The following is a 72,089-nucleotide window of genomic DNA, read 5'->3' on the forward strand; positions in this document are numbered from 1 at the left end:
GGATATTAAGACTCCTCAAAGAAAAATGAAGGGAGGGAGCTGGGACACAGACATAAAATTGATGACTTATAAAAGTTTTACATTTTAATAGGAAAAAATACCGTGAAGTGACAGCTTGTACAACTCATAAATCCTCCCCGATTTTTGCCACTTGTATTCTCTCGCCCTCCGTCTTTGTTTTCAAGAAGGAAAGATGAAGCCAAAACAGTACAAATAGGGGACTCAGCAAAGCAACGGTATGAATGTGCAAGTGGATAGAATTAAAACGCATGCCAGCAACATTGATGGATTCTAAACAAGATGCGGTTTCTTTTTCTGTTCCCCCAGTTAATATATTTCCATTTCCAGAAATCTAACACGAGGGTCTCTGTCTGCTTAACAGATCAACTGGGGCAGGGGAACCAGGACTCAGACCCGGGGTTGCGATTTGTGCAACCCCTTCTAGAGTGAGGGCTCCCCCGCCGCCCCTCCTCCCCTCCCCCAGTCCACAGTGTGCGAAAAGCAGGGGCTGAAATAGCCGGGGAGTCAGACTGCCCAGTGGCAAGCAGATCCTGGATTGTACTTACATCATTTTTAACCCTTCCGCTCCTGGAGGGGGCTTGGCGGGATCAGGGAGCCGCGGAGCTCGGGAACACGCAGGACCTGGGTGTGAGAGAAGGGCCCCCGAGCCCGGCGTGAGCGCTGCGCCCCTGGAAGGAGAGGGCCCGGGGCGTGCGCGAAGCTCATAACCCGGGCGTGCACCGCCGGCCCCGGCGATCCCCGCGGGCTCCGCCACTGTTCGCGCTGCTCGAAGCGGCAGGTGCAAAAAGCATTTGGGAGCCGCTTGCCAGCGCGCGGAGGTAATGCGCTTCCTGTCCATTTATCTCAGGAAACCAGCGCAGCCTTCCCTTCGAAACAAAATTAACCTCTCATTAGCCAGCCACTCACTCCCGAAAAGGCCTTAAAAGCTTTACCAGCTCGCTAATGTGTTTTAGGCTTTTCTTCCAGGCAAACGCCGCCGCGGCCGTGACTGCCATCAGTGCCTGGGGTTCCTCCGGGTTCCCCCCCGGGAGCCAACCGCAGACCTCCCCGCAGCCTCAAGTCTGGGAAACTCTGGCCAACCCGGATCCCCGTGTGCAGTCCTGGGCAGACCCTGAGTGGACTTCATGCCAGAAGCAGCCAAAACAAGTTCCCGCTAATTCCACGAGCGCTCCTCATATATCCAAACCCCCGCTCCCCGGTCCTCTGGGGGAGGAACTTCCATGGCTGCGGGTCGCGGCTGCGGACCGCCCTTAGGAGCGCCAGTCCTGTGCGCAGCGGGCGCGGGAAGCGCTGAGCAGGGACTCGGGGAGAGGGGGGTGTAAGCCAGGATCTAGCGGATTCCGGGAGTGGAGAATCTAACGTGGTTCTAGATCTGCCAGTGGCCCCGGGGGCCCTTTCGGAGCAGCTGGGGTTTTCTCACCCTGGCCCCCTGCCGCCCCGAGGCTGGCAGATTTATACCACACAGGTGGACGGAGACCTAAACAAAACAGTCCCGGCCGCTGCCTGCCGCTCGCCCCCCACGTCCCCCGGCCCACCGCAAACTTCAACAAAATAAACAACTCACCACAGGCATTCCCTTGTCTGCAGCGCGACGCTTGCCAGCTGGGAAAATAAGCCGCAAGCCACGCGGCCGGGGCGCAGAGGGAGGGCCGCGCGGTGCCCGCCTCTCCGCTCTAGGTGGGGGCAGTGGGACCCGGGGGCCAGGAGGGAGGCTCCGCCTGGGGGACCGCTCTCCCCGCTCCCCGACACCGAGTGAGCGCCGGGTGAGAGGCTGCACCCTTGCAATCAGCGCGAACTCTCTGACACCTAGGGGAGGGGGCGGAGAGGCAAATCCCTCAGTTCCAACCCGCTTTCTCTCCCTTCAGTGTCAAAAAAAAAAAAAGACCAAACCCTGGCGCCTCCCGCCCACCCCCTTCTGCACCACACCGCCCCCTGCCGGCACTACCCAGATCTTTCCAGCGGGACTAAGGCGTGGCAAGTAACGGCGTCCCAGAACCCCAGCCTTCAGGGTCCTGGCTCAGGCCTCTCTCACCGCCCCTTCACCCCACCAAGTCCTGCACAAAGACACCTTTCACGCCGCCAGCGCCACCCTCTGCGCCGCCCTCCAGGCCTGCCCGTTGCCTCGGTCCACCCGCGGCACCACCAGTTCCCGGCGGGTGAATGTGCCAGCCTTCACCGGGCCAGGAAGGCACCGGGCGCCTGCAGGCTGCTCCCACTCCGCGCCTCCGGACGGGCACAGATGCGGCCCCCTGCCCCCTTTCTACCACTTTCCAGCTGCCCACCAAGCGGCCACAACACACGCCCTTTCTTCTCCACAAATGTTCTTTGAGGGTCTTCCTAGTGGGTCTCAATGAGGGTAAGCGGGTGGCAGGAAGGGTCCTCTGGACTTTCGCCGAAATAAGGAATCCACCTAAGGTGCCAGAGAGGCTCGAGTTTACAGTTTAAGAAAGCCCAGGATGACAACTTGGGAAATATGAGGGGCGAGAGGATTGAAAGACACCTAAGACACAGGTGAGGAAGTGTGCTATAAAGAACAAGCCCACGAAATGTTCGAGGAAAGAGTCACTTGGATACAAGTAGACGGCGTGGAGGGCCAGAGGAAAGAGATTAGCTTTCTTGCCTAGGCTCATCTTCCAAAGTTGAAAAGAAGCATCACAGAGGTCCACTGATAGCTATTGTCCCATGCGCGCATTGCCTGGGACGAACAGGCTGCTTCTCTTTATCCAAGCAGATGTTCAAGCATCCTGACTCAGGTATTTTCCTTTTTGCTCTCTTAGGAGTATCTCTGACCCTCTCCAGCTTTTTCATTGCTTTCTCTCCCTCCCACTCTTTCTTACAGTTTCTCAGCCTAACGCTAGAGGCAGCATAGGGCAATGTAAAGAAGGTGCAGCGGGGATCCAGCCAGGAGGGTCTACTGACTTTCTAAGTTGGAGTCTTAAGCAACTGATTTAATGTCTTTGGACCCTGAGGTCACAATCAAGAAAGAGTGTGTTAGGGGTAATGGCCAGGTTTCTTCCGGTTATGAAATTCTATGACAGGGGAGGCCTCGAACCCTTTGTAGATTCCTACTTCCCCAACTGCCAATCAATTTGAAAAAAATAATACTGAGGATATTTTAGGAAGAATGTAAGATATGTTTTAAAAAAAGCACTTTTTCTAATGAGAATTTACCCCCCCCCCAAAAAAAAAACCCTCAGTTCCTAGTCCACAGAGACAAAGAATCATAATGTCCCCACTTGCTTTGCCTTTGAAAAGCCTCTCCAGCAATCTGCAGTGCAGCAATTTGATTTAGAACCTAAAGGCAGTCTTGTTTTTCTTCTCCCTTCCACCAGCACAAAGACAAGCTGCCACATAAAATAATGATGAACAAGAGTTCAAAGCAAGCTAGAGAGCCAGCCCAGAGGATGTTTTCTAAGGCAGCCCTAGTCCTTCACCACTCCCTTGCTAATCTGGCTTTGGACAGTGCATCAATAGTAGGCCAAGCTACCAGAGTCTCCTCTCTCCCTCCCCTCCCCATAAAAATTGGGCAGTGAAACCTGGATGATAATTTGTCAATCATCACGTAAATGAATTCATCAAATCAATATGTTTAATTTTTCCTTAGCATTATGATACTTTCCAGGGTTTTTGATTCACTACTCCCTTTCTCACCGTGGAACCTTGAGCCTTAGTTCTCCCTCGGGAAAACCTTCTCTGTTTTCTGTGGAATCTTTTCTGAAACCAAGGCAAAAAATGGTTGATATTTCATAATGAAGTATTAATTTTTAAACTACAAATATCTTGCTTCTTCAATTTCAAAACAAGAATTTCAGAAATGCTTAGCTTCACAGCCATGCTTAAAAAAATTGTCTACTAAAGAGTATTCTTAAGTTTACTTTTATTGGGGGATAAGTTTCTTCAAACAATAGTGGTCAAAAATATTTTGAGCTTGTCTAATTCTGTTGCTTTCATTTATATCAATCTGCACCCCCCCACCCCCCACACACACTATGCCATTGATATATGCTCAAAATGTTTATATTTCTAATTAAGCCCTGGGTGTTCCATTTGTAAAAAGATGTGCTTATTTTTTCCTCCCAACATTCTTTATCTTGTTCAATGCTTCCCAAATTTTTCTCTTATCTCATTTTAATCTTTCTTTTTTTCTCATATCAACCAAAATAAACCAAAGATGGGGATAGAAACGGAACAAGAAATCACTTTTTAGTAAAATTGACTCAGCATTTCTCTATTGACTGCAAAGAAACCTTCTGATGACACAATGTGTATTTACACCATCTTCTGAATTTCCACTTAAAGGTGATAGGAACTTCAGGTTTTAAAATGTTCAGCTAATATATACATCCAACTCTCCAGTTGTAAAGGTCATAGTTGGCTTACTTTTGATGTTTCTGTTTCTCCTTTTGTAAATTGGGGGAGTCAACTCAATTATCTAGCAGCATATGGATCTGTTTTCTAGTATTTCTTATTTTGATTTTCTTGCATGTTCTGTTGAAATTCCTATCTAGTTTCAGATTGATGCCCAATTTAATAATTCTTTTATTACTCATATTGTCAGAGAATTATTATCCTAATTACACTATTTTTTCTTTTTTAAAATATATTTTTCTTGATTTCAGAGAGGAAAGGAGAGAAAGATAGAAAATCAATGATGAGAGAGAATCATCAACTGGCTACCTCCTACATGGCCCACATGCAGGATTGAGCCCACAAACTGGGCATTGAACCGGGACATCCTGTTTCATAGGTCAATACTCAACTACTGAGCCATATTACACTATTTTAAGTATTAGTAGTACTATTTAAAAATAATACTGAGAATAAATGCTACTTTCTTTTTTTGTTTTATAGGATCAGTGTTTAAATTGAGTAAAAACATAAAGGATCTAAGACCTACTTCTACTTTTAAAATGGTGAGAATTTGTTTTGCTTTCTTTCCCTCTGTACAAAGATGTAAGACAGGTGTCTTGAACCATCAGATCACATGATGGTTAAGGTAAATAATTCTGGTAAATTGTAAATTTTAAAAATGATACTTCTGGATAGGTAGCTAATAACAAGGACAATTAAATATCCTTTAGCAAATGAAAATTATATATTCTCTCAGCAATGAAAGCCTGATTTTCTAGAGAGACCCTGAAATTCTAAAGTATTTCTACACATGTACATAATAAAATAGGTAAATGAATGCATATTAAATTAATAAAGTTAATATGAAAAATATGTGCTAAAAAAGAAAATAGATAACAATCTCCTTGAAGTGCCAGGAGAAAAGCTCTTGTTTTGTCTGCTTGCTATCTTGTCATGATTCTTTTAGGCATTCAGGACAGTATAAAATAGTAGAGCACAAAACATCAGGGACAGCCTTTTTCCCTATTGTATTTGTTGATTATTTCAATTGTAGTCATTTTACACACACACACACACACACACACACTATCTTTCTAGATCTGTGCTATAAGTTTTAAGAGGCAAAATATGCATCCCTAAAATAGTCATTCTTTTACATTACATTTGCTCTATAAAAAATAAACTTCAAGAAAGTGGAAAAGAACTTCTTTAGAGAGGTAAATAACTGTAAAATTACTCTTCTGTGAAAGAAGAGTAATTTTACAGTTATTTACCTACCATGGTAATTTATAGTTTCTCTTGGAGGCAACATCTCTCTCCTCATACTCATCTGTATACACAGTGAAAAGAACATTATTAAAACATGACAGAACGCAATACATACACCACCATCTTTAAAATTCCATGAAATCTAAGATATTTGGGAAATTGGATACCCTCAATTTTAATAGCCAATAGTACCAATGAAGAGTTTAAATTAAAAAAACACACAAAGTGTATTATAACATATAGATGATATATGTTTATATCTTACCAATCCTATCTAATAAAAGAGTAATATGCAAATTGACCATCACTCCAACACACAAGATGGCTGCCCCCATGTGGACACAAGATGGCTGCCACAAGATGGCCAGCAGGAGAGGGCAGTTGGGAGGGACCAGGCCAGCAGTGGAGGGCAGTTGTGGGCGATCAGGCCAGCAGGGGAGGGCAGTTAGGGGTGACCAGGCCAGCAGAGGAGTGAAGCCGGGGGTGACCGGGCCTGCAGGGAAGGGCAGTTGGGGGGGACCAGGCCTGCAAAAGAGGGCAGTTGGAGGCGATCAAGCCTGCAGGGGAGGGCAGTTAGGGGTGACCAGGCCAGCAGAGGAGGGAAGTCGGGGGTGACCGGGCCTTCAGGGAAGGGCAGTTGGGGGTGACCAGGCCTGCAGGGAGGGCAGTTAGGAGCAATCAGGCTGGCAGGGAAGCAGTCAGGCATCAATCAGGCTGGCAGGGGAGTGGTTAGGGGGTGATCAGGCTGGCAGGCAGAAGCAGTTAGGGTAATCAGGAAGGCAGGCAGGCGAGTAATTGGGAGCCAGGAGTCCTGGATTGTGAGAGGGACATCCGACTGCCCGTTTAAGCCCGATCCTACTGGGATTGGGCCTAAATGGACAGTCGGACATCCCTCGAGGGGTCCCAGATTGGAGAGGGTGCAGGCTGGGCTGAGGGACACCCCCCCCCCCCCCCATGCATGAATTTCATGCACTGGGCCTCTAGTATTAGATAAAATTCCAAGGAGATATATTTTAACTCATTTTAATAAATTGAAACAATAATGGGGCCAAAGAAATCAGTGTCCAGATAATCACAAGTACAAAAATAATAAATATTCTCCTTTTTTCTTATCTTCTCAGGTTTCATCATCCTATCATTTCAAATTGTCCAACGACACACAGAGGCTCAGGTAATGTTTATGCCAGAAGCAAGGTTAGATTCAAGCCTGAGAATGGACCCAGAATGAAAACAGTGCATGTTCATCGGAAGTTTGAATGAAACAAATGCAGCTGGATTTGAGAGTGGGACTTGTTTCAAAAGAAGAGCAATAAAGCATTAGCACAGGAAAGTGTTCTCAGAGGTCAGGCTCTTGATGTTCAGCTGTCCCAGCTGGGACTGTCCATCAGCAAAGAATGCTAAGAATGCATGACTAGTGCAGGGCTCTATGTGAAATAGATGGAGTTTCCTTTTCCCTTGTCCCCTGTGGGGGGCCCCCTGAGGGACATGGGGGTGCATGCCTCTCAGGCCTCCTGGTAAGCAATCATCATCCAGGAAACTTACTCTTTGTGACAGAAAGAATCTGATATTGACCCATTCCCAAATACAAATTCTTTGTGTTAGTTCTCTCATTAAGCAAATTTTTGAGCACCTACTAATGAACCTGGCAATCGTCTAAGTCCTGGGGATACTGTAAACAATCAGACAAAGACTCTTAAGCATGTACATTCTGGGGGTGGGAGAATCAACAGGTCACTAAACAAATTAACTCTAATAATGCTATAAAGTTTAAGATGAGAAGAAACACCATTAATGGGAAGGACTTTCCAAGATATGCTATGGCCTGTGAAATGGAGAAAAGGTTGCAGGTAGAGGTCAAGGTTTCAAGATATTGTCAACAGTTCAGGAAAAAAAAGAATAGAAATAAAATCAATGATCACTAGAGTAATAATTGGTAAAATTTATTGTGCATAAATTTTTAGAAGACAGTTGGCAAACCAAGAACACTCAGATAAAAACAGAGAACTAAGGAGGCTCAGAGGTATATTGTTATTAAGCAGCTTATATAGTATGAAGGCAGTGACTGTTGATTCTTTACAGTGATTGGTTATAATATTAGAATTTTCTTAAATGAAGTAGAATTGGTTAGTGGTTTACCTTATGTCAATTTTGGGGAACAATTTAAATTTCAGCTTATGATTTTCAGAGGCATAAGAAATGACCCAGGTCAGGTTAGCTTCCCTTGTCTTGCAAAATAAGCTAAATTAAGCTTTGTTTGTACGACTAAACTGTTTTTTCTGTTCAGGGAATTTTCAAGTCTGGTTTTCATTTATGTTTGTTTTTAACAGTACGAACAATATTTGAGTGTTCAAGGAACTGAAAAACTCTGGCAAAAAACCACCTGCTGGGTGCATTTGTAGCAATCTAAGGCAGTTCTTTAATTCCCAGTTGGCGTTTGAATGAAGGAGACTTCTTGGTTGTTCCCAAACCTCAGAAAGACAAGAAAAGGAAGTAGCATATATTTAATTACTATCAGGAGTGACACCTGGTTTCCAGCTCAGAGTAGGGCGGGGGTGGGGGTAGGGGTGGGGATGGGGATCTAACTTCACTCTCACAACCTTTCCCTGAAGCACAGATTATTCTCTTTTTATAGAGGATGAAATTTAGGTTGAAAGATTTAAAAACCTGCTCAAAGATACATAAGAAATGGTTGGTACAGGATTTGAACTGTCTTTCTGATTGGAAAGTCCAGTTGTTTCTTAGTCTTCATTGCTCTATTTCATTTATTGGAAAATTCTGGCATTAAAATGCACAGAGATTCATCATACAGGTTTTGAGCCACTGATAAATAAAATGAGTGTGATTAGTAAGGGAATTGAAAATGAATTGGTTGGAAAAAAAACTTAAGAATTATTTTTAGAAATTTTAAATTAAATCTGTGATCCTCTTCTAGCCTAATCAAGACACTCTTCTCAATAGTACAGAGAGCTGAAGTATCTTATTTCCTCAAGTTACGATCTGCCACTCTCTACAGCTCTTGTCAAGACTTGAATGGCCATTCTTGGCTTGATGAAATGCCCAGTAGCCTATGGCATGATCGTGGGAGTACAGGTTTTGATACATACTCCGTCAATGGGAGGCCTCCAAGTTTCTAATGAATTCACAAGCAGAATTATCTTATGGACATATTCTTGCCTATTTCACAACTTAGATTGTGCAGTTTCCTTATTTAGAGCTGTGTGCCTATGGTAATGCATAAGTGGTGTCCATGGTGCCAGGTACACAGTAATAGTAGTGGTTTCCTACCCCATTCAGAGCTGGGAAAGAGAACTGGGAGTAATGATGTGGAAAAAGTCCAATAGAATCATAAGGGAAAACAACACAGATCATCAGTGCACAGCTTGATTACTGCACTAATAATTACTTTAAACAGATAGCCACTGTTTCATCCAGTCAGTCAGTCAGCTATTTGGCCAATCAACCTTTCAACAAATATTTATTGAACTACCTACTATGTTCCAATACTCTTCTAGGCACTAGGGAAGGGAAAAGAGTTAGGAACTAAGAAATATGTCAATGAATAAAAACAAAAATCTTTCTCCCTCCTACAGGGAGAGACAGACAATAAACATAAACATGAGGACATTCAGTATATTAAAAGGAGTCAAGTGCTCTGCAAAAGGTAGAGCTTGATAGTGAGATGTGGAATGCTGGTTTGTATGTACAATTTTTAAAAGGGTGGTTAAGGTGGGCTTCACTGAGAAGGTGACATTTGAGCAAACACTTGGAGGAGATGATTGAGTGACCTATATAGGAAGGCAGTTCAAGGCACAAGCCACAGCCAATACAAAGATTCTGAGGTGGCAGTATGGCTGGCATATTCAAGAAAGATGAAAGAGGCCAGTTTAGTCAGAATAGAGTAACCAGGGGAGAGTGGTAGGTTATGTATATGGTAAGTTTAGAGACATTATGGTGTTCCTGATCACAGAGAACTTCAAGGCCATTGTAAGGATTCTGACTGAATTTGGGAACCTTTGGAGAATTTTGAGCAGAGGAATTGAGATGAACTGAATTTTAGGAGTTCCCTCCTGTTGCTTGTTGAGAATATACTATAGCCAGGCAAGGGTGGAAACTGAGAGTCCAGTGGGATGGTTATTTTAGTAATCTATGTAAGAGATTACAGTGGCTCAGACCAATTATAGCATTGGCTTAGAAGTGGTTAGATTCTGGATATATTTTAACATTTAAATCAAAAGGGTTTCTTGATAGATCAGATTGGGATATTGGGGAGAAGAAGAGACAAAGGTCACTCGAAGGCTTTTGGCCTGAGCCACCATCTAGATGGATTGCCATCTATTGAGCTAAGCATTAAAACAGGTTTTTGGTATGTGAAAGACAAAATGCAATAGACAATTAAGATGATTTTATTCAGTCTGTTGCAATTCAGTCTGTTCCCTCATAGGGAACAAGTTCATTAATGAGGACCATCTCAAAGAAAAAGAAGGGACCTTGGGAAGGAGGCAGGTAGGCAGGGGAGTCATCAGGCTGTCTTATGGGAGTCCTAGGGAAGGAAGGAGAGAGCTCTTAACTGAGTCATTGAGGAATGGCAAAGGTGAGTTATCTTGGAGTATATGAGGGCAAGTTGGCGCTTTGCGGCTAGCTATTTCTTTAATGGGAGCAAAGGGCTCCCATAAAGCTAAACCTTGTCTGGAGGGAAAGGCAAGAATTTAGTGTTGGACTTAATAGGCTTAAGTTTGGATTTATTTCTATTAAACTTCCTAGGGAAAATCCCTTCAACATTCCCTTGCCTGATATCAAGATGTTTGCTGTATCCAGCCCTAAATTCTCACATTGTATGTAAAAATATATGACTTGAAGAATCAATATCATTTATTTGCAGATGAAGTCTGGATTGTTTTCTTTTTTCTTATATAAATATTTTTGTTTTTTAACAGCATTCATATTACTACATGATCTATTTTTAATAACACAGAGCCAGGTTTGCCTTCCTCTGACACTTCAGATAGTTCATGTCTCCATGATAGGATTGAGGAATCACGAAAGACTGCTGGGTGTGGGCCATGATTGATTTCACCTGCACACCTACCCGTATGTATCATATATTCATTCTCCTTTAGGCATGAAGAAGTCCAGTGAATTAGAAAAGCCATACCTTTCTTTAGTAAATTTACCTAAAACTACAATCCTAGATACCATTATTTTCTGAATTGTGCAGATGAGGAAATTTAGAAAGTGAGATACCTTATTAACCTTTTGCACTCGGATGTCGAGTGTGACTCGACACGGTTAGCATTAGAATAAAGGAATTGAGAAAAAAGCAAGCGAGTGCAAAGGGTTAAGTTATGTTTTTTTGTTTTGTTTTGTTTTTTTTTTTTGGACAGAAGAAAGTTGAAGAAGTGGGATTTTAAATCCAGGTCTATGACTCTGAAGTCTCAACCATTACACCTCATACTTTTCATTTATACTAGGGGCCCAGTGCACGAATTCGTGTACCTTGAAAGGAACTGTGGGCCGAGAGGCTGCGGTAGGCACAGGGGTGGGTCTCGGCTCATCCTCTGTGCCCCCACCCAGCCCCTCCTGCTGTAGCCCCCAGTCCTCTGTCTCCTGGCAGCCCTGCTCCTGCCATCACTGCTCCCATGCGCTGATGGCGCTGGCCCCGCTCACACCCGCTGATGGCGCAGAGCAATTGGGGCCAATGCCTGCAGTGGGTGTGAGTGGTGGCTGTTGCCCCAATCGCCCCTTAGGAGCAGGGGGAGGTAGAGAAGCCCTCAGGGGCAATTGAGACCAGCAGCCATCACTTGCACCCACTGATGGTGCCAAGTGATCGGGACCAGTGCTGGGCGCCGGCTGTGGGTGCGAGCGGTGGCTCCAGTGCCAGCAGTGGGTGTAAGCAGGGCCATCACCAGCAGTGGGTGTGAGAGGTGGCTGCCGGCCCCAATCGCCCCTCAGGAGCAGGGGGAGATGGAGAAGCCCTGAGGGGCGATCAGGGCCGGCAGCTGCCGCTTGCACCCACTGATGGCGCTGAGCAGTTGGGGCCACTGCCAGGCACCGGCAGCGGTTGTGAGCGCTGGGCAGGACTGCAGTGTGCAGGAGAAAAGAATTTTCAGTAACCACCATAGGCTCACCCCAATGATAGCGACCAGCACCCCGCCTTGGTCTGATGCCCCGCTCATCGGCTCCACCATCCCGTAAAGGCCGACGCCTGCCATGTTCTGCGTGCCCCCTGGTGGTCAGCACATGACATAGTGACCAGTTGTTCGGTTGTTCCGCCGTTTGGTCTATTTGCATATTAGGGTTTTATATACGTAGATATTATACAAGAGTTCCATTGCCGGGACTGACTAGCAGACCCTGAGCTATGGATGAATGGATTACTCTGACACACGTTTCTGTGAAAGAGAGGCTAAGGGATTGCTTGGCTATAGCAACCAAGCAGCCCCATTTGCCTGCCTCCTTAGGCTTTTATTGTAACAACAGCTTGAACTAAAATTAACCATTAGATACTATCAACAGGGTAAGCATCCTTGAGAAAGCACATGCTTCTACAAGGCTGTGTCTAAAGACTAAACATAGAGATTCCAGTAAAACCCCCAGGGGCTCAGACTTGTTTGGAAAAATCAAGGTTGGGGCTGCCACCTTTGGCAAAGTCCCCCTAGAGGCCCCTGATCTTTCAGAGAATCCTCCTTAAAGACTTTCCAACCAAGTCCTGTGCTTCCCCACATTCCATCATTTTTACTTTGCTCTCTTTTGTTTCCCTGTAACTTTTACAGTGAAGGGATTTCTTTCTTAACCTTTTATTTATTCTTTTCTTCTGAATGATATAATTTGTCTCTTTTATTACATAATACTGCTAGAATGAACTTCATTTGATACAAAATGAAAACAATAAAATGAAATTCACTCAATTGTGTTAAATACTATATTTAATGAATAAAATGTATTATAAAATTTTTGTATTAGTACCATATTATTGACACCTTTCATTTCTTTTCATGCTCTTTAGTGTTCTGTTCTCATTAGTGTTTTACTGTACTTATTGTTTTCTATGTGAGCCCACTTCACATTTTTTCTTTATTGAATGAACTATTTTTTATTGTTTTTAAACCCATTTTCCCAACTTCTCAGGCTCATATTTTATTTTAATTCTAATTTTCAAAAACATTGTAATTCTCCTAATGATTTATAAACTTGATTAATATTAAAACCTTCACGCCAAACTTGTAATAAAAATGTTGAATGACACTGGCTTCTAAAGGACTTCTGTAGCATTATAAGTAGCATTTTCTTCCAATCAGGATATCTTACATTTTTAATTTACTTGCTGGGCTTGATTTTTTCCCCCAAATGGCATTTTTTAAAAGAAATGTTGTCTGACCAATAATTTAATTTTAGTTTCTCCCATCTCTTTTCACAGAAGAAATTACACACACTTGGTATTGGCTTGAATAATAATTCCTAGGTAGAGCTATTTTGGTTACAGGTGCTTTTGGTCATTTTGCCTTCCCAGCTGCCAAAATTCTAATTGCCCTCAAGGGTTGCTGCCTGCAAGGGCTAACTCACTCTGGAAAAATAACACTGTGTGCACCTGCATTACTAATAACCTGGTGACTCCAGGAATGCAGTTCCAGCCATGGATCCTGGAGCTGGTCAATACTGAGTAATTCAGTAAATTAATCAATAAATAAATTATGAAGCTGGTTGCATGCTATAGCTAAATCTTTGAGAAAAAAACAATTCAAAATTTAGTATATCATTGAATCCACTGCCCAAATCTTGGTATATCCTTTGATTTTTCTATACTTCTTTGCATGGCACTCCATGTTAACTCACTGATTTTCTTAAATTGTCAAGACTGATGTCAATCAAATCACATTTTCCAATGTGAAACTTCTAGTTTCTGTTTGGGTTTCTGCCAGAATAGACTTATTATGAATAAGTCCTCAAGTCAATCTTTCTCTTCTGTTTCTTAAAAATAACTTAATAAAATGGAGCTTGAAAGAAGAATTTTCTTTCCTTTTTTTTTTGGTTACCCTTAAAAAAATGTTTCTAATCAGGATGGTTAAAAAATAAAGTAATCTGACATTTTAAATGGAATAGGAGAAAGAAATCTGTTATGTACCTTTTATTACTGCCCTTTGTTCTGAGAATAACAGGTAATTGATAGAACACTTGGAGCTTTCCAATCATCCACCCTCCCATGTCTGGTTTGACAAGTATACCGTTTGCATCTTCATACTGTAATTTAGAATTATAAGAACACATGCTATTTTGAAGTGAGCTGTGCCGCAATTGTTTTAGGATTAAAAAAAAAGACTTTTGATTATATCAGAACTGCATGAATTCTTAAATGATTCAGAGAAGAGTGTTATGCTTGGTAGTTTTTAATATCTACATTATAGACAATTAATAACATTATTTTTTAGTTCCTTGATATTAACAAAAATTTTATGTATTGAATAAACAAGTATTTATATAGGGAAAATAGAGACTTTCTGGTTTAATATTTTAAATATTTATCATCAAACTACTTAAATAATCATTTCTTGAATGATAATATAAACAGGAAATCAATAATGTTACATCAGAAATATAGTATGTAACTGATGAAGTGTAATGTATCTGTCAACTTGTTGGTATGTAGATAAGCCTGAAGGAAATTTTTTTTTTTTTTTCAGAAAAATGCTATTGAGAAATACTTAGTGCTGGAAGAGCAATTCACTTTATTTTCTCTACATAGTACTCAACTCTCCTCACTTTAGTAGCATATATTTTTATTAGTTTATGTTATAGGGAAGATAAGACTCTTGCAAGGCCCAAGATAATGCAGGGCCCAAAAATCTGAATTTCTTTAAAAAATAGACAAGTAAAGAAGATAATTACAGATTATAGTAGGTATCAGGAAGAATCTAAGTAGGCTTTTGTTCCAGAAAGGTACTGGGCGGGACTGAGTAGATAGGGAAGGCACCTTACCTGAGTTGAGACTTGAAAATTGAAGCTTCACCCATGGCAAAAAGCCAAGGGAAAAGCACTACAGGCAGAAGGAATGGAGGGTGAATTCACTCATAAGAAAACTCTCAGTGATCAGGGAACATAAAGGGGCAATGGTGTCTGGAGAGGGTGAGAAATGAGAGGAGCAAAGGATAGGAGTTGAGGTGGGAGATGTATGCAGCACCAGATCATGTGGGGACTTGGTAAAAGACTTAGATTTCTTTCCAAATGCAAATGACAGGCATCCCAGTGATAAAATCTGATTTATGTTTTAAAAGATCATTCTGGCTGCCTAAACATTACAAATTCCTGTAACCATTTCTAACAGGAATGATTTGCATTGCTTCCCTTGATCCCAGCCCCTCTAAACATGCTCTAGTTTTTCTACATTCTTCTCCAGAAGGCAGCCCAGAGATGAAGGTGGTGTTTTGAGTGTGATCTCATCATTTTAGAAGAAAGTGAAATAATGACCTCTCTTACCTGGGATGGTCTTCTAGTAATGTAGCTGAAGATTAAGATTTCTTGCAAGGTTGGAAATCATATGAAGAAGCCTGTTAGAAATGAAAGTAAGTAAACTCTGAGGGCTTAAAGCAGTGGTTCTCAACCTTGCCTGCCCATTAGAGTCACCTGGGGAGCTTTGAAAACATCCCTGGAGTCCAGACAACAGGCCAGACCAGTAAAATCAGAATCTTTGGAGGTAGGCTTTTAAATATCCCCAGGTGGTTTCATTAAGTTATCCAAGGCTGAAAACCATGGCAGAATGGCAAGCAAGCCCTGTGCTTACAAAACTTTAAGGTACAGACGAATCATCTAAGGATCTTGTTAAAATGAATATTCTCTGAGGTTTGAGCATCTGATCGATGCTTCTCTGTCTCTGGATCTGTTTTTGTTCATCAGTTTATGTTGTTCATTATAATCCAAAAATGAGTGAGATCATGTGATATTTATCTTTCTCTGAATGTAATACCTTAATCAATAAAGAAAAAATATGCAATATTAAAAAAAAACACTGAACATTCTGATTCCATGGTTCTGGGGCGGGGCCCAAGAATCTGAATTTCTTAATAGCTTCCAGGTAAACCAGATATCTCTGCTTCTGGTTTAAGAACCAGGAGGGATTAAGTCTCCAGATTTGAATCACATGTGCCAGAATTACTTGGAAAGCCTGTTAAAACACATGTTGCTGGACTCCACCCTCAGAGATTCTGATTCAGTAGATCTAAGGTGAGGCCTAAGAATCCAGGGACCACACTTTGAGATCCACTGGGCTCTCCAATGAGGAGGAAACACATGAACTGTAGTCTCTGATGTTTGGAGCACAGACTTTTTAGTTTTGACTTTCATTACCCAGAAAGCTTTTCATCTCTTTTCATCGTCCCCTGAATTTCATCTAGGCACACTGTTATGTATATACTCCACAGGAAAATGCTACTTTGAGTTCTCTCTTTTTCATTGAATGTGACTTTAATGAGGACAGGGATCATATTCCCAGTGTCTAGAACAGTGGCCAGGACAAAGTAAGGAGTAAATGATGACTCATTGAATGAATGAAAAATGAAGGAAAAGACGTTAGATACCATAATAGTTATTTTCAAACATTTAAAGAACTGTAACTGGAAAGGAGTTTAGATTTGAATGGCCTCAGGGGCTATCACTAAAATCAAAAGGGGAACATCTAAGGGATAAATAGATAAAAACTTCATAAAATTGAAAGGAGCCATAGGCAGTAACAGGAAGGAGCAACTTGTCATAAGTGGATAGGTACAAGATTTAGCTGGATGGCATTTGGTAGAGTTGGTAATGAGTGGACTTGAGCATTTGAAGGCATTTGGCTTTAATGATCAGTGACGTCCTATTCAATCTCATGACTCTAAGAGAATGAAAATGGAGGAGGGCTGCTAAGGACAGGTGCACTGTCAATAATGAGAAGAAAGAGCAGACAGCCATACAGCAATGGAGGACAGAAACATTTCAAAAGGTAGGCACAAGACCGGAAAATAACAATAGAGCCTGATTTTTGTATGTGTGTGTTAGAGCAAACAGCTCTACGCTCATCAGTAGGTCTTAAGGTCACCATTGTATCATTGCACAATATCACAATTAATATTTTTATAGTAACATTTATATTTTTCATTCTTAAAAGTGTGACATATTCACTGTCATTTTTTTATTTTGTAAAAATATTGTAAATGTTGCATATTTATTTTAATGGCTTTTGAGTATACATTATGTAAGTAATCATTTATGAAACCAATTGTATATGAATATCCTCATAGTAAAATATTTATGTACCTTTATGATAAAATAAACTCCAATAATAAAAATATTAGTTTAAAGGGTTTTCAAGTATTTCAGGCTTTAATAATTGTTATTTATAATGATAAATGAGTCATTAATATTTTTTGTTTCAGGAGTCAGGCAAGTAAGTGATTTAGAAATATCCATTCACCAAGGGTTTCGTAGTCAAGATGCTATACTCTTTGTCTAAATGTGTGTACACGGATTCATATCGCATGAATGGAAATGTAGTTAATACTGTAGATAATCTACATATAATCTCATTGGCCTTATTGGCACTGTTCATGTCATCAGTGCAAATGCATTGATATAATTAAGCTTAAGTCTTTCCTAGTAATGAAAAAGAGATTAGTGGGCTAAGAGATTTCACTCATTGACCTGTACAGTATCCATGTATTGAACAGGTATTTCAACCTGCATTTCATTTGATATTTAGATTTATTTCTGAGGTTTCCAGTTAGCATATTTCATCAGAAGGGTTCAGTGGAAATTCCATAGGAAGGCCTGGGGCCTTAAGTAACTAGTGAGAGAATTGTACCAACTAAATACTCAAGTAATTTCTATAAGGTAGATCTACCTCACTTTGGATATTCAGCTGTTCCTTTTTGTTGTTTCTGTATGCTGTGTGTTATCATTAAATTGTTTATCAATGAGCTCAATGCTTACAGCTAATTTGGGCAATTAACTACTGGAATGGTTGATGGAGGCCCTAACAGAGAATTAGAATCTGATTAATCAATATGTTCACAGCAGTTCAGTTACAGTTTACCCTTGCTACCACCATTTACATTGTTAGAACTTTGGAGGAGGACTTCTTAACTAATTAACATTAAGAAGTCCTCTGGGTCATGATGGAATCATCAGTGGTCTCTCTTAGTCCTCAAATCTTCAGTTACATTTAATTATCTGTGTTCTTCGTTCCATCTATTTAGTCCTTTGCCAAAATTTATTTTTACTTTATGTCATCTCCTAAACTTGGCCTTTTTTTTTTAAACCCCCTGTAACTATAGTTCTATATCACATTCTCATTACCTCTTTTTTTTTTTTTTTTACTTCTCTAAGGAACATGGTGGTATGAGGTTAAGACATGATGAAGGGGGACTAAGCACTGAAAAGTCTTCAGAGATGGTGTGGCTGAAGGGCACAGGGAATAAAATGCATAATGTTCACTGTCAAATAGCTTATTTTCCTGAACTATGATTCTGTCCTGTTTCCATAGCCCCAAAACTTCAGTCCATATCATTAAACTTGTCAGTGGCTAATGTGAGATTTTTGTGTTTATTATCATTTTTAATGGAAATGGGATGGTGAGGCAGTCTACAGACTGAATGAAATAATCAGAACTGGTAGAATAAGCCAGAGTAATGAAGAAAACATACAATCCTTGGGTATTTGTAGAAATCCCAAGCAGGGCTTCAGATTTCTAGAGGGGATTTGACCCTATGATATTAACTAGGAGACCCTAAGTTAACAAGTGGTTTCAAAATAAGGTGGGGGTGCGAGATAAAATGAGCCAAGCTCTTGTTTAAGTGGGAGGAGGTAAAAGATCAACTTTAGGCATCTGTGGAATCATACTGACAGGCAGCTTGAGAGTATACCCATCGTCTGATCATCTGTAGACTAATTCTGACCACAGTATTTACAGTAGAGTCTCATTATTCACAGAAGTGGTATTCTTTAAAGTTGCCTTAAACACTGAGTTAATGAATACTGAACTAGGGGAAAGCAGGATGAGGTCTCTGTGGGCCTCTGGTCACATTGATCAGTGTTGTGATTGGTGAACATATAACCAATGTTTTATGTGTGTTTCTGTTTAAAGACACCTTATTTAATGTATAATGTTGATTCATTAACACTGAACTCATGGCCACCAGTACTATATATGACTCATGACTGATGGAAGCTTATCTAACATGTATATTTTCTCTGTATGTCACATCAAGCCTTCTTGTGCTTAGGAACACTAAATAGAACATTATTACTTCACTTGGGGGCTATTTTAAACAGCAAAATAACCAACAAAAGGCACAAAATGTGAAAAATTTGGCACAAATAGACCACAAAAGGGACACGTGTTTATAATAGGAGCTGAGACAAGAATGCAGAATGTCTCCTTGTTCCACCTCAGCTGGGAATGTGGCCATTGGATGACACAAATTTCTTGCTGCTCCGTGTAAGTCTGCGAATGACTGGGAGAACACAGCAAATGTTAATTTGGGGGTTACAAAAATTTTAGCATGTAGGTGAATTTTCAAGTATGGAATCCATAAATAATGAGGACTGACTGCATCCGTATGTGCCTAGGACTTGGCAGCCACAGTATAATCTTCAATTCTATTTCTAATATTACAAATGAAAAATTAGAATATGATCTTTAATTATATACTTCTATTTAAAACATGGTTAGAAAAAATAAGACTAGCAACTTTGTTTCTTTTAGAGGTTTTGCTTTCATGCAAAATATGCATCTACTTCAGAAAATTGATGGAACAAATTTCAAAAAAAATTTAAAGCTCAGTAGTTTATAGCCCTATGAGTTCTTTCTGAGTAAAAATTGTAGAAAGATTTGGAGTAATTTGATCCATTAAAATCAATTTCACTCTATATTTCCAAAAGTCCCAATTGCTCTTTAAATCTGAGCACTTAAAACATCTATGAAACTACAGTAACTACTAACAGAGTACATAAAATTTGCAATTATTAAAGATTCTTCCTTCATACCCTCAATTTCAAAGTAAGTCAAACAGTTACCTGACTCAACAATTCAGACTACATTGAATGGAACAAAAATGTAACATTATATTAAAAAACAATTTAAGGACATTAGTGATAAAAAAGATAATTTTAGGTATCTTCAGAAAAAGAATTATATTTTTTCAAACTTTGGCAACCACAGTCTATCAACTGTCCTGGCATCTCCATCACTCCTTCCCTTTTATTATTCTTGGGCAACCATGATTCATCTAATATAAATATTATTTACATCATGGAAGACTTATTTTTTAAAAAATATATGTGGTATCAGTAGAGTAAGCTGCATGGAAGGATGTAATAAGGCCTCTTTATACACTGTCAGCAAAAGAGTAAGCACAAGACAATTGGATAATAACTGCATTTTAATGAAGTTCCTAGGTCCTGTGCATGGGCAGCTGTCTGAGTGTGGTAGTAAATAGAAGAACTTTTGCTTGGCTGATGTGGCTCAATGGTTGAGCATCAACCTATAAACCAGGAGGTCATGATTCAATTCCCCCATGCCCGGTTGGGGCTCCATCCCCAGTGTGGGGCATGCAGGAGGTAGCCAATCAATGATTCTCTCTCATCATTGATGTTTCTATCTCTTTCTCCCTCTCCCTTCCTCTCTGAAATCAATAAAAATATATCTTAAAAAAATAGAAGAATTTTTAAAAAAAGCTTTAAAAAACTCAGGTTTATAGGCACCTAATGAGTGATCAGCATTTTTCTACCAGGGATGTGGAAGGAAATAACCTGATGGAATGACTGGTATCTTTCCCTTAGTGGGTACTAGCTCACTCTGTAGGGTTTATGCCTTCTTTTGTCTAATGCAGTGGTTCTCAACCTTTTTAATGCCGTGACCCTTTAATACAGTTCCTCATGTTGTGGTGACCCCCAACCATAAAATTATTTTCATTGCTACTTCCTAACTGTAATTTTGCTACTGTTAATGAATCATAATGTAAATATCTGTGTTTTCCGATGGTCTTAGGTGACCTTGCTAGCGGTTCTCAACCCACAGGTGACCCACAGGTTGAGAACCGCTGTCAGGGGTCACCTAAGACCATCGGAAAACACAGATATTTACATTACGATTCATAACAGTAGCAAAATTACAGTTAGGAAGTAGCAATGAAAATAATTTTATGGTTGGGGGTCACCACAAGATGAGGAACTGTATTAAAGGGTCGCAGCATTAAAAAGGTTGAGAACCACTGGTCTAATGGAAACATAATCTCTTGCTTGGTTTTTCTCCAAGGAATGAATGTCTTTAATTTTGTAATTCCAGGATTAGAAAAACCCTCTGTGATATAATCCTATCTAATAAAAGAGTAATATGCAATATTGACCATCACTCTAACACATATGGTCAAAGATGGCTGCCCCCATGTGGACACAAGATGGCTGCCACAAGATGGCCGGCAGGAGAGGGCAGTTGGGGGTGACCAGGCCTAAAGGGAAGGACAGTTGGGAGGGACCCAGGCCTGCAGGGGAAGGCAGTTGGGGGACCAGGCCTGCAGGGGAGGGCAGTTGGGGGCAATCAGGCCTGCAGGGGAGGGCAGTTTGGGGGACCAGGCCTGCAGGGGAGGGCAGATGGGGGTGACCAGGCCAACAAGGGAGGGCAGTTAGGGGTGACCAGACCTGCAGGGGAGGGCAGTTGGGGGTGACCGGGCTGGCAGGGGAGGGCAGTTAGGGGCTACCAGGCTGGCAAGAAAAGGCAGTTAGGGGTTACTGGGCCAGCAGGGGAGGGCAGTTGGGGGAAATCAGGCCAGCAGAGGAGCAGTTAGGCGTCGATCAGGCTGGCAGGGGAGTGGTTAGGGGGTGATCAGGCTGGCAGGCAGAAGTGGTTAGGGGCAATCAGGTAGGTAGGCAGGTGAGTGGTTGGGAGCCAGCAGTCCTGGATTGTGAGAGGGATCCCAGATTAGAGAGGGTGCAGGCTGGGCTGAGGGACACCCCCCCACACAAATTTTGTGCACTGGGCCTCTAGTATCCTACCTAATAATAGACAAATATGCAAATTGACCATGCCTTCGCTATGCCCGCGATTGGCCAGGAGGCACAGTGGGGCGGGACTCGGGGTGGCTGGGGTGGCCAACTGGGCTGGCGGGACGCTGAGCTTGCGTTGCCAGCGGCGGCTCGAGCTCAGCATCTGCACCATGGCTGTGCTGCGGCACAGAAGGGGGCTCTGGGGCAGTGAGCTCACATCCCACCGCGGACCATCAAAAGTGGGAGAGCTGGGTGCCTGTACGCTCAGGCACCAGGCCTTTCAGAAGCCTCTGGCGGGGCGGAGGCTTCTGAAAGGCCTGGTGCACCAGCAGACAGGCACCCAGCTCCCCCACGATCAAAAGCAAAAGTGTGGGAGCTGGGTGCCTGTCCGCTCAGGCACCAGGCCTTTCAGAAGCCTTTGCCGAGCCGGAGGCTTCTGAAAGGCCTGGTGCATCAGTGGACAGGTACCTAGCTCCCCCGCGATCGAAAGCAAAAGCGTGGGAGCTGGGTGCCTGTCCACTCAGGCACCAGGCCTTTCAGAAGCCTCCGCCGTGCTGGAGGCTTCTGAAAGGCCTGGTGCACCAGCGGACAGGCACCCAGCTCCCCCGTGATCGAAAGCGAAAGCGTGTAGGGGACCCTACACGTGCATGATTCAATCATGCACTGGGCCTCTAGTAGATAATAAAGCTACATTAACTAGACCATTTGGGAGCTTGATTTTATAAATATGACTTCCTTAGCACTAAGCTTGACCTAAATAAACTCAATGCAGCACCTAATACTCTTGTCTGCACATGGTCAAAAGTATAAGCAATAATTATTTGTTTATATAAATTGAAGTGAATACAATATGTGGATTAAAACAAAACAACTTATTTGGAAACACTTCAATCTCAGGTAAAAATGGTGAACCATTGCAGTAGCCCGGTGGCTGGAGGGTGTCCGGAAATGGTATTACAATGCCACAGGGCCCAATACACTGGGGTAGATGTGAGATAATACAATGCACGTGGATGATGATGTAAAAGAAGCTGTAAGAAAGTTTCCTGAGAACCTGTATAATGACAGCGTGTTCCGCATTAAGAGAGCACTGGGCCTTTCCAAGAGGCAGCAGATCTTGCCTGAAAAGCAGCGGACAAAATATGAGGAGGATAAAGTCCAGAATGAAAAGAAAGAAGAATGGGCAAAGAAATAATCATGTAATCAAAATATGCAGATGTAGCTGTCCTAAGTATTCTAATGATGTTGGTTAAACCTGAAATGTACAATTTAGAACCATTGGAGCTACAAATATATTACTTTGAATAAATGTCCATTATTATAAAACTATTTTTTTTTGTTTATTTGCTGCTATTTGGATTATTAGATACTAGACTGGGTGAACAATGAAGTGTTAGCTATGTGAACAGGTTAGATACTAGTTTATTTAGGACTTTTTCTTCTTTTTAAAAAATATATATTTTTTTTAGTGATTTGAGAGAGGGAGGAAGGGGGAGAGAGAAATAGAAACATCAGTGATGAGAGAGAATCATTGATTGTCTGCCTCCTGCACGCCCCACACTGGGGATTGAGCCCACAACCCCAGCTTATGGCCGGACCAGGAATCGAACTGTGACCTCCTGGTTCATAGGTTGATGCTCAACCACTGGGCCACACGGGCCGGGCCTATTTGGGACGTTTGATCCATTGGGAGGCAGGATCACACACAGCAGAGTCTTTGGAAGCTCCGTTCAGTAATATAACTGTAAGATCTCATTTTACCTTATTATTTAGCTAACTCCTTTGTTTCCAGCTTAGAAAGTGGCTTTTTGTTTATTCTTAAGCATTCTGGTTGGAGCCTGTCAAAACTAACTGGATCAAGGGCCATAGGGGCTGTTAACAAATAGTAAAATACAAGGTTTGACTTGGTTAGAAATTGCTTAGAACATTAATCACACTCATCATTTAACTAAATTGTCTACCTCCCTGCTTTATTTCAATCTCCATTCAGTTGTCAATAAAGAGAAAGCATCCTGCAGTACAGTTTATTTTCTACTTGCCTGACTTCCCTAAATGCATTTTGCGTTGTCTTTGAAAGATAAGTGCAAAATTTTGCAATTATTTAAAGGAATAGAGAAACTTCCAGGCCAGATTCTATACTTCCCCTATGTGATCTAGAAAGAGGGCAAACCCATTAATGCAGGATTTGATTTTCTAAGAGAAGCCTGGGACTTATCGAAGCAGACATTTGTAAGCAGTCCATTTATTCTTGATAGCCATCGCTCTTGCCTCAGGACCCTCCCTCACAAATGGCAGGAGGAGTTGAACCTTCTTACTTGCAATCAGATGTGATCTACCTTTTCTGATCAGACTCAGCATTGACTCACATGTTCAATTTTCTACAGAGATGATGATCAAGGAAAGGGAGGGATCCAAAGTACTACATTACTGAATACTTACCATGTGACAGACTATGTTAGACTGTTTTAAGTACATTATCATATTTGATGTGTCCAACAACTTATGGAAGTAAATACTACTCACATTTTATGGTGAAAAGTTGAAACTCAAAACAATTTAAGTTAGTTGCCAAAAATGATATGGTTAGTAAGTGTAGATGGTTGCTATATCTGGGCTCAAAATAAAAACAAAAGCATGGCATAAGAGGGCCTAGGAAGGAAGCAGAGGGTACAACACTTGAGAGGAATCAAACCTGCATGGAGTCCTGTTGGAAAGTTCGGCCTCTTCTTTTGCAGAATCAGGTGTGAACAATTATCTCTGTCCTTATTCTTTTTACTAAATTCGTCCCCCTCTCACAACAGGGGAAGTTTTTGTTCATTTAAAGGTCATGTTTTTAAAGCTATTGACCCAGAGTTGTCATTACATTCTTCCTACTTCAAATAGTTTGCGTAGTAAGATAAATGTATTATCCATTATTTTACTGCTAACCAGATTGACTCTTCCAACAAAGGGAAAGAGCTAACTCATGAAAAGTGATATATAATACCTTGTGATATACTTGCCTCCATGATGAAAACTTTCTCCCTAAACTATACATGAGTTGAAGTATCTCCACTTTGGAATAAAAGTAGCCCTTATGATAAGGCAGGAGTTTAATAACACACAAAAATGGAGTAATGGGTATTAAATACAATGGGTAAGTAGAAAAGGCATAAGACAGCTGGGTTCAGGAGAGGGAAGGGATTGAAGTAGAAAACCCCCCTTTGGATCTTTGCCTCACATGCTAGAAGAAAAGGAGCCCAGCAGAGAGGGCTTCTCTAAATGTGGAGCCATTTCTCCAATGAAGGTTGCTCTTCCTAATTCATGTTTCTCAGTGGTCAAGTTTCTCGTTACAGGGCACTTGTAGGCTGTGTGGTCTTCCCTGCAGTGAGCACTCAGAAAGCCAGCTATTACAGATTCAGGGTAACATTTCATGCAGATGTGGAAGTGGAGAGAATCACAGAGCAGTATGGGGCATGAGTGGGCTCTGAGGGCCAGGCAGGCATGGGGATTCACCTGGGACTTCAGCAAACGTGGGGAACTAGTCAATGGTGCCATAAAGGCAGCTGTGGGGTGGTCCAGGCAGGGATTGGTATTTTTGGAAAGAATGAAGCAATGAGGCATTTTGAGATGGTGCACAGGATTGTGCCCAATAAGCAGGGCTGCCAATGTATCCCTAAGGGTCATCTCCTTTGTAGCCAGCCAGAGAAAGACAGAACAGAGAGGAGACCATCTGGGAGGTTTTTATGAGATAGGCCTCCAAAACAGACATTACTTCTGCTCACATTCTATTGACTAGAACTCAGCCACATGGCCACATTTACTTGATGGGAGGGGGGAAATGTAGTATAGTTGTATAACTAGAAAGAAAATTTAACATGGGTTTTGAGAGGCATCTGGCATATCTGCTATATACTTAAGAGAATAAGTTCTAGAGAAATTGGGTGCCTTGTTAAAGTCACACAAAAGCTGTACACAGCTTAGAGTACAAGTTCTCCCTACAATAATATACTTAATTTTCGCCTCCTAAGCTATCTGCAAGTCTATGAATATGAGCATCCATACTCTGTTTCAGACATAAGGGCTGACTTTTTTATTTGTATTTAAAAGGAAAGTATGGCATTTAGAAGACACATTAAATAAATCTAACCATATCTTACTTCATTTGGCATTTTAAAAGAACATCTGGAAAAATGGGCGAAGATTAAATTTACATCATATTAAAACTGAAGTTAGTAATAATTGGCTGTTTTAACTAATAAAAATAGAGAACTTCTTGTTTGATATTTCAGTGAACCATTAAAATAAAAGATTCAAATCATGGCCCCTCTGTGATAATAAAGGGTAGATAGATGCTTTATTTTTCCAAGTCTTCAAAGAAAAGCTAGGCATTCTAGTTTAGCAAATGTGAGTTAGACCAACCCAAAATATATGGCCACAAACAAATGTTAGAAACAAAGTATTTCAAATATTATAAAACATAAAGTAAGTAAGATTTTTCTTAATAGTTCAGAACACCGGCTGAACCTCAAAGTTGAGATCAATGGACAAATACTTCATGATCTAAATAGATATGTCAGATATATCTTTGCAGCATGCACTATAGGCAACCATACAGATCTGTGACCAGCATTCAACTTTATACTTTAGTCTACATTAGAGGGGACTGAAGATTTGCAAAGTGGATTCTTTGAAGAGAATTTTTAGGAGTAGAGAATACTATGGCATTTCTTTTCCTTTCACCCATGGGAAAGAAAATGGAGGATAGGGGAAATTAGTCCATTGTCTTTTCCTCAAGCCAAGTGAGGAGGTGCTCAAAAGAACCATCTAGAAAATTAAAAGCTGTTTTCAAAATGAGTTTACCTCTTGTCTTGAAATCTGTGCTTACCTCTTGTCTGGAAAGTTCTGCAGGCAGGAATTAGGCTGATGTTTCCTTTGCTGGTGAGCCAAGGATTGAGCTAGCAGTTGGTTAAGCTGTACTCTGTTAATTTGGTGGGAGTCAAACATTTATGAGTGTTCCTGCAGGCAAAATGGGCACATGAAAAACATAGTTAGGCTTGAGTTTTCTCAGGATCCAGCACAATGGGATTGAGTGTTGGTATAAGAGAAATCCAGCAGAAGTGTACTGGGCCATGATATATATATCCTCTCTAATAAAAATGGTAATATGCAAATTAACCATCACTCCACTACATAAGCCACGGCCACCAGCCAAGCCATGCGAACCAGCCAATCAGGGCGAGTATGCAAATTAACCCCATCCAAGATGGCTACAGCCACAGAGAGCAAGGTTTCCCAGGTAACAGAGCAAGCCAAGCTTTCTATAGCCGTTGCAGGCCTAAGCCTCCACTCAAACTACAAAGTTTCAATTATAGAAGGTAAACAAATTCAAGCAAATGGCGGCAGAATGGAGCTTGAGAGAGCAGGCCAGGGTTGCCGGCGGCAACAGGGGAAGCAAAGCTTTCCGCACACCCTGGCTGGGCTCACCCGCTTAAGGCTACAAAGTTTCAATTGTAGAAGGAAAATAAATTCCAGATACCAGGGCCTCCCCTTGGGTTGCCAGGGGGTGTGGCCTGCCTGCAAACCACCACAGGCCCCTCGCTCAGGCCGCCCCACGCCCCAAGGGAACCCCAATCTGATCTGGGACACCCTTCAGGGCAAACCAGCTGGCCCCCACCCGTGCACCAGGCCTCTATCCTATCTAATAAAAGAGTAATATACAGATTGATCATCACTGCAACACACAATATAGCTGCCCCCATGTGGACACAAGATGGCCACCACAAGATGGTCAGCAGGAGAGGGCAGTTGGGAGGCACCCGGCCTGCAAGGGAGGGCAGTTGTGAGGGACCAGGCCTGCAAGGGAGGGCAGTTGGAGGTGATCAACCCTGCAGGAGAGGGCAGTTAGGGGTGACCAGGCTGGCAGAGGAGGGAAGTTGGGGGGCAAACAGGCTGGCAGGGGAGCAGTTAAGCATCAACCAGGCTGGTAGCGGAGTGGTTAGGGGGTGATCAGGCTGGCAGGCAGAAGCGGTTAGGGGCAATCAGGAAGGCAGGCAGGCAAGCAGTTGGGAGCCAGCAGTCCTGGATTGTGAGAGGGATGTCCGACTGCTCGTTTAGGCCCGATCCTGGGTTTTCCCTCAGCCCAGCCTGTACCCTCTCCAATCTGGGACTCCTGGAGGGATGTCCGACTGCCCTGGTGGGATCGGGCCTAAACGGGCAGTCGGACATCCCTCCAGGAGTCCCAGATTGGAGAGGGTACAGGCTGGGCTGAGGGAAAATCCCCCGCCGTGCACGAATTTTGTGCACCGGGCTTCTAGTATATATATATAATAAAGAGGTAATATGAAAATCGACCATCATTCCCTGACAAGATGGCTGCCTATGGCCAGGCCAGCAGGGGTGTTAGTGAGGCACGATCAAATGACTGAACAAGCAGGCTGCGTGGGGCGACCAGGCCAGCAGAGGGGGTCAGTTGGGGGCAACCAGGCCAGCAGGGGGGCAGTAAGAGGTGACCAGACTGGCGGGGGGGGGGGGGGGGAAGTGAGGGGTGACTAGGCTGGGGGGGCAGTTGGGGAGACCAGGATGGCAAGGGGGGCAGTTAGGATGACCATGCAGGCAGGCAGGTGAGCAATTAGGAGCCAGTGGTCCAGGATTGTGAGAGGCAGTAGGACATCCCCCGAGGGGTCCCGGATTGGAGACAGTGTAGGCTGGGCTGAGGGAAACCCCTCTGCACAAATTTCGTGCATCAGGCCTCTAGTATATCTACAGTAATAAAAGAGAAATATGCAAATTGGCCACACCTCTGCAACACCCATCAACCAATCAGGAGTGAGTATGCAAATCAATCCAACAAAGATGGTGGGTTAATTTGCATATGCAGGTGCGGAGCAGCCGGGCAGGGTGGGACGCCTGCTATGAGGGGGAGGGTGGGGGGTGGAGGGAGCTACAGGAGCAGCGCTCCAGCCAGGAGCGAGGACTTGCAGGCTCCTGGGCAGCTGGGAGCGAAGCCAGGGGAAGGAAGGCCTATTCTTGCGCGAATCTTTGTGCAACGGGCCTCTAGTATACCCCAGGGAGATCATTGGCATCAAATGTCTATCCCAACCCCTTGAAAGATGTCATTGGATTCCAGATTTTGTCTTGCCAGGCCTTCATATCCAAAGCCCTCATCTACCTCTCTCTTCCCAGTTGTTTCTATGCTTTTCATCCTTTGTCTATGGAGGTGGAAAAGTAAAAATTTAGAAATTCTTCCTGATAATTCTGGTGCTATTTAAGTGCAAAAAAGCAGATGATATTCACATAAGGTTTTCTAATATTCTTTTACCAGGTTGGTTAATCTTTTAGTGTGTTTTTATTTTACTCCTTACTCCATTTTGCTGAGCATTATTTTTGGAAAGTCGCTACTGGGTCCCTTTAAGTGAGACAGAAACAAATTGGTGATTTAGGATGTTTTTAGTTTCTGATGTGTTATGATCTCTCTATTGTGGCAGCAAGGGATTTCAAATCTGGAAGGACATTCTACATCCTCTGTCTTATGATCTTACTTTCCTCCTCACTTGACCACATCCTTCAGATTGGAGAGTATCAGTGAAATTGTTTTTTATATGTTTGTGACTTCCTTCTTCTCAATACTGCTCAGAGGAATGGAAAAAGGAGATACATCATTCCCAGGGTTCTTTATTTTCTTAAATGTAATAGGGGTAATCATTAAGATAGACATTTTTAGATCCACAACAGCACCTACAAGCACTTGACCCACATTAAATTTGATTGGAAAAAAAACAAATTAAATCCAATAAAAAATTCAATTTTTTTTGTTATTTTAAGATGAATAGATGTGAATAGAATCATTTAACTCTGAAATGATTTAAACTAGTGAATTAAATTTGCCATTCAATATAACATAGTGAAGACTATTCATATAATTAAGATGTTCTTTTCAAAGAAGGCAATTTGTATATTTGCACACTAAAAATAAAGACTGTATAGCTGAGATCTGGTGAACAATACACTAGCTGAAAAACAAACACCTTTCCTTCTTTTGTAAATGTTCTCTTCAGTAAGGAAAATTAGGTATTTGAGATTTTCTCCGTCTTTAATTCTTTTAATAATGAACCATGAAAGAATAGGAAATTGTATCCTACAGAAGTTCTCTGTACAACTTGAAAATAAAACATGATTTACAGGCCTTTTAAAGAAGAATACTAGAAAGATGTTTGAGAAGAACCAGTTTCATTTGATTGTTAAACTCTGTATTTCTATGGACATAAAGAACAGAGCCACTCCACTTTACAACATCTGGCGGCACCATTCACATCACAGCCCACGTGAATGTTGTCCCATGGAGTTGTATGGTATTGCGTGGTGTGCAGCCTAAGCCACATGGCTATATGTGGAGGCCCTGCCCTAGAATCTCTTTCCCATTACCTTTAGATGATGACGATGACTACTACTACTACTACCACTACTACTACTACCACTACTACTGGGATAATTCTTCTCATGCCCAGAAAATTTTAGCTTATTCTCACTGACATATAAACAAGTTAGGTAGGAAATCTCCAAAGGATTGCACCTCAGAGACAGCAGGGAGAGCTCTAGGAGTGGCTGGTTGGCTTATAAAAATAACTTTGGAGACAAAGGATATGTGTGGGCCTGGCAGGAGAAGAAACAATACCACCTGTGCCAAAACAATGACAGCTGGCATTCTGTGGGTTTTTGACATGGATGAGATTACTCAAAATTGGGCAACTTCAATATTTTCAATTATGAGTGGCAGCCTCAATGGTCAGTTGTTGGTCAGTCTTGGCCAGATCCACAGATATACATTGCTCACTATTATTTTAAGATCTGCTTTCTCCCCATATCCTTCTCTCTCCACAATCCTGGTATTTTATATTGAAACATGGACAAGAATAAATTACCTGTAGTTAGCCAGATTGGTTTTTCCTATTCAGCTTTCATGTTGGTATAAGGATGAGGAAAGAAAAAGTTAAACAGACTTGCTTTGATGTTTATGAAACGGTGATGGTGTGAACTCAAAATGTAAAATATCAACCTCAAATAAACAACTTAAGATTTAATATAATATAATGCTTTCCATTTGCAAAATATCCAAGACAAGTAGACTTTGGTTTATGAAAATTTTGTTTGTCTTATTTTTCTTCTGTGGCTCAGACTAAGTTTCCCTGCTTATGGTTTAGTTTTTAAAAGTCTTTGCTACTGGATCTCTTCAGTAATATTAGTTCTAATGGTTTCTCTCTCCCTCCTCCCGCCACTCCCACAATGTTCCCTCAAAGCTTCCTGAAAAGATGAGTTGGGAATGCAGGTGTAAGTTTACTTTTTGGGTATAGTGGACTCATATTACTATTGCCATTTTTCTTCATATAAAAGTATTATACAAAAACTTTTTATGTTGCTTAAAAATACATGCAAGATGGGGCTTTTGGTTAATATAGATTTAAACAGTATAAAGATGAAGTATGTCCATTGAGTTGCTTTCACAGGGGAGATGATGCATTTTTTATGGAACAATCACCTTTATTCTCTGTTACCTACAGAATGTGTTTGTAAGATAGCTGGGTCCATGCAAGTCTAGAATTCCTGGCATTATTCTCTGAACCATTTCTTTTGACAGGTGATCTTAATTGCCTTTGGTTTGAATACTTTCAGGATTTTGGATTTCATCTAAAACTGCTATTCTAGCTCAGTGGTTCCTGCACTTAGAACTTAAGAACTCTGTAATACTTGCCCTAGCTGATTTGGTTCAGTGGATAGAGCATCGGCCTTCGGACTGAAGGGTCCCAGGTTTGATTCCAGTCAAGGGCACATGCCCGGGTTGTGGGCTCGATCCCCAGTAGGTTGCGTGCAGGAGGCAGCCAATTAATGATTCTATCTCATCACTGATGTTTCCATCTCTCTCTTTCTCCCCTCTCCCTTCCTCTCTGAAATCAATAAAAATATATTTTAAAAAAGAACTCTGTAACACTTGGCTATTCTTAGCTAACCTATCTATCACTGTCTATCTCATGGTTTTATTTTTTAAAATATGTTTTTATTGATTTCAGAGACGAAGAGAGAGGGAGAGAGAGAGATGGAAACATCAATGATGAGAATCATCAATGGGTTGCCTCCTGCATCTCCCTACTGGGGATCAAGCCTGAAACCCAGGCATGTGCCCTGACAGGGACTTGAACTGTGACCTCCTGGTTCATAGGTCGACGCTCAACCTCTGAGCCACACGGGCTGGGCTATCTCTTGGTTTTAAATTGCTCTCTGTCATTTTAAAAAATTCCTAGTCCAAGTCCTAGCTTGTGCCCAAATTTGTTTATAAGAGTGTAAGAATTCACATATTGAGAACTTATCGGGATTCAATTTCAATTGTAGCTCCCAGTTAGGGTCAGGGAACAAGCCCAATTCTTCCCCACCCATCGGGCTCAGCAATTTCTTTATTGAATTCACCTCATTCTAAGGTGTACTTTCAGGATGCTACTGCAATACTTACTGCATAAAAAGCTATGTTTAAAATATCCAGTGTTAAAAACATGGCTGTAATATGAGTATTAAATAATCCACCTATCTCCCATTGAGAATGAGAACACCTGAAGTCTTTCATTTGCCAAGTTGCTCAGCTCAAGCCAGGAAAGAGAAGTAACTGTACCTTCCTTAACTGGAACTTTCCCACTGCTTGACATAAGTGTTATAATGATGCAGACACACCTATAAACACCCCCTGCCCCCAGCTTCTTTTTTAAAATTCTCCCATAAGAGATGACCAGAAAATCATTAGAAATGATCATTTAGGAAATAAATCAGGCAGAAACATCTGGGCAACAGTGACTCAAGGAACCAGGAAAAATGTAGGCCCGAAAGAAAACAAAATAATGATACTTATAGACAATAGAAATGATGATAATTATAGATGAACAGGAATATTTTCTCTTTGTTCCATGTTTTTAAATAGAATTTCAAAATAATTTATAAGCATACATTAATAATTAGTTCTCTGCACACCTGCATATTTTGAATGCTTAAATTGAGCAGATGGATGATGACTGAGTTATTCAAAGCACTCAGCACATCAGTGGTTGAATTTTGTTGAGATTCCGCATTCACTGTGGACCACACTGTTTCTAATGATCTATGTATAATTCATCTCAGCTTCATCCAAATTAGGACCTGACATTTTTTGGTAACACAAATCATAGCTTCTTGTCAGTAGAAGAACCCCAGTGGGGAAAATCAGACTGCCAGGAGGCTCAGTATGTTGCTAAATCTGTTGTTTTTGTACAGATTTGAGAGAATCTAATAGTTTGGCACCTTTATGTTGCCACATGCACACATATGTTTATTGATGAAGTTGATTTTTTTTTCAACCAGGTATTTCCTGAGCAAGCAGGAAAGAACTTTCTGAGGATTTTTCTCCTGGATGGTTCAATATGAATTAACAATAAAAATACTTTGGTTCAGTAATTTTTCAGTAATGATCTGACAATGATAACTATGAGTTTAAAAAACATAATCAAACTGTTTTGTTTTGTTTCAATTTTTTAAAACATATTTTTTTGGAATTTAAAAATTCTTTTCTCTCTGAGAGCTGTGAGATCCTGCTTTTCTTTTAGTCTCTCCTGTTGTGAGAGTGAATACCAATGATCAAAGGTCCAATTTTGCTTCTTATTGTGCAGAAGTTATTGATTTCAAGACAATCTGAGATCAAGCTGAGCTATCCTATATAATAAAAGGCTAATATGCAAATCGACCGAATGGCAGAACAACCGGTCACTATGACGTGCACTGACTACCAGGGGGCAGATGCTCAATGGAGGAACTGCCCTCTGGTGGTCAGTGTGCTCCCACAGGGGGTGCACCGCTTAGCCAGAATCTGGGCTCACGGCTGGCAAGTGCAGCGGCGGTGGTGGCAGCGCCAAGGACCCCTTGGGGGATGTCCAACTGCAGGCAGGCAGACATCCCCCCCGAAGGGGTCCTGGATTGCGAGAGGGCACAGGTCTGGCTGAGGGACTCTCCCCCCCACCAAGTGCATGAATGTTGTGCACCGGGCCTCTAGTGAACATATAAAGAGAAAAGAGAGCAAGATCTAGAGCAGGACCAATGGTATTAGAAGATGTATTTAAACTTTGATTCCAAATGTTAACTAAGACTTTCTCGTTATCTTTCTACAACATGAGAATAAATTTTCCAATTATGTCTTGACATGGGTAAAAATTATGCAATGCCCTGAATACTAAAAATTCTAACTAGAAATGATCTAGATGTCACATATACTTTGCTGCATAATATTTTCTATTGAATATACTCTCTTTGAAAAAATTGGTTGGTTCATTATTAATATTATTTTTCATAGAATAGTTTTTACTTTATAGCCTAAGAAATATCTATAGTTAACTTCTGCTTAAGTTTAGGAGTCTGTATAAACACTGTCTAATTAATTATACTTATTTTAATATATTACAATATCATTAAAGTAAAATGGAACTATAATAGTGCAGGCTTAATCTTGCTTGGAGTTTTTCTATAATAAGATACTGACTTTAGCCAGAATTCTTAATGAATGAGAGTTTTAAAATGTAACTGTCCTTTTTTTCTGAGAAAGAATCAAATCAACAAAGCTTCTATTAGGGAGTAAAACTTCAAAATCAGCTTAGAATATTTACCTTGATCAGTACATGTCCAGTACTTGTCTTCCACATCTTTTGTATCTATTATTCTCTCTAAAATTATGCTGATAGAGATAAGCCTTTGGCCTGGAACAAACAAAATCAAAAGAAAGATTATATGATATTCACTTACATTTTATTGACTAAGACAACATGAATATTAATATATACTTTAAATACTTGAAATAAAAATGATTGAAGTAAAAAAAAAAGAGCTTAGATTAAGATTAAAATCATGGGAAAATTCAAGTAGTCATAAATACCCATGACCTAACCAGTAGGAAAAACTGGGGTTCAGTATTTGGCAGAATTCTTTTATTAATTTTTAGCTCTCTAACTTAATAAACATGTAGCTATGACAAATCAATAAAATAGGCTTGTCATACAAGTGGTCCAAAATGGCCCCAGCTTATACCAAGAAAGAAAACTCATCAATTCATTCAGCATCATCTGGTGTATTGCTAACAGAGTGGAATTAACATTCAAAGACTGTATTCCTTATTAGAACTTTTTCTAAGAACCACTAGGAATGTTACCATTTAAAATCTAAAAGTATATTAAAAGTAAGTTCTCCCTTCCCCACAAAAGTCAAAAGCTAATATTTAGAAGTAAAAATTAAATGCTAGGTCAATGACCCCAACATTGCTTATTGCACTGGAATTTTACTATTATTTGAAATAAGAAGGCTGAAGCATAAAAATATTTGTTGACAGTGCAGAAATTATTGTTGAACTCACATAATTATGGCATCTAGTTATTCATAAATAAAAGTTAAATGGTTTACATATTTTCAAAGATTCATATAATTTATTCAACCATTCACCATTTCATCCATTTACCCATTATTGAGAGTTTGCATTCTATACACTCTAATATTGATACATATATTCTAATATCAAGAGGATTATGAATGCCGAGATAAACATTCAATATTCTTTTACCAATTCTATTTTATGTTTACTCTGTAGTTATCTCTGGGCTAGATGTAGGTATATAATAAGAAGCACACAAAACCAGACAATTACAAAGTAAAAACTTCAAATTAAGTTTTGAGAATGTAGGAATAAGGATCTGATAAAAGAGATTAGCTGCATATGTTCATGACATGAATAATGAATCTAAATATCTGTGTGATTTTTTTCTATTAATTAGATAAAAGAATAAATTGGTCTACCTTAAGCAGTTGAAGAGAAGTCCTCAGAATAACCTCATGATTTAAGTATTGTATTTGTGGCCTTAATTAAGCCAAGTACTTCTAGTAGTTGAGTAGATACATAGGAAAGTATGCATAAATTGGCTGTCTCCATAATTTTATTAAACTTGCTATGGGGAAACAGAGATGAGGCAGTATAGACAGAGAGGACTGTATAAGTTACATCTGAAAATGCCTAATAAAGCAGTATTTTTTCAAGATAATAGTTGATAACTGTTTTTTAAAGCTGTTTTACATTTCTGAAATATAACATAGTTATTAACATTGATTTTAAATTATACAAGACAATATGATACATTAACATGAAAAATGAAAGTGCTGACTATTTTTGTAGGTCTTCCTTAAAGTCATAATTAAAGATTTGTGAATCATAATTAAAGTAAAATATAAAGTTGTTTAGTGGATGTGCACCTAGCATCTGTATGCAATCTCAGTATTCTATAAATAAAAACTATACCTGACATTCCATAAACTTGTTTGAATGCTCAGTCGACACTGAATTGAATACAATTAAGATTAAACAGTAAGAGCATAAAGTAGTAAGTAGAAGGGAGAAATTAGCCCTGGTGCTAGTCATCTTGTGTGTGTGTGTTGTTTTTTTTCTTCAGCAAATGAGTCATCCATGGGATGGGTGTATCTAGACCTAATCTGAATGAGCAGTTATCAAGATCTTGAGAAATACTACTTTTTATTTCCATGAAGATTTGAAATCTCATTTCAGGGGAATAAGAAGAACATGCTAAATGGCTGGGCAGGTGAGAAAGCAAGTAGTGGAATTCTAGAGTACAATAGTGTAAAAGGAGCCCTGTGGGTTCTCTCTCTTTCTACTGGTAAAGGACATCAATAATACACCTGGAGATCAACTAGGTAAGTAAGTCTTCAAGATCTATCAGCATGCATATAAGCTTAACCAATGGACACAGACACCAGGAGAGTGAGGGCATGAGTAGGGGGTTGGGTGGGGTGAGGGAGCAATGTGGGGATAAGGACACATATGTAATACCTTTATCAATAAAGAAAAAAAAAGATCTATCAGCAGAGTATAACTTACTTGTTGGAAACTCTTTTCCCATGCCATAATTATGTCATATTTATGGCAACAATACTTTATTTCTAGTATGCTATCCTATGTATGAGAAGAACTTTGTTGAACACATTTTATTAAATGTGTATGAAATATTTTTAAAAAATATGAGTCTGGAATAATCCTCTTCCTTCCTTTCTTTCTTCCCTCCCTCCTTCCTTCCACTGTCACTTATTGAGAACTTATTATGTCCAAGAAACATTGAGCTCTAAAGCATTCAGAAAGGTCTAAAAGACATGGTCCATGTCTCAGGGGGAAGATAGGCATGCAAATACTTGTGGCACAAAGCAGTTCATCATTTTTACCATTGAATTAACATCAAGAGCCATGAGGATTCATGGAACAGAGGGACCTTTCCAGCTGTAGTGAGCAGGAATCAGGCATTTCCCCAAGGAGTCCTTATTCCTTTTAGTGGACCATGGTATTTAGAAACCAAAATCTGACATGGCATGCTGCTGCCTGTTTCTGGTACCTTACAGTGGACAGAGTTAGAAAATATATGTATGAATATAAATATACATATAAATATACATAAGTTTATACCAGTACCTCCAATTCCATTCATACTATAGGTTTCATTCTACATTTCTCACTTTTCTTACTGTAACTTCCTTCCCAAACACTGAGAAACTTGACTCTCATTGTCATTAATGTTATTAGGTCAGTGTCCACTGTATATAACTAATCTTCTCTGCAGCTCCTGGTTCCTCCCACATGCAGAGGATTTCCTCATCCCACCCATGCTCTGACTTTTTGCAACTATCATGTGATGCTCTACTCAGCCTGGTTAGACCACTGCACCCTGCATCATTAGGTCAGCTGGCATGTGGGTTACTCAATAAATATTTGATTGATTAATGTATCTCAATAGCACAATGGTTAGGGTTGTCATAGAGCAGCATATTGTCACAAGAACAGCAGCTTCCTTTCATGCTAATAATTTTAGGCTTTATTTCTGTATTAAAATTATATTATATTAGTATTAAACCCAAGTTATTTCATTCCGGATAATAAAATTGAAGTATGCAAATATATTTTACATGATGAAGATTGAAAAGGCCCGGGATCAATAGAGAGGAAGGAAAAGGATTTCTGTTGACATTTAAAACTGATTCTTTAATAATAATTTAATTCTCCCTGGCTTGTAAAAGAAAAACAGATGAGGTGTTTGAAGATACAATGCAAAAGAATGCAAAGGATACCGAGAGGAGAGTAAAGAGATTTTTAAAAATACTTTGGTTAATTCATGGTATTTCCTAGCCATAGTAGAAAAAAAAAAAAAGGTAAGAAACAATTTATTCTTAATTAATCTTGTAGAGTTTAAGTAAAGGCAAAAATGCTCTGCTATAGAAAAATAGTAGGAAATTAAGATGTATAAACAAATCTTTAAATTACACATTTATTTAACTAACTTGAGAGATAGAGCCTGATATAGGTTGCAATCACATACTACTACTAATAAGCATCTGTAAACCAGAGCAACATTGACCAGTGTGTTATTAGTGGAATGTCAATGCCTTGATGGCCAGTAGATTCATGTCAATTCATTGTGGGCAAGGGGTTCTAGAATTATAGATCTTTCATTGGTATCCTCACTTACCTAATTCCTTATCCAGACAGACTCAGTTTACTTGGACTATAATTATTAGTAGCAAGCTTTTAAATTCTGGAAACTGTTTCAGTGTGAGTGATAAATTATATGACCATCCTAACTTTACATAGAATTTGGAGAGAGAAAGCTGAGGGATCTCAGCTCATCCTGCCACTTTGCCCCATATGAAATAAGGCAATTTTAAGTAAACCATTCAAAGCCACATAGGCCTAGTTCCTCTCTGGACTACATATAAATGCAAATTGGACCAATCAGCTGCATTTTACATCGGCTGTAACTTCTGGGTGGTCTTTAAAGAAAACCCCATTTAGAGTGTATTTCAATGATGCAAGGGAAATTTCACAGACTGCTGAAATGAGGTTGGGAGGTCTGCAGTTGAAAGAGAGGGTTTCAATCACGACAGGGACAGCAGGGAAAGAGCTGTTTTAGCTACAGCTGTCACCTGAAACTTCAGCCCCGAGTTACTTACCAGTATTGTTTGTTCAAAGCATTCTACTATTTCCCCATAACACCCAGATAAATTCTGAACACCATGTTATTCAAGATGGTGTTGTGGATTAAAAATGTAATTTAGCACTCTTTGTTCACAGGGTTCAATGTTGACAAAATATGCTGTCAATGCTGTCTTTTGTGCAACAGAGGGAAAACAAGCTTTAATAAGATTTCATACTTCAGTTGTGTGATTCAATACTAATACAGTATGCTCAGGTGCAAAACTGTTAGTAATACAATACTTTCACATTGAGTACTAAGATAGGAATGAGATTTCTGTCAAGATTAACTGAAAAATTCAAGACTTGATTGTGAACTATAATATAAAGTTTAAAGACCATCTTGTCTGATCAAATCCACAGAGAAAAAAATTCTATGTATACAAATAAGGGATATTTGATGCAATAAGACTTAATCATAAATACACTGTGAAACCTCTAATCCATCTTGGATGAAGTGAGGAAAAACAGATGATGTGATGGTATCAAGATATGGGGAGTGAAAAAGATGAGAGGAAGAAAAATAAAGCCAGCAAGAAGGAAAATATAGTGGCTGGCAGCCTCTAAGGGTAAAATATAAAAAGAAGGAAGTCAGCAAGAAGTCTGAAGGCCACTATTTCAATCAAGAGGTAATATAACAATTTGCATTTTCTTGCACTAAAAGAACTGACTTTTCAAGGGATAGTATTGGAAATAGGCTCTAAGCATTTTTTTTCTTCATTTTGATCATTCGTTTGAGGAATGGAAAAACAATGTCACCCAGGGTTACCCATAGATCATATATATTTTTCCTATGGAGGGAGTGATTTCCTTGGTCAAGCCTTTGCCTATACCTAAAGCTTGTCAGCTCTTTAAGCATCAGGCAAATTGGAGTTTTGGAGACAAACAGAATGGATGATTTGGGTGTCACTTGGTTCTATTCCATTGGCCAAAAAAAGTCTTTTTGCTAAACACTGAAAATACTTTAAAAATAATGCTAATTTACATCTTGGCAAACCAAAACTAAGAGCTAGCAATACACTCACTTGAATACATCATGTCCTTCTGTCTTATGGATTTGGACTCCGTCTAACAGTGAATTATTCTCAGAAGTTACCCTCTAAGAATGGGAGCCTCCTTGTTTACATTCCCTGTTCAAAGAGGTATAGAATCACAGAACTTTGGAGGGAAGGGTTTTTAGATATGTCCTATGTCAGAAGGATTTGCCTACATGGTAATTATTCCACTATTCCATGAATTGACAATCTCACGGTTTGGGAAAACATGGAAGCCCCATTACTTAGCCTATAAAATTGAAGGGTACCAGAATATGCCATTCCCAAATCTACCTATTTGGGATATGGATTATTTTGAGCTAAAGGCTTTTGAGAACCAGCAGATGCAGGCAAAGAGCTAAATACAGGCACAAGTTTCCCTTGTATAAAATAAATTTCCATGCAAGTTTCTCATACCATGAAGATGCAATAACATTATCAATAGAGAAGACACTGATTTAAATCTGCATAACAAACCTTATTGAATAACCCTTCTTATCACACTTTTCCTGGTCCTCTTCCCATAAGTTGCTGTCCCTATCTAGAAGCTCAAACACCTTTTCCCTAAGATGCTATGTAACCACAAGTTCTAACCAGTCTATTGAATTCCTCATCAGGTGCTCCCATGTGTATGTGTAATGCACAAATGAATAAAATTCTGTTTGTTTTTATCTTGTTAATTTGCCTTTTGCCAGTCTAATTTATAGGACCTCAGCTAGATGACCTAAGATGTGAAGAGGAAAACTCTTTTTCCCTCTCCCCTACAGGATTCACCAATATTTACCTCTCTCTCTCTCTCTCTCTCTCTGTGTGTGTGTGTGTGTGTGTGTATATATATATATATATATATATATATATATATATATATATATATATATATACTAGTAGCCCATTGCGCGATATCACATGCAGTAGGCTGCCTGCCACTTCCACGGGAGCTGGCGGGAACTTCAGCACGCTGCCAGGAGCCATGCTGTTTCCACGAGAGCCGTGTTGCTTCCGTGGGAGGCGGGCCCGCCGTCTCCTCTCCCGCTGCCCAGAGGCCCTCTGTTGCTGTGGTGACGAAGCAAACATTTCGCCAGGCCACTCACGCTGCCCGCTCTCAGCGGCAGCCCCCCAAGGACTGGGGGACTCTGGCGAGGCTGAGGGGACTGGGCACCACCATCTTGTGGCTATGGGCGCTACCATCTTTGTGATGGAGTGACGGTTAATTTGAATATCACCCTTTTATTAGATAGTATATATAGCAAAATATCAGCAAGAAGCTTATAATTTATTCTCACAAAATAAGCAAGATACTTTGTTTGGCAGCCCAATAAAGCCTTGTGTCAGTGAAGATTATAGGTTAGGCCCTAGCTGGTTTGCTCAGTGGGTAGAGCGTCAAGCTGCTGACTGAAAGGTCCCGGGTTCGATTCCAGTCAAGGGCACATGGCCAGGTTGTGGGTTCGATCCCCAGTGGGGGACATACAGGAGGCAGCCGATGGATGATTTTCTCTCATCTTTGATGTTTCTATCTCTCCCTCTCCCTTCCTTTCTGAAATCAATAAAAATATGAAGAAAGAAAAAATATTATAGGTCAGAAAGTAATATAGGTAAGAGATGATATATAGAAATGATCATATTATTAAATAATTCAATTTCCCCCCAAAACTGACATGCTCAAACATATAATATTTTGAATATTTAAAGTATATAATTATAACAAAAAACTGGCATTAAAAAAAGAAAAGTTAGACAATTTTAGTATTTTTTGCTTAGATTTACAAACCAAAGCAATGTAATATTTATATAAAAATATATATTCCAAGTTTCTTTCTTTACTATCTTAGTGCTTAATAATCAACTAAAACTATCAGTAACCTAGAAGTGCATGGAGACAAAATAAACAGCAAAATTGAGCATTGGTGCCTTCCTTTTATCTTTCCCCATTCTTTAAAAACTGCTTTTTTAAAGGGTTACCTGAGAGCCCACCTTCATGTAAATTTGTAAAATTCAGAGTCTTGGGGCCAATCAGAACTATTCAATAAAAATGTCTGGGTTATCGCCATTTATTTGCAAGTCTTGCATGTGATTCTTATACTTTAATAATTGTTAATATTGCTTTTAATAGTTTCCTATTTTGTCTTATTCTGGCAGCAAATCTACTGTTTAACTATTGTTTAACGATTTCATTCAACCACTTTCTCTCAGCTTTCTTTGCTGGTTTGCTTACCCTTAACACCACCTTTACATTAAAAAACATAGTCTTGGTGTGTTATGTGGTCAAGACAGCCAACCTGCAACTTTCTGGTAAAAAGGGAATGAGCAAGGGGCTGTGGAAGATTCTGTATAGTCATTCCCCACTTCCAAAAAGCAATTGAAAGGGAATGTTCACTCTTGGGCCAATGCTATTATCCTCACTAATAAAAGGGCAGACCATTCATTATTAATTGTTATGCTGCGGTGAATGGAGCATAGTGGCTTCCAGAGAACACACTATTCCCCCTCCCTGACCCTTGGGCAGATATTCTCACCATAGAAGTTGCTTAGACCTCATTTCTTTCTTTCAGTTAAGTCAGGTATAGATGTACTCAGGACAGGAAGGGTGGAGTGCAAGATAGAGATAACAGATGCAGAGTTTTAAGCAACAGGATATAATACTAACTCTTCTCCCATAAAGAGGAAATCCTGAAGGATAAAGAAATCCTAGCTGTAGGGACTGGAGTTCTGAGTCCTTCTATGCTGAGGAAGAATTTGACTATTCTTAATCTACTTTAAAATGTTGACAGTGGAGATTGGAATAGAAGGTTCCAAGAGCAGGACAAGGGCCCTGAAAGTTCTAACAGCCATGAATGATGGAGTAGGGCTAATGGAATTCCATGGTGGGTTAGGGTTAGGGTTGGTGACACCCCAGTCTAGTCAGTTTCAACCTGCAATCCCCTCTCTTCAAGTCCTTCCTACTCAAGTAGGACCCATCTTATATGTTCCTGCAGGAGGTTTCACTCTCTCGTCCCATTTCACACTCAGAGTATAGGTGAAGCCATTTCTATTGCTCCCTTTCCTCTCTCTTCCAGTTCCTATCCTGTCTGTGGTGGATTTAATAGAAGAGATGGCAGGGTCAGCTCACATACAAACAGGCATTCCTTCCTTGGTTGTTGCCACTCCTCGGGCTAACAATGATTGGCAATGCTGATATTGGCTTCCTTTTGAAGCATATATGTAAGTTCTTTATGGGAGTCTGTGTTCATGCTTTGTGTTCCCCCAATTCCTAGAGGGGAGTTATTTAAAAACTTCAACTACAGAAAAAATATTTGCAACATGCATGACAGAAGGCTGCTTCCCCTTATGTTTAAACAATTCTTATAAATTGATTGGGATAAGATAAATACCTGAATAAGAACTTAAAACATGGGTAAAGAACATGAACAGGAAATTAAAAAAGGAACACAAATGGCCAATGAATATTTGAAAACATTTAAACAGATAATAATAATAATTTAAAAAATGCTTTTGTGGGCCTAGATTGACAAAAGTTTAAAAATATAATACATGCTCAATGTTTTTCACATGATTATTCTCACACTCTGCTTGATGAACAAAAAATGGTTCAACTTTTCTGAGGAAAAATTTGCAATCAACTTCAAAATACCCATGAGTTTATATAGCATTTGACTGAGAAAGTCTACTTCTGTAAGTTTATTCCCCACCAAAATAGTCAGAAATGTATGAAAATATATACATAGATATTGATTACAGTATTTTCAATAGCAAAATTTTGCAAATAACTAAGCAATAGATTTCTCAAAAAAAATTGTAGAGTACCTATTCAATGGACTATTACAAAACTTTAAAAATAATCAACATTTATTATATGCCTGGTGTTCTTGTAACTTCTTTATATAATTGACTCATTTAATCTTTACAACAACCAAAATGTAGGTACTATTGTGGTAAGTATTATGTAAATAAGAAAATTGAGTTTTTAGAAGTTTAATTATCTTGCACAAAATCACAGAGATGGTCAGTAAGAACTGGGTTCAAACCTAGGTAGTCTGATCCCAGAACTTAAAATACTATGACATACAACTTCTTCAATGTAAATAATAAAGTAATTGTATATTCACTTTTTAATATAAACACACAGTTAAGATATAAAGTTGAGTAATAAAAAAGTACCATATATGTTGAATGACAGAAATTAAGATATATATTTAAATAATATTGAATATTCTTGAATGTATTGGAGTTTTACTGATTAAGATATTAATCAGTGATTTTCTCTAAGTAATAAATAATAGATTCTGGGAGAAACCAAGATGGTGGCATAGGTAAACACCTGAACTTGCTGCCTTGCACAACCACTTGAAAACTACAACTAAAAGACAAAACAGGTATCATCCAGAACCACAGAAAGGCTGGCTGAGTGTAAATTCTACAACTAGAAGGAAAGAGAAAATCACACTGAGACTCGGAGGAGGAGCGGAGGTGCAGAAGTGAAGTGCAGAGGTATGGAGGCGCGCTCGTGGAAAGGGCTGGCAACTGAGTACACTGTTGTCTTTTTCAATTGGGAGGGAGACACAAGCCCCCGACTGCTCTGAACTCCAGTTCTGGGCGAGACTCTGGGGACCCAGACTCATACGGGGAGAAACTGGACTGTCTGGCATCGGGTGAAACTTGAGGGCGGCTTTCTCTCAGAGGTGCTTGCAGCAATCATTGTTCCTACATGGTGCCGCGGGACACAGAGACAAGGGACCTCTTCCAGGCAGGGCTGACAGGAAGCCATTGCTGTTTGCTCTGCCCTGAGACTCCACCCCATCCAAGCTGTGCGCAGAGGCTTTTGCATATGAATGGCCTGGTCCTTTGAAATCTAAACTTACCTAACAAACTGCAGCTGAGTCGGAGAGACCCAGAACATCCAAAAGAAGGCCCAAGGTGCCACAGCAGCTTGCATTGTTTCACAGCTGGGCCTCATCTAGGCACCTCCAAACCCCAAACAAAGAAGAGGAATCTGCAGATCTCTCCATAGCTCCTGCTGGTGGCTTCAGGTAGAGGCTCAATTAGCACCTCCTTGGAGATCCAAGAGCCAGTGTACCCAGGGGTCAGAGTAGGACCATCCAGATTACAACTCCTCAGATCCGTAAGGGACACACTCAGGGGGCAGACTCAGTGAGCACCAAAGCCCCACTGAAGCAAGTCTTGCCTCATAAGGGTGTCTCCAGCACAGAAGTTCTCCCATCGTAGACATAGCTGATCCTCACAGCCAATTGGCCTGGAGGTCAATGCCTCCCAGTGATACCAACAACAATCAAGGCTTAACTACAACAAGACTGTGCACACAACCCACAAAGGGTTGCACCAAGAGTGTCTACCTCAGGTAACTGGGGAGGCTGAGCCACTGGCCCCTATAGGACATCTAGCACACAAAGCCACTCTATCAACTCAGGGAAGCAGCCAAAATGCAAAGACAAAGAAACAGGTCACAAATGAAAGAAATGGAGGAAAGCAAACGACTGGATATAGAGTTCAAAACCATGGTTATATGGTTTTTCAAGAATTTTCTAGAAAAGGCCGATAAATTTAGTGAGACCCTTGAGGATATGAAAAAGGACCAACTAGAAATTAAGCATATACTGACTGAAATAAAGAATAATATACAGGGATCCAACAGCAGACTAGAGGGTCGCAAGAATCAAGTCAAAGATTTGAAATACCAAGAAGCAATAAACACCCAACCAGAAAAGCAAAAAGCAAAAAGAATCCAAAAATATGAAGATAGTGTAAGGACCCTCTGGGACAACTTCAAGCGTACCAACATCAGAATTATGGGGGTGCCAGAAGGAGAGAGAGAGCAAGATACTGAAAACCTATTTGAAGAAATAATGACTGAAAACTTCCCCCACCTGGTGAAAGAAATAGACTTACAAGTCCAGGAAGCGCACAGAACCCCAAACAAAAGGAATCCAAAGAGGACCACACCAAGACACATCATAATTAAAATGCCAAGAACAAAAGACAAAGAGAGAATCTTACAAGCAGCAAGAGAAAAACAGTTAGTTACCTACAAGGGAGCACCCATACAATTGTCAGCTGATTTCTCAACAGAAACTATGCAGGCCAGACGGAAGTGGCAAGAAATATTCAAAGTGATGAATAGCAAGAACCTACAACCAAGATTACTCTATCCAGCAAAGCTATCATTCAGAATTGAAGGTCAGATAAAGAGCTTCACAGATAAGAAAAAGCTAAAGGAGTTCATCACCGCCAAACCAGTATTATATGAAATGCTGAAAGGTATTCTTTAAGAAGAGAAAGAAGAAGAAAAAGGTAAAGATAAAAATTATGAACAATAAATACATATCTATCAACAAGTGAATCTAAAAATCAAGTGAATAAAAAATCTGATGAACAGAATAAACTGGTGAATATAATAGAATCAGGGGCATAGAAAGGGAGTGGATTGACAATTCTCGGGGGGAAAGTGGTGTGGGGGGTGCGGGAAGAGACTGGACAAAAATCGTACACCTATGGATGAGGACAGTGGGGGGGGGGGTAAGGGCAGAGGGTTGGGGGGGAGGGAAACGGGTGGAGGGGAGCTATGGGGAAAAAAAGAGGAACAATTGTAATAATCTGAACAATAAAGATTTATTTTAAAAAAACATAAAAAAATAAGGAATTTATAATCTTGTAACAGCGTTTCAACAATTTGTTTAAATAGGTTTTGACACTAAGAAGCAATGGGCCATGTTCAAGAGTTCTTTAGATTTCACAGCAATTTGAAAAATTTATTATCCCAAGTCATTTTACAAGGGCAAACTTTCCATTGAGCATATAGAGAGTCCCCTTAAAGATCACCATGGTGACTACTTTATTTCTAAAATAACGACTAATTTAAGGATAGATTGTAAAAAAACTCAGCATCACTGTTAGTAAAGGATTTTAGTCAGTGCATTCTCATCAGGAATGACAGTCAGATTGGGCCATCACTGATTCCGGAGTTTTGACCTCCCTGCAGTTGTCTTTTCAATTGCCCACTTCTCATATAATCAAGAGGGATTCCACCAATTTCTCAAATCGCAGTTGTGCTTAAAGAGAGAAAAGGATCCCTAGTTTCAAGGTTTGGAACATTTTTAGTTGAATAAACTGCAATTGTAAGTTATTTTAAATTTCTTTGGCACTTTGGTAGGTCTTCCTGCAGTTTACTCTTCTATTTTCCCATTTTCAAAATGATAGAAATAAAGACAGTACAACTCAAGGAAGAGTTCAAGCCATGCAAGTGAAAGGGAAAATCTGTATTAAGTTCTCTACAGACCTCTTCTTCAGGGAAGTGGAAAACCTTCCAGCCTGGGGCACTAATAATTGATGCCCACAGCCGGCTACAAAACAAGAGAGGGGAAAGTGCACACCAGGGGAACTGACTTAGGGTCTTGAATTACGTTCACAGGTGTGCAATTCACAGTTCTCTCCTTCAGGCGTTCCTTGGGCATGTTCTCTGAAAGTGCTTTGAGGCTCCTCTCTGCTGATCTTTTAACATCCTTCCATTTCCGTGCGAGTTTATAGCATTCCCACACAGAAACTTGTACAAACCTTCCAGTGAACAATCGCTCAGCTTTATCAGCCTTGTGGGCCTCTCCAGGATGTGAGCAAACAGCACTGAGGAAAGACATTTCACACCTTCCAGTTCCTAAGCCTCTATCTTTCATACAAAGCCAACCTATTGTGTACGCTTCAAACTTGTGCATGAACAATGCAAGTAGCCTGGCACCACCGTATCGGCATTTTCCAAAATCCTCGTCTAGGGAAACAGTTATCCATTATCACAGGAACAAGAGTAAATTTATTTTTGCTGCTGAAAAAGAAATCATTCAACTTAAAGGATTAACAGATATTAAAATAATATTTGTGTAAGGTTAAGCCCACAGACTGGCAAACAGTGAGCTCTCTTGAACATTAATAATCTGGAGATAATACCTGCTGTACTTCAAAGACTTTAAAGGGAGTCTCTCAGTAGCATGCGAATTATATCGATAATCAAGAATTCATCTTAGGATCCCAATTTTTAGCTGAATGATCAGAGACCAATGTTCAATCACTGTATGTTTCATAGCAATTTGAAAATCAGTATTCTAAAAACATCCTTTTAAGGAAAACTTCTATTTAGCTTGCTCAGTTTGAGTGCATATTAAATCATGTTAAATCTCACAAAATTGATCATTCAAAATAAAGAATTTTGTGTCATGTTTGATGAGTTACTGGAAAATATGAGGGTCAAATTCATTTATATAATCTTTACAAATTACACACTACATTATATTACATTTCAAGGTATCTGCCAAGCAATATTCTGAATAGTACTGGCAAATATAATTTATGAGAAAGGGGTTGGAGGGGACTTAGGGTCTGAGGTTGAGTCATTAGAAAGCAGAGCTGGAGAGAAGGGCTTGTTTATGTGAGGAAGTGATCAGGGAAATAGGAGTGTACACGTGGGGGAATGAAACAGGGAAAGAGAGAAAGCCAGTTCAAAATGGCATGCTCTTTAGTTGATCAATGCTGTGATCAACTAAGGTTGATCCTCTGGGGATCTTCTGAGGAGCTGTATGAACTGCATCATAGAATTTCCCCCTTGCTCCTCTGCTCCTCCCCACCAGGGACAGATATTCTTGACAAGCTCTCTTCCCTCATTGAAAAGAGTTGTCCCGCCCAGCCGGGGTTGCTCAGTGGTTGAACATTGACCTATGAACCAGGAGGTCATGGTTTGATTCCCTGTCAAGGCACATGCCTGGTTGCAGGCTTGATCCCCAGTAGGAGGCATGTAGAAGGCAGCCGATCAATGATTCTCTCTCATCATTGATGTTTCTGTCTCTCTCTCCCTCTCCATTCTTCTCTGAAATCAATAAAAACAAACATAAAAAAGGAAAAGAGTTGTTCTAGGGGGTATTAATTTCTTTGCAGACAGATCACACATATATGATTACTGGTGGTCCTACATCATAGAGCTAGAGAAGGCCTGGGGCAGAAAGCAAGTGATAATGCTTTATAGCTGAGGTGAGACGCTTTCAGGTTACCCCGATGCAGAGTTCCTTGCTGTAGCAATGGCTGTAGTAAAAAGTGGCTGAGAGTTTGTGAGGTGGGGGCACAAGAGGTGTCCACCCCTTGGATTGCTCATTTCTGTTCATGTTCTCCATAAAGTCCGATTAGTCATAGAATCTTAAGCATTATGACTAGTCATAATCTCACCATCTCTATAAAGTACTTATGACATGAAGTCTTTTTAAAAAAACAATCTGTGGTTTCTATTGTACAGTCTTAAGACTTTAGCTGGTATAGCAGATCCTTGAATAAGATAATTTCATTATGGCATTGATGAGATGCCGTATGAAGTTAACTTTTGTTTATATCAAGCTTACGGTAAAATTGGTTTCATTATACATCATTTCACTTAAAGTTGCATGACCCATTGACAATGTAAGTGAGGACTTACTATATTCATTATTTTCTTCCACTGTTCATTTCAGATTTCTGTCATTCACAACCAACACTTCAACTGGTCTAGCTTGCTTGCGTAGTGAGAAAACACAGATCTTCCTTCCACAAGGCACCTGACCCCTTATTCGCCTCACCCTCATTCAGCAGCTACATACTTTGCCTCTTTCTCTGCCGTCACAGGCAGCCACACATAAACAGGTGGTAGCTTTGTCTTCAAATGTTGTCTCTCAGGAGGACTGGCACACAGTATGCAGTGGGCAAATATTGCTGCTTCCACTCCAATTGTACTTAGTCTTTGGCAAGCGCCAGTCAGAGGGAATTTGCATTTATTTAATTTTTTATATGCCAATTCATTTACATTATGTATAATCCAAGTGTTGCATTCTTCACACTTTTTATTTGAGCAACTTGCTTAGAGTCATACAGTGATTCAGTCAAGCTCTGCCTCCAAATTCAGGTTTGTCTGGCGCTGAAACCACTGCATTTAAGACACCTCATGGGATGACAGTTTGGTACCAATTCCTTTATCCCCCTTTGTGATGATGTGTCAGATTTCCAATTAATGTTCCAGACACGGCCAAAACTGAACAGACTGTCCTTCTCACAAGCCCACTCAGGGCAATGGCACCATGCTCCCCTCAGCAGGTCGAGTCAGGAACCAGGGGTTATCTCCCACTTCTCCCTCTTTCTCACCTCCCCCAGGCTTTCTTTTAGTGTCTATAGCTGTTAAACAAAATGCCAGGTATGCCCACATTTTTGTGATGGGTATATTAATTTGGGTTTCTGCTATTTACACAATTTCTATTCCTGACAGAAAATTTCAGTGCCATACCATCTGGTTCAAAACTGGGTACCTACAATTCTATGAGCTATTTGCCAAGTCCCATCAATTTTGCTTTCAAAATATCTCCAGGTTCTATTCTTTTCTTTAATCCCAAATTCTCCAAGTTAGTTCATGTCCTTGTTGGTTTCCACCTAGCTGCTAAGCCATAGTGGACGTTTGTACAAAATCTCTTCCCACTTTGTGCTTATAGTCCCTCCACCTTCCTTTAGGTAACAGATCTTTCCCCACTACCTTTCCAGGTGTTTTGAGCTTGCCTATCACAGTCTTCTGCCACATCGCCATGGAGATGAGCACCTAGGCCTGACCAATTAGAGTCTTCCATCCTCCTAGCCATATGCTTAGTAAAAGGAGCACAGGACCCAGCCAGACCACCAGACATTGGAGTTTTCTGAATTGAAGGCATTTCTCCCTTTACTCATGTTTTCTGAACCCAAGAGACATGATCCCAAGCATGCCCAGATCCTCACCACAGAGAGGCCCTGACAAGGTGAGTCCAACACACAGCCAGGTGTCAGACTGAATCCGGATGACTCGCTTTGAGGCTATTTCTCCAATCTTAAGTAAATCCAGTTTCACCCTTGTCTTTTCCAGTTGTAACAGTGGATATATTAAATGTGGTTCTTTTTGGTTTAAAATGGGCGTACATGAGTTTATTTAATTGAAAATCAATGCATCCAGCAATAAACTTAGTTCTCGCCCTGCCCATGGCAGTGCCCATGGCAATGCTCACATACTCTACCCTGGCATAACTTTGCTGATGGGTTTAATTCATTCTTCATGCTGCTTGTAAAGCGAGCAGTCTAAAATGAAAATGTGTTCAGGTTACCCTCTGTTTAATCCTCCAACAATTCCCTCAATGTTCTGGGAGAACAGTTCAGTTTAAACTCCGTTGTTTATCACACAAACTAATCTTTCTCCTCCTAAACTCATCTTAATCTCCTCTCCTCTCTCTCTCCACAAGGTAGTTTCTGAAATGCACCCACAGTTGTATCACTCCATATTGTTACATATGCTGATACCACTGCCTGAAGCACTCATCTCTCCTTTCCTTTTAGCTGCTCCATATTTATCCTTCTAACATGGAGGCACTCAGGACATCTTCCTTGAATCCCAGAAATAATCATGTTGCTTTATAACTGTTGTTTTACTTTTCTGTTTTTCCCAACAGACTCTGAACTTTAGGAAAGTATATAGAATGGTTTATTTGTCTACATTTTCTGTGCCTATTACAATGCCTGGCATAAAGGAGATCCCCAGTAAATGTAGGTTGAATGGAAATACTCAGATAGAGACATTTTCTGGATTTAGCCTTTCTTCTTGCTTTCCACTAATTCCCCACATGTATGCCAACTGTCAATCTTCTTTCTTATATCTTTGATGGTATGCCTTGATTATAGAGTAGTTAAAATAAATAATCCTTAATGACATTGGGACAAATTCTTAGACAATTTAGCTTCAAAAAATTTCCAAATGGAAAGCATCATTAAACAAGGTACGAATACCGTTTTTTCTTCTTCAAACTGTTGCTTCTTACTTTTTGAAAAAAATACCAAGACACAATGGGTACAAAGTCTATCTATGTCATGAAATGTTCATTCCTCAAAAGAATTATTTGACTTTGAAGTGTAATAAATTATTTTTATGATGATGGCGCTATCTATCTATATAAAAGCCTAATATGCAAATTGTCCCCTCGGGAGTTCAACCGGGAGTTCAATTGCTCGCTATGACATGTGCTGACCACCAGGGGCGGAGAGGAATGAAGGAAGGCCCCGGCTGGTGCTGGAAGGCCCTGATTGGCCCTGATCACCAGCCAGGCCTAGGGACCCTACCCGTGCATGAATTTCATGCACCGGGCCTCTAGTCTATATATAATTAAGACAATTTAATATTAGGTTTGTTTTTTTTTTTACAAACATTATCCAATGCCCTACTTGTGTCACAGTTGATCTCTCTGATGGAAGGGGCATCTCAGTCTTTCACCAAAGAGCAGTGTCCCAAAATGATTTTGGTCCCCATTCCCTGTGTTAAGTTCTAATGTTTGTGAATCAGTGTGTTTGTGTGTGTGTGTGTATGTGTGTGTGTGTGTGTGTGTGTGTGTATACATGGGAGGGGGAATATTTCTCCAGAGATGCCATGTGTGCCCTAAATCTTCATGTAATATCCATTTAAATTGACTGGCTTCCTCTGGATATTTCTATTTTTTCCTAGGTCTCTCACTCCAGGTCAGTATGAAATCAAATCTAATAAAAGAGTAATATGCAAATTGACCATACCTCCACGACACCCATAAGCCACGCCCACCAGCCAATCAGGAGTGATTATGCAAATTAACCCAACCAAGATGGCTGCAGCCACAGAGAGAGCAGGAGGCTTGGGTGTCCCCGGCAATGGAGGAAGTCAAGCTTTCTGCCTGCCCTGGCCGGCCCAGGCCTCCACTCAAGGCAACAAAGTTTCAATTATAGAAGATAAATAAATCCCAACAAAAATGGTGGCAGCCATGGAGCTGGAGAGAGCAGGAGGCTTGAGTTGCCCCCAGCGATGGAGGAAGCCAAGTTTCCTCAGCCCTGGCCTGCCTTGGCCTCCACTCAAGGATACAAAGTTTCAATTATAGAAGATAAATAAATCCCAACAAAAATGGCTGTGGCCATGGAGCAAGCAGGAGGCTTGGCTCCGCTAAGGCTACAAAGTTTCTTTTTCTTTTTTTCCAATTTTTTTTTATTAAGGTATTATATGTGTACATATCTTACCATTGCCCCCCCCACCCCACTCCCATACATGCCCTCACCCCCCAGAGTTTTGCGTCCATTGGTTATGTTTATATGCATGCATACAAGTCCTTTGATTGATCTCTTATCTTCCCCACCTCTCCCTAACCTTCCTGCTGTAATTTGACAGACTGTTTGATGCTTTACTGCCTCTGTATCTATCTTTTTTTTTTTCTTTTAAATATATTTTATTGATTTTTTACAGAGAGGAAGGGAGAGGGATAGAGAGTTAGAAACATCGGTGAGAGAGAAACATCGATCAGCTGCCTCCTGCACACCCCCCACTGGAGATGTGCCCGCAACCAAGGTACATGCCCTTGACCGGAATCGAACCTGGGACCTTTCAGTCCACAGGCCAACGCTCTATCCACTGAGCCAAACCGGTTAGGGCTGTATCTATCTTTTTGTTCAAGTTTATAATGTTCTTTATTATCCATAAATGAGTGAGATCATGTGGTATTTTTCTTTCATTGACTGGCTTATTTCACTCAACATAATGTTCTCCAATTCCATCCAGGTTGCTGCAAATGGTAAGAATTCCTTCTTTTTTATGGCAGCATAATATTCCATTGTGTAGATGTACCATAGTTTTCTGATCCAGTCATCTGCTGATGGGCACCTAGGCTGTTTCCAGATCTTAGCTATTGTAAATTGTGCTGCTATGAACATAGGGGTGCATATATCCTTTCTTATTGGTGTTCCCAGTTTCTTAGGATATATTCCTAGGAGTGGGATTACTGGGTCAAATGGGAGTTCCATTTTCAGTTTTTTGAGGAAACTCCATACTGTTCTCCACAGTGGCTGCACCAGTCTGCATTCCCACCAGCAGTGCACGAGGGTTCCTTTTTCTCTGCATCCTCGCCAACACTTGTCAAAGTTTCAATTATAGAAGATAAATAAATCCCAGATACCAGGGCCTCTGCTTGGGTCACTGGGGGGCATGGCCAGCCTGCAAACCACCACAGGCCCCTCACCCAGGCTGCCCCATGCCCCAAGGGAACCCCCACCCTGATCTGGGACACCCTTCAGGGCAAACCAGCCGGCCCCCACCCGTGTACCAGGCCTCTATCCTAGCTAATCCTATCTAATAAAAGAATAATATGCAAATTGACCATCACTCCAACACACAAGATGGCTGCCCCCATGTGGTCAAAGATGACTGCCCCCATGTGGACACAAGATGGCCACCACAAGATGGCCAGCAGGGGAGGGGAGTTGGGAGGGACCAGGTCTGCAAGGGAGGGCAGTTGTGGATGATCAGGCCATCAGGGGAGGGCAGTTAGGAGGGACCAGGCCTGCAATGGAGGGCAGTTGGGGGCAATCAAGCCTGCAGGGAAGGGCAGTTAGGGGTGACCAGGCCGGCAGAGGAGGGAAGTTAGGGGCAACCGGGCCTGCAGGGAAGGGCAGTTAGGGGTGACCAGGCCTGCAGGGGAGGGCAGTTAGGGGCAAACAGGCTGGCAGGGGAGCAGTTAGGCATCAATCAGGCTGGCAGGGGAGTGGTTAGGGGGTGATCAGGCTGGCAGGCAGAAGCGGTTAGGGACAATCAGAAAGGCAGGCAGGCGAGCAGTTGGGAGCCAGCAGTCCTGGATCCGACTGACCGTTTAGGCCCGATCCTAGGATCGGGCCTAAACGGGCAGTCGGACATCCCTCAAGGGGTCCCAGAATGGAAAGGGTACAGGCTGGGCTGAGGGACACCCCTCCCCCCATGTACGAATTTCATGCACCGGGCCTCTAGTGTTCTTATAATTTCTTTGTACCATCCAGTAGTAAGAATCGTTTTTTGTCTGGGCACACTATCCAGTTTCATTTGTAATGTCTTTCCAAGGTGTCAACTGAATTCCAATCTGCCAAAGTTTCCTACAAATTTTCTCTCACACTGTCTCTTTTATATTTTGGGAATGCAGCATTTTACTCCATTATCCCAGGTTGATGGTCCTTTTACTTCTATTCTTTTTCTGTCTTTGCCTCTAAATAGCTTTAAAATTGGATTAGCTATTTTCTCAAAGCTCCAAGTTTTTTTTTTCTTTGTTTTTTTTTTTTTTTTCTGAACTTCCTTCCCTAGTGTGTGTTGAACAGAGCCCCTATCTTCATCTGGAATCATCTTTGCAAACTTCTGCTACCCCCAATCTTATAACTTCTAATATGGGGTGGGGCAAAAGTAGGTCTACAGTTGTTCTTATGGAAAATAATACAACAATAAATAAATAATAATAGAAAAATAAACTGTTTCATCTATTCACAACTGTAAACCTACTTTTGCCCCATGCCGTATACTCCTTCTCTTATACTTTCATGTACCAGTCCTTTGTCATCCTATAACATCCTATAACATCACTTATTAACATTTCTACAAGTTACTTAGGGTTCAGTTTCTCTGTTCCAATGCTCTTGTATTTTTGGCTATATTTATCTCACAAGAATAAGACCTACCAACATTTTTTTAACATTGGAAATATGGAGTCAGTAACAGTCTCATAAAAAAAAAGATGCTTTGAGTTTATGTTTGTTTTATATTGTGAAAGATAGTAGCCCATTAACTGTTGCCTGTAAAACAATCTGAACCTCTGTACACAGAAAGCAAAGGATGAGAAGTACTTCCCTTTATCCCTGTGAATTGTGTTTCCAGAGCTAATGAAGGAGCTGAGACTGACATGCAGAAGAATGGGGCCTTCCCTCTATTTGATGCTTTGTTGGCTTCCAGAACCAGAGCATCTTCATCTAGCAGAGAAGATCTATATTTCATCACATGGAATCCTCTATTTAATTAGGCCAGCTCTTTAAGCAAATTTCTTCCTAAATAGCTTTCTCTCTTTGTATTTTCACATCATAGATCAGAACAACTGTGCTTTTAGTTCTTCCTGCTGTTTAAAGGGGCACCAGCAAGATGTCCCTGGGGACTAGTTAGGACAGAGAAAAGCATCCACTTGAATCAATCTCAGCCCACACAAGATTCGGGAAATTGTATTGCAAATTAACTTTTTAGATTGATAATAAAAATAAAAAGAAATTCAACAAAGATAAATTGAAGCTATTAGAAGTTTTATATGATATGTATTGTTGGTTATGGAGGTATAAAATTCAAGGATTTCTCCCTGTTTTGAGAAGGGAGAATGGTTAGATTCAAGCCAATTTTAATTAAGAGCACTTTCATAAAAGCATTGTATTCTTATTTTTATGCTCTTAGAATAGAAAGGGAACCATTACAATTGGAACATTGTCTTCATTAATTAGTGTTTATTAAACACTCAGTATATGAGGTTTAGTCTCCTTCTTGTATTTAGTAATAGATCCTATTAAGAAAACTGCTTATTAAGATGACTAGATCTAAGATATTAGCTGTCAGGGATGATGCACAAAAGGTTATCCTTATTATTATTTTAGCCAATTAGTGTCTGCCTGCAGTAATTTGGTTTCTAAATTCAAAGGTCACACTACTGGTGGGGGAAAGTAGATAAATGTAAATGATATTCTTTCTAGTATGATTTTTTTCTTCACAATTTCCAATGCTCATTGGTGTACAGATTTCAAGTGAGTTTGCCCAGATTTCTTGGTTAATTTAGTCAACCAATCAAGATAATGCAGACTTTGGCTCTGTTTGTCACAGGAAACAGCTGGATCTTTAATCTGTTCACACTATTGGCATTAAGTCTCTTTGGTTGCTCAGAGCCAGGTAAAGTGCATTGGCTAGATGGAGCAATAATTTTGACAATAAAACTTACCATGCAAAGAAAATGAAGGGCCTAATTGGGCCCAGGTGTCCCAAGTTGATGAAGCCCTAGTTTGAAGGGGATGAAGAGTGATGGGTTCACTCAGCTTCATTCTGCAGGCAAAACCGGGACCTTTGGCTATAGCTGCTCAGGAAGGAATTTCTTCCATGGATTTATCTCTACAACCAGCTTGCTAATATGTGGAGATCTTAATATGCTTGAAAATATTTACTTTATAATTAAAAAGAATTTCATTTAGTGGACTTAAGGGATAGCTCCTTTTTGGGAGCCACATTTTGATGGTATTGGGATTTGCATCTTGCTTCTCCACAAAATGGTGGACTCTCACAACCTCTTTGAAGATGGCCCAGGTATGAGGAAGTGCTCACCTCCGTAGACAGAGCCTCAGGCCCAGGCTGACCTGGCTTCTGCAAGGCCACCTTCAAAGGCACCTGGGAGAAACATGCTTTTTCGTTGTCTTTTGGGTCAATTCATATTTCCTGAACTTCTGTGTTCTAGAGGTGTTTTGTCTACTTGATCTTCACTGCTTCCCCATCAGCTTGACTACCATATTGCTTTCAGAGAAGAAAAAGACTCTAGAGATCATCATTCTGATCCTCTCCCAACTCCTATTTTGTAAATAAAGGAGTTGGGGATCTGAAAGCATAAATGAGTTTTCCAGACCACTGGTACCCATGGCGTTGCTGAGACTGGAGGCCCCATGTTTGGGTCCAGGTTCAGGGTTCTTTGCTCTGTGTTATGCTGGTGCTCACAGGCAGCTTGCTAAATGCTGTCTCTCTGCCCTGTTGCAATCGCTCTTTTCCACAGGTTCTCTGGATCTGAAGGATTTTTATCTATGTGCAATCCTAACATCTCATCTCAGGTACTGCCTTGGCTCTCAGTCCTGGTGTATAATCCTGATTCCTTGGAGCACGGCTGTAATCCCATTCTGAAAGTTTCCATCTTAGCCTTTCTTTCCCCAGAAGCTTTCCTCTTAGAAATTCCAAAGAGAGAAAGATGCAGTTTATCTTTCAAGATTGTCCTTTCTGGGTCCGCCTCAAACACTAATCAACCCTACCTTTTCTGACCCTCTGCCCCCTGAATGATAACTGTCCCTCCACTAAAATGCTCTGGAGGAGATTTGTTTTCCTGCTTGTGGAATAGCTGCTGCGGTGTACTTTTCTCGTGCTCATTATCTGACTGTGAACTACACATGGCCTTCAGCTTTATTTTTTTATTTTTTAAATATTTTATTGATTTTTTTATAGACAGGAAGGGAGAGGGAGAGACAGAGAGTTAGAAACATCGATGAGAGAGAAACATCGACCAGCTGCCTCCTGCACACCCCCTACTGGGGATGTGCCCACAACCAAGGTACATGCCCTTGACCGGAATCGAACCTGGGACCCTTGAGTCCGCAGGCCGACGCTCCATCCACTGAGCCAAACCGGTTAGGGCGGCCTTCAGCTTTAAAATGAAAGCTCATTATAAGTCCTCAGAGTTAGCAGATATTATAGTATTAAAGGTGCTACTTTTGAGCTGTATGTACAAATACAGATATTTTTCCAGGAGCATGTACTCTCCAGGACTACTTAGTATAGTATTGGCACGTCACCCGCTCCCTGCTCACTTGTCCGAAGGCAGGTTCTGGATTTTTGGCTCCCCTGAGTAGTGAGATTTCTATATTCAGATAGGCCAGGTCATCCCCAACATAAGATGCTGACAGAGAGCCCAGCACTTGACTCTGTCTGTGCAAGCAGTGCCTCAGATTTTATTCTCCTTGGGTTCCTGTCTCCCCCCTGCGCCTGTGTCTCCCTACTAACCAAGAGGCATATTTGCATATTAATCCTGACCTTGATTGTCTCTCTTTTCCTTTGGCTTCTGAGTCTGGCAAAGTTTCTCTGGCAAGCAGTGATAGACTCGTCACTATATGTTACATTTGCTTTCCTAGCAAGTCTGAGGTAATGATGCTGATCCAGACACCACCCTGTGGGAGGGACTGATCTAGAAAAACATTCGGCTCTTTTTGTTTTAAAAATGACTTCTATTAAAAATAATTTCAAATTTACTGAAAGTTGTAGTAACAAAGAGTGTACCCTTCACTCAGATGATCAATTGTTCATATTTCTGAACTATGTGAGAATAATGCTTCTGTATCTAAGTAACTCCTAGTTGTAACTGCCTATCATCAGAATGCTAATGTTAATAGCCACATTACCAGTGTGGCTATTAACCTCACTGTTTGCCTTTTTAAAAAACTATTGTTTTAGTTTTTGCTTTTAAAATTTGGAAAATTATAAAAATTTTTGAATTTCTAAAATTTCCTTAAGACCTTTTGAAGAAGTTTCCTACTTTCATTCAATTTTTGAAGAACAGAGATTCTAAGATAGACAGAATCCCTAGAAGCTAGAATTGGTGAGTTTGAAACCATTGGTAAAGCCACTCCTGCAATGCTAGGACAGGGACAGTTTGCATTTACCTGGCACTTCCTACTAGCAAATGGCTTTATCGTCAATGTTCTTAGTGATTTATCAAGGGAGCTTGGGTTTGTAAATGAAGGATAATATTAAATTTCCTTTACAGAAAATCTTTAGAAAGAGATTCTCTCTCTATGTTGAGATAGATTTGTCTTTCCTACTTTGAATCCAAGGAGTATCTCTAAATATCATTTTACAGACAGACATATTTTAAGAAATTAGTTGTTAAGAAGCTTTATTAATCTACAAAATTGTCAACAGTCTTTCCCTCACTTAGTGCCAGGGTCTGATTCTAGTGACTATCAGAGGCTTGTGAAGTCTAGTGCAGTTGCTAGGGGCAATCATTTTAATTTTTATGAAACTATTTATCTTCTTTGGACATGATTTATTTTAGGCACGGCCTAATTTCTTGCAAGCCTTAGGACCAAGTATCTGTGATAGTTTTCAAAATGTGGTGAGATAACCTGGAGTTTTCCACAGGTCAGGATAAGATTGTTGCTTCTAATTTCATAGACAAAAAACTTGAGAGATGTAATAAAATGAAAGATTGCATCCCAAGTCAACAGAATAGCTAAATTAGACCTAAATCACTTAACTCACTATCATATTAGAAAAATCTCTCCCTTGTTAACTTTCTTTTCCAGTGTGATTTCCATTCCAAGGCCTGGGTCTCTTCATCCATTCCACACACGGAGCCTCATGTACTTCAAAGGCACTCCTACACAGCGGAGAGAAAGTGAGCACCTGGCCTGATTGGGATTCCACCTTGAGATTCACAAAGATGTGTGTTGAAGACTAATACTATGAGCCTGGTTAATGATGTGGACTCCATGAAGAAAACCCGGTCCTTGACCTTATGATTTAAAATGGTATATCTGCATGATGCAAACTTGATGGTTAAAACTATCAGGTATGTGGATCCATCTAATGGACTTTAAAGCCAAATAATTTTGCATGGTAATCTCCCCACGATCAACATGAGACTGTTGCAGGGTATCCGCCATCTAATTTTAATAACTCCTCTTCTCCCCTGGACTCTCCTCATCCACCTAATATGCCAATCTGTGAGCATTCAGAGGCGCAACAGATTTTAATGTTGATCCTGGTGAAATACCATCCGAAAGTTAAAACTGCCCTTCCTCCTCACTGCCTCCTCAGACTATTTCAAATATTTTAAAGTAAAATAAAAATGACAGGTTTGTATTTTCAGAAACTTTTTTCCATTTCTGCTGCCCCCATCATTGACAATCACCCCAAACTGGGAGTTAACTTTGTGTTTCTCTATATTCATGTTGCCCCCCCCCCCGCCCCAGTGTGCTCTCCCCCTTAGAGTGCTCCCCACATTAGTGATGATTTAATAAGGATGAACTGATAGAGGAATGGGCTGGCACAAAACTTTGCACACCTGCTTATAAGGACAAAGATAGAAGATGCTGACTTGGAAACAGATACAGAAAAAAAGGATAATATTCCCTTTCTTTATGCCTAGGATCTCACATTGACTACTCTCCTGATGGGGAAGAGGAAAGACACCCGAATAGAGTTATTAGGCAAGAAAAATTCCCATTGAAAAGAGACCCCTACGTAGTAAAAGAGATCTCTTTGGACTGACCTCTCTGTTATCCTCTTTTATTATCTCTTAGCATTTCAAATAAATGTGAATGTGTAATAACGCTGTGGTCCATGGGACCCACAAAAGCATCGAGCAGTTGGGGCTCGCCCAATAAAATCCAATTTAGTGCTCAGTTGAAGGGAGACTTGTAGAGTGAGATGGCAACTTGTGTTTTAGGGCTGCCAAGCTAATTCTATCTGTTCTTCTATTGATTTGACTGCTGCTTCCCTGCTGTGTTCTTGCTCTAGGTTGTGCAAATAAAAACCTTCAGAGGAAATCATAAATACTTGATTTAATTAAGACCATTACCAACCCACTTCTCGCCTCATTTCTCCAAGTGCCAAGGTATAGATTACATTTGAACAATGGTACTGCAATAAATACGTAGGGATAAAATGCAATTCCTCTTTTATGGTTTGTAAAAAGTAGAGCAACAGAACAAGATGCCCTGTAGCAATTAAATATTTCCTGGTCAGCAGTTCCTTTTGGAATTGAGGTTTCCAGAAGAGGCTATGGGGAAGCATTCAAACCTTTTCACTTCAGTAAAAAAAGAGAAAACAAAACAACCACAAAAAAAAGCTGTCCTAGCTTGGCCATTGGATTATATGCTGAGAAAGCATCCCATGCCGTTATTTCAAAGCCACAAGACACAGGGACTGTGCTATATTCTTCTCCAGCCTGACATTTTGACTTTCGCTAGATCTCCACATTAATGCCAAGAAGAACCATGTTAATCCTATTCATCAAATGACCCTTGTATTTAGTTTGAAGACTTCATAACATTTAGCCAGATGCTGTTACTAATATTGGTAATCATTGAATAGAGTGAATACATTTTATACACTTCTGGATGTTTCTTGGGGTTAAACATACTTCTTTTGTTTTGTTTTGTTTTGTTTTGTTTGTTTTTAATGAGTACCCAACTCATCCTGGTTTGCTTGGTTTTAAAACCAAAATTTCTGCATGCCGAGAACTCATTCAGTTAGGGCAAACCATGGTGGCTGGTAACCCTAGTTATAAATCACTTTCAAATTCTACTACTTGATTCTTCCCTTTGAGAAACTTCCTTTTGAAAAACAGTTTAGGTATAGCTACCATTTATTGAGTGCTTTAATATGTGCCAAGTTTTGTCTCCTTTAAATGAATTTGCTTTTTCAATGCCCTCAAAACCCAGTAAGGAAGGTTGACATACCAGTTGCACAGGATGTGTGCTGTACAACATCAGGGATCACCAATCACACAGGTGAGGTGGCCCTGCTGAAAAAGGTAGCTGTTATTATTACTATCCCCACTTTATCGATGAGAAAACAGAAACACAGGGAGCTTAAGTAACTTGCCTACGATGAAACAGCTAGGAAGTCATAAATAGGAAGTTTACCCTGACAGTCTTGTTTGAGAGCTCCCAATGGGGCTATCTATAATAATAAAAGGGTACTCTGCTAATTAGACCGGATGTCCTTCCTTCTGGACATCCTTCCTTCCGGACAAAACCGCAGCGGGCGGGGGCTGTGGCAGAGGTGGCAGCGGCCTCCAGCCATGGTGGTGGTGGGGGTGGAGGGGTGGGGGCGAGGCGGCAGCAGGGGTGTGCTGGGGCCAAGGCTCTTGCGTGAATTTCGTGCACCGGGCCTCTAGTAACAGGATAAGGAAAGGAACCACAGTCCCTGGCCACCCTTTAATGAAACAGACAGTATGCGTATTTTAGAGGGGGACTAACTTAGGAATTAGGTAAATAAATGGTTACATCTGTCCCATACACTATAAAGGAGTTGTAAAATGGGAGTGCAGAGGGGAGATTTTTTTTTATTTTTACCCATTAACATTTTTTTAAAAATTGAATTTATTAGAGTGATGTTTGTTCACAAAATCATTCAAGTTTCAAGTGTACAACTCAATAAAACATCTGCACACTGCATGTACGCCTATTTCCCAAAGGAAGGTCTCTTTCCATTCCCATTTCTACTCCCCTTTGCCCACCTCCACCTACCCCCACTCTCCTTTCCCTCTGGTTATCACTACACTGTTGTCTGTGTCTATGTGTTATGTATTTATGTTTTATGGATAATCCCTTAACCTTCTTTCATCCAGTTCCTCCTTCTCCCCTTCCCTCTGACAGCTGTCATTCTGTTCCATGTATCCATGCCTTTGTTTCTATTTTGTTCATCGGTTCATTAGATTCCACATATGAGTATTTGTCTTTCTCTGACTGGCTTATTTCACTTAGCATAATAATATCCAGGTTCATCCATACTGTTGCAAAAGGTAAGATTTCCTTCTTTTTATGCTCAAATAGTATTCCATTGTGTAAATGTACCACAGCTTTTTTATCCACTCATCTACTGATGGGCACTTGGGCTGTTTCCAGATCTTGGCTATCCTATATAATAAAAGCCTAATATGCAAATCGACCGAACGGCGGAATGACCAGTCGCTATGACGTGCACTGACCACCAGGGGCAGACGCTCAACACAGGAGCTGCCCCCAGCCTGCAGGCCCCAGGCCAGCCAAGGCTGGTGCCAGCGGAAGCCTCCCGATCGCCCTGCTGGTCGCCCCACAGATCTGCTCTGATTGCCCGCCAGGCCTAGGGATCCTACCCGTGCACGAATTTTGTGTACTGGGCCTCTAGTTCTTAGTAACAGTTGCAATAACAAACCTTATTCACATTTGAAATGCATATTTATATACCTGTTGTCTTTATTTGTTCAAAACTGTCCTGAAATTGTTGCGCTTAGGGTATCTAACCTAGCAAATTTTCTCCAATTAAATTGCTTAATTATGTCTTTCATTTTTTAAATCTTTTTTTTTTTTCTATTTCTCTGTAATGACTGTTGGACAGAGTGGTACTCCAAAAATATGCACATCTTTTCTGGTTCAGTAGAAAAATGTAATAGTCTATAGGACAATACCATCCAATAGAACATTCTGTGGTGATGGGAATGTCCCATCATGTATGGCTATTTTGTACTTGAGTAGCTAGTGTGACTGAAGAACTGAATCTTAATTTTTATTTCATTTTAATGAACATTTATTATTTATTTAATTCTTTATTGATTAAAGTATTACATATGTCTCCTTTTCCCCCATTGACCCCTCCCCAGCCACTCCCACCCCCTAGCAGATGCCCTCATCCCCTAGTGTCTGTGTCCATTGGTAATGCTTATATGCATACATACATTTTAATTAACTTTAGATTAAATTTGCATGCGGTTAGTAGCTACTGTATTGGACAGCACAGGTCTTGAGCCCATTTGCTTATTAAAGACATCTTAATATTTATTATGAAAATGATACTAATTGCTTAATTAGTTAGAAGTATACCTGTCAACTAGCTTCTATGTGACTAGACATAAGGGATAGATACGAAGAGAGAATGAGAGAGAAACCATGATTACACTTTCCTATGCTTCTTTTACCTAATAATGTTTCTAAGGATGCAAAGAGGATCACAGAGTAGATTACTGGGGGGACCATAACACCTATATCTAGGCATTTTTCATGGTTGCCAGACACAGTAGTGCTTAGAGTCATTATGATGGAGATAAACACAAGAATTATGGTTTTTAGGACAATGTTGCAAAAACTATCTCCAAAATGTTAATTAGCCTTAGTTATTGCCTATCTCCTTCCACCTCTCTCTGCTTGCAACCACAATTATACATATTACATGTTAATATAAAAGCAATCTGTTTTTCTATTATTTTAATACATTTTTCACACACAAAAAATGTAACTGATATTTGTGCTAAAAGACTCAGGAAATTTCTTTAAAACAAAATTTGCTTCGAGTAATATATTATTGTCCCTTGACCTTTGACTTATTTGAATGATTGGGTGGAACAGCCAGAGATACCTAAAAGAGGGGTGATTATTAAAACAAGCTGGATGGCAAGTTTCTGCATGGAAGGTTTTTTCCTAGCCTTGCTTGACTATTTTTGTCACACATCATTAGTCTTGAAAAGAATACACGAAGGGAAACCACCTTATGGTGACAACTCATTGAGAGCAGGTGTGTGTCTTTTATTGAGCGACCATGAGCACCACTGAGGTCTTTGTTGTTGGCCAAGGCTCTCCCCGGGGCTCAGCCTCTTTCCAGAGTCCAGCTTAATTTATCTTGCCAGCCAGAGCTCCCTTTGCTTGTAGGAAAAATATTTTTAAAGGCCTTTGTGCTGGCTACCACCTGACTTTCAGCTGGTAGTTAAATTACCTGCAGCCATCCATCCTTCTTCTCTAGTCTTACTTGTCTACTTAATAGTGATGTCATAAGGTAGAATTGCCAGCTAAAATACAGACTGCCCAGTTAAATTTGAATTTCATATAAACAATGAATGATATTTTAGTATAAATATGTCCCAGATTTTGCATGAGACATAATTTTTATTTATTTATTATTTATTATTTATTTTTAATTGAATTTATATATGTTTCAGGTGTACAATTCCATTATCCATCATCTTTATTTTTTAATTTTTTAAAATGTATTTTTATTGATTTCAGAGAGGAAGGGAGAGATAGAAACATCAATGATGAGAGGGAATCATTGATTGGCTGCCTCCTGCACATCAGACCGAGCCCACAACCCAGGCATGTGCCCTTGACTGGAATAAAAACTGGGATCCTTCAGTCTGCAGGCCCTATCCACTGAGCCAAACTGGCTAAGGCTATACATCATCTCTATGTTGTATTGTGTGTTCACCACTCCAAGTGGAGATGAGACATAAATTTTGATGTCTGTCCCAAATTTTGCATGAGAGATGCTTATATTAAAAAATTACTCATTTTTATCTGAAATTGAAGTTTTATTGGACAGCCTGTATTTTTATTTGCTAGATTTGTTAATCCTACATCAGGAGCATTCTTTCCAAATCTTAGTGGGAAAAGAGCTGATTCAACTGAAACTTGTTGGAAGACATCACAATCATTTGAAATTCCACATGTGCTTCTTTTGGAGTGACTCAGACTTTGATAATGGGAATAATCATCAAATTCAGGTCTGAGCTATGACAAAACAGCATTGATGGGAATGATGACTTGACTGTCCGACTGAGTGCCTCTTGGAGCTTCACTTAATCATCTCGTAACAGCAATTTAAACTGCAGAAGAAAGTCAATGACTAATTCAGAGCCCAGAACTCTTTCTTTCTCTTTCTCCTATGGAGGTGTGAAGAGAACTAAAATAAAGTAACTTCATTTCTGGAAGTTTCTTGTGTTCAAGGATAAGATGTGCTACTGTTAATAATTTTCAGTAGATTTGTTTTTGCAGCCAGGTGGGCTACAAAACTTGTGGCATTATACTTTAAAGCACATAAAGAAAAAAAATTCTGGTAGTGTTTTACAATGCACAGTGCAGAAAAGAAAAAGAGAAGAGAATATGCCATAATAAAATTCTTATTAGATGGAGTAACAATATAGATATCAATGGCACTGTCATGCTAATGACAAAGGGGACAGAATCAGAAAAGCAACATGACCTTGAAGCCCACCTAGCAACTTCTGGCTCTTTTAGAGGTGGTTACAGTCAAGTCACCAGTCCCATCAACGCTGTTTTGTCACAGCTCAGACCTAAAATTGAGGCAAAGCCACAATGTGCAGTCCCAAACAGCTCTTTTATAGCTGTCCGCGTTTGTTTCATCTCCCCTTTATTATTGGATTAGTGGCTTTAAAATGGAAATGCTGGATTCATTTCAGTTATTAGACTGATGTAAGCATTGTAATTCTCCCTCTTGAATTCTTAAATGTGTTGATTGTACTCTGGAAATTTTATAGTTCTTTTAGAAATACAGAAAGCTTTGCTCCCTTTTTCTGATGTAATTGCTTGTACTATTTAATTCCCAACTCTATTATATTTGAACTTTTGTAGAGAAATCAAAGAGACACAAAAGGCATTCTAAATGATAAATTTCAATTTCTTCTTTTAAAATACAAATAAAACCAATTTGGAAGAAATTGGAGGGAAAGAAAATTGCTTTAACGTGGAACTCATTCTGAGTCTGAAAGTGTTGTTTTTTTTTTTTAAAAGATATACTCTGGTGATCAAAACAAATGGTGGTGAGTTGGTGACACAATAATAATTGGCAGTCTCTGGTGTCCAAAGCCATTTGCTTGAATTATTTATGTCTTAAAACTGACAGGGATTTCATAAGAGCAAATAAGGCAAGTCCAGCGGGTGTTGTTTACATGATGCAATCACACATCTGATTGCCTGGAGGTCTCATCTGCCACAGCCGATGCCTTAAAAACCCAGGGGAGGAGTTTATTTCAAGACAATCCCACACCCATCAAGGTTTGCTTAGTCCTTCACCAGCTCGATTCCATTCCTTGTCAAAAGAACAATTCACCTGATGTTGTTTGCCTTAAAATAACTCAGGAGCAGGTACTGATACTGGATTGCCTCCTTAGACTTTGAAATGATCTTTTAGATTCCCTAAAAGTACTTTAAAAAGTATCAGGAACCCACTGAAAAGTGATTTACTGCTTTATGGTACCTGAGATGTGGCTATTACAGTCTCACAACCTCATCAGATGGCTTTTCAGCTCTGTCCCTGGGACTCAGCTGGTCCCTGACATCTTCGGCCACCCCTCATTAACTCGGTGTTCTCTCTGGGCAGAGCCCTTCTGGCAAGGCGGGTGGAGATGGGGACATGTTTCCACTGCACTGGCCTCTTGAGTTGGAAGAGTAAGTGAGCAAAATTAAATCGCCTCAAGACAGTTTACATAATCTTTATTACATGCAGATGTGTAGCCCTTCCTACCCATTTACGTGTGAACTTCGGAGACATGTCCATGGAGTTTATGATCTTTAAAATTTGTTTATTTTATCAATTAAAAAGAAAAGGTTTTTAATGCTTGATGAGAGCAACATAATAAGAAATTTCCATTGGAGTTGTATTTATTTATTTTTTGCCTTGGGCATGAATTACAATAAACTTTGGGGAATTAAATGAATGACATAATACTTGTCATTCACTTTTTTGTGTTTTATAGAATGTCTTATATTCCATATTTTTATACATTTTAAATATTTTATTCATCAAAACTCCATAAAAGTGAATTGTTAATAGTATCAAGTTCATTGTTCACAATTAAACTGCTGAAGTTATTTCAGTATCAATTTATGCCAATCAAAAGTTATTTCCTTTGCATCTTGCTATTTTCAACAATATGGGTGAAAATTGAGGGTATTATGCTAAGTGAAATATGACAGAGAAAGACAAACCACATATCTTTCATATGCAGAATCTAAAAATGTCCAAATTATAAAAAGAGAATAGAGTTGCCAGGGCCTGGGGGTGGGGTGGAGAAAATTGGGAGATGTTGGTCAAAGGGCACAAACTTTTAGTATAAGATGAATGAGTTCTGGGGGCCTGATGTACAGTATGGTGATTATAGTTAATAATACCGTATAATACACTTAAAAGTTGTTAAGAGAGTATCTTAAATATTCTCACCACATAAAAGAAATGGTAATTATGTGACATGATGAAGTTGTTAGCTAAGCTATGGTGGTAATCATTTTGCAATATAAAGTGTATCAAATCAACATGTTGTACAACTTAAACTCACATAATGTTATATGTCAAATATATCTTAATAAAGCTGTGATGGTTGCACAACAACGTGAATGTGCTTACTTAATGCATTAGAACTACACACTTAAAAATGGTTAAAGTAGTAAATGTTATGTTATGTATATTTTACCACAATAACAAATTACTAAAATAAAGTTATTTCCTTTGGACATTCAGTATGTAAAATAAACTGAGGGCTGTCAGTGTCATTTATGATGAAAAAAGGATCTACCCTTTGAAAGTTTTTGGAAAACAAATAGTCCTATTCACAAATAAAAGTTATGTGGAAACAGATTCAACTTTTCCTCTCTGGCTGGGGGCTTGGGAGGGTAAACAACTGAAGTAGGAGTGTTAGCTCACCCAAGGGCCAATTTTAAGAGGAAAGAATGGTCATATGGTCCCTAGAAACCTTTAGTTTGAAAATCATGCCATTAAAGGCAAAAAAGGTCTATTTCTCATCCTAACCATTTCTTTGTTCCTTCTCTTATGCTGAACACAAATATAATTTTTTATTGTTATAGACCTAGGTGTTACAGGCAATTGCATGCATTAGCAGAAAAGTTTTTCTTCTTCCAAAAGGGAGCTTTTTAGCCTTTATTGAGCAGCTTATCTTTTCAATGGACCTTTCCTAGGCTTTCCTAGAATGGTTGGTAGAGGAAGCTGCTTCTCCCACTGCCTCGGCCTGCATCCACCCTAAATGTCTGGGGTCTTACTGAGGGAGGGGAAGCCTCTTTATAAATCATGTTGGGATTTGCTCAGACCTTTCTGATGCCTCAGTCCAGGCACATGTGAAAAGGTTTATACATGAATAAATGAATTGCATTAATCTCCAACTCCTGTGTTTACAAAGATGTCCCTGGCACCTGGAAAAGCAGTCAAACCTCACTCAACACTTGACACTAACTTTAACCTCCTCCTAAGGAAATAAGCACTTAAAATCTGCTGAACCATCTGATTCTCACACTTCTTTTCATGGGAACCACAACCTGGGAGATTTCAGATACACCCTTTCACTGGGTGCCCTTAGTTTTGGAAAATACCTATTATTTTTTCAGGGCTCAGCCTGAGCTTTTGGAACATGGCTTCTTGTAAACATATTAAGATACTTTTAGACTTTGTTTCTCATCACCACACTCCCTTTGTAATCCGCCGCCCAAAGTCCCTGAAAGCTCATTTCTCTGTGATGTTCAGAGAATAGCAAGAGATGACACACTGATCACACTCAGGTCAGCAAAGGCAGACACATGACTATTATAAAAACACCAGGCAGGTATTATGGCTTCTTAAAGCTGCAGAATAGTTTACATTGTTAGAATATCTATTAAGGAATACCTTTAATTGCATTGTGTGTAGTCAGTCAATCACTAACATTATTCCAATAACTAACATTATTTGGAAGCTTTTTAAATCGCCAGGCACTAAGAGGTTAAACTTAGTGTCAAGCGTTGAGTGAGGTTTGTCTCAGCGCCCACACATAATGTATTAGTGAAGGAGGATCCGGGAGATTGGACATGGTCTTTGCCATAATGAACATACAATGAATGATTATCATACGAAACACCCAGTGGAAATATGTTCATGTGACAAAACATAACTACAAAGCAGGCGGGACATTTGCTATTGAGCTATATTCTAGATAGTGAACATTAGTTTAAATATGACAGGAAAAGTTTATGAATATTCAGAAAAGTGGAATAGCTGAATTGTGGACTGGGATCCACTCCATAGATTTTAGCATAAATGTCTGTTAGCAGAGGGTGAAGGCAGTTGATTGAGAGAGAATTTTCTAATTAACTTGGTGGAGGTATTGTAAGTATTCTGCTAACTAAAGAGAATATTCAACTCCTAACTATCTTATTTCTTTAGGCAAGAAAGTGTAGTTAAATGAATATCACAAGGATGTAATTGAAGATTACAGGAAAGAAAAAAAATCCAGACGTATTGGATGATAATACATTTCTTGAAGCTGCTATCCATTTGTGAACTGTGGAGTCTCTTCATTGTACTCTATTTTATTGTGAAGTGTTACAGAGGTTATCACTGACTTAGACTCTAATTGTACATCACTTCAAGATGTTAGATTAAACCACAAATTTAACATAATAATAATAATAAAAATATAATAATAATACCTTTGTTTTTTATTGAGCTCTGTGCTAAATTCCTTAAATTTACTTTGGATTTTAAAAACTAGTTATTTCTAAAGCCACCTTCTATGAACAAGCAATGAATAATACTGAAAGATAGTAGTGAAAGAGAGTGCTTGCTCAATTGGTCAGTCAGATGTCATATTCAGTGCCCAGTTCTCACTGTGGTCCTACTTTGGGGTCTGCTATAGATGGAGTGCTTGCATCCCCCTATGGTATTTAGAGGTGAGGGTTTTGGAGGTGATTAGGTGATGAAGGCAGAGCCCTCATGAGTGGGATCAATATCCTTATAAAAGAGTCTCTTTGGCCACGTGAGGGTGTAGTGAGAAGATGTCTGTCCATGCAAGACATAGGTTCTCACCAGACACTGAATCTGCCAGCGCCTTGATTTTGGACTTCCCAGAAATAAAACTGTATTGTTTTCTAAGCAACCTAGTCTGTGGTATGTTGTTATAGTAGCACGATCAGATGAAGGTAAGGTCTCTTTTTCTAGTTGGATTTCACATCAAAGATAGGCCGGTCAGACATTATTATTATTATTCAAATAGAATTTCAATAACAGAAATATCATGTTATGTTATTTGTCCAGAGTAACCTGAATAGTATGTGGTGGCCCAATAATACTAATAGTTCTAATAATAACTAGCTTTATTTGGAAGCTTTCTAAATCACAGTTTAATATCACAGCTTTTGCAATTGTTGGTAATGTGCTCTGTGAAATTTAACCTCTCCAAATTTTACATTCCCTGCCTATAAAATGGGGATAACAATAATGATCTATCTCATAGGTTATTCTGAAGGCTAAAGTATATAATGCAAGGATATAGCACAGTGCTTGGAATATGGATAGCTTTCAGTAAATGTTAGGAATTATTATTAGCCATGTTTCACTATATCCACCACTTCCTAGCTATGAAAACTTGAATATGCCACTTAACCTCTGTGGGCCTCAAAACATCTTTATTAACAAAATGGAGCAACTGAAGCTCAGGGAGTTTAAGAATTTAACTGAGCTAAGCCCTGACATATTTAGGACTTGAACTAGTAATGCATTTAGCCATTGGGTTAGAAGCCAGCTTATCCAAAGCCTTGTCCAGTGAAATTTGTGTTTACAATTCCTGTGTGGCAGCTAATATCCTGAAGTTATGACAGCTCTGTTACAAATCTATACATCTTATATAATTTAGAGTGACTGATTTGAATGAAGACTAGAAGGTAAGTTCTAGTACAGATATCTAGCTTTCCTGAATTTTCTTTTTGTTTTATTTAAATAATGACACCAATAATCAATTATTAATTGCTCCCTCTTTGGGGTATCTTTGAATTCAGAATTCTATCTGAATTTTTGGGTAATGATCTTTGTATAAGAGAAGTGATAGAAAAGTGGGAAGTTTCTTTTTAGCTTTAGAAAACAAAACAACATAATCAAGAATAAAGTACATGGTATATATGGGTTCTACATAAACCACTTATTTGATGTAGTGTCATTAGGAGATAATATCTACATATGCAACTCTTTTTTCTGGATATGTCCACCTTATTCCCCTAAGCAACAGTAACAAAAATCTCTTGGTTCAATTACTTTCTAAAAATAGATATCTCTTAAAAATGAATTAGAAACCAGTTTTTAATCTTTACCATTTTACTTTCATTTCATGATTTGGACAAGATGCTAATTAAGTATGAGCTTTGCTTTCGTTAATGAGGGGGAAGGTGTGATAATGATGTCTGTCCTGGGATCTTCTGAAGCACTCTGCAAAGTTATGGCATAATTATCATTT

The sequence above is a fragment of the Cnephaeus nilssonii genome (genome assembly GCF_951640355.1).
Source record: "Cnephaeus nilssonii genome assembly, chromosome: 2".
In the NCBI taxonomy this organism is placed as follows: domain Eukaryota; kingdom Metazoa; phylum Chordata; class Mammalia; order Chiroptera; family Vespertilionidae; genus Cnephaeus; species Cnephaeus nilssonii.